A 62500-nucleotide genomic window follows, 5' to 3' on the forward strand; every position below is an offset into this window, starting at 1 on the left:
AGCAGTGACGTCACTGCTTTCGTCACTGCTTTCAGCCTTGTTTGTGTGCCCACACAGTCACTGTGTGGGCATCGACAGCTGATTGGGCCGCCCTGTTCTGTTAACTTAGAATGACCCTGGTTTTATCTGTGTTGACCCTGTTTTCCATTCTGCCACTAAACACACAGAGAGTGACTCCCTCTCTGTGTAGGGGAGGCACAGGGAGACAGAGATGAACACAGGTAGGCAGCTGTGTAATGACACGACTAAACTGAGGACCCAGACACAAGTCTGGTTGTGTGACAAACATTTATTGAGAAAAGAGAGGATGGTTGAAGTGGGGTAGCTGGTGGATGGTGGAGCGAGGTACCGGTAGGAGGAACGGAGACTTGGGAGCTGGATATGGATACGGAAATGGAATGGATGGAAATGGATAACTGGACCTGGAATAAACAGACTAAAATCTGACCTGGCCTAGGCCGGGTCAGTCTCCATTCAGCCTCTCACTGTTGGAGGGAGGGTTCAGTGTCATGGAGGCTGGTGATCAAAGAACGGCCTCAGCCTCTCGTCTTCCTCTTTCTCTGTTGAGCCTTCTGAGCAGGAAGTGACGGAAGGAAAGTATCTAACACTGTTCTTGCACATTCACAATGTCATGATGCATTAACATGACAAAGCAAGGGATTAACCAAGAATAGCGTGCAAAATAAATTGATATTTGATATTCCGTGGGGAAATAACACAAGCCCAACCTCGTGACTGTCTCCATCCTCTATAGAAAAGCAAAGAACATGTTTACTTCCATTGCAATTCAGATCTCTGGACAGGATTCACAGTCCCCAGCCCTGTGGCTACCTCTGCTTAAACTGACATTTACCAACTCTGACCCAAGTTGAGCTATCAATTAGCGCGTCATCTTTCGCAGTTAGCTTCGACAGATTCCACAGAACAGTGATATTGTCGCTTTTTATCAGAAAACGTTATCATCAATATCGTCATCCTGAGGCTGAGGGTGAGAGTGGCACTGTCAGCGATATCACTGTTCTGTGGAATCTGACTCTGTCAAAGCGAATTGCGAAAGATGATGAGCTAATTAGTAGTTCAACTTAAATGGGTGTGTGATGTCACAGAATTCAAATAACTCAACCAGTGATGTCAGAGGCAGGAACTGTCATCCATTTACATTACATTTAGTCATTTAGCAGACGCTCTTATCCAGAGCAACTTACAGTAAGTACAGGGACATTCCCCCGAGGCAGGTAGGGTGAAGTGCCTTGCCCACGGACACAACGTCATTAGCACGTCTGGGAATCGAACCAGCAACCTTCTGATTACTATCCCGATTCCCTAACCGCTCAGCCACCTGACTCTCTCAGCCATAACAGTGTTGTCTGTGGACTGTGTTGCAGCTAATTCTGAAGATGAGAAATGTCATGGAACATCAATAAAATGACCGTGAAATATACACCCAAGCATCTTCCCCTCTCCAGAAAAGTCAGGAACCAGCCTTAAGTGACATGGGAGAAATCCTGGATTTCTGGTGTGTTTCTCTTAATCAAACCAGTAGATCAGTCATTATTTGTTTGTGTATTCTATCTCATTATTCACTACCATTAATATCCTTGAAGTCACACTGTTCTTGCGCAGATGGACAACAATTTCAATCGTTTCATCAATCAATCAGTCAGTGATGATGATGATAGTGGACCATCTACTGTCAGCTGTCTGTTCTCCACATCCCTGCTGTGTGCTTGTGGTCCTGACAGTAAACGATGAAGAATTACCTAACAGAATCTTACTTATAATGAGGAGTTATGAGTTATTATAGGAATAATGTTAAATGACCAAATTTCCTGTGTCAGGGAATTATTTTATGACTCAAATTGTATTTTCTTAGGTTCAATCACCTCCCATGGTTCAATCAGCAGGCAAACAACAGGAATTATTTTACATATGTACATATATTTATTTAATAAAATAACAGTTTTTAGAACACAATAAATAAATAGCAAATAAAATAAATAACTAAATATGATATTCTTCATTTGACAAACTAAACATTTGTATCAAGTAGTAAACCTATGTTTTAACAAGTAGTGTTTGTTCAAAGTTTTTCCAGTCTAATGTCAAGTCTTAAGCTCCTACAGTCTAGACTACTGGTGCTGTTAACTTCTTGTTCTACAGTACATTTGTAACAAAAAAACAAAGTAAATTCAAGTGTTTATGTTTCATCTATTCAAGTTTTAGTCCATGGCAAGGATCATCTGTCAGTCAGTCCTTCAAGTAGCCCAGGAGGACGAGTCTTCTCAGTGAAAGACAGTAGCCCAGGAGGACGAGTCTTCTCAGTGAAAGACAGTAGCCCAGGAGGACGAGTCTTCTCAGTGAAAGACAGTAGCCCAGAGGGCGAGCTTCTTGGTCTCCGCGGCAGCGCCCGGAAGAGCTCGCTCACTCCTTCTCGACATAAGTCCCGGTCGGTCTTCAGTGCCCATAGCTGGGCCTTGTTGCTCTGGTTTCCTTCACTGCTCGCCGCCCAGTCTGTGGTACACCGCCGGGTAGAGGAGGGCAACGACGTAGCCATTCCTGGTGCTCTGGTCGTGCTTGAGGTTTAACACGGCCTCTTGCGAGGGACAGGTTGTGTTCACCAGGAGACTTTCAGACTGGCTTTCGCTCTCATGTTGACAGTTGGCTTTCAGTTGCCGAATATGCTCCTCCGCTGACTGGAAAGCCAGCACCTGGTACTGCGTAAAAGGCGCCTCTTCAAAGGCGGCCTCGGCAGCGGGGCTTTCAGTTGCGACCGCTGTCTCCACACACGGCTCCTCGGTGTAGATCTGCAGGAACACCACCAGACACAGAGCCAGCAGCCATCGCTTGGCTGGGCTCTTCTCCGCCGGGGGAAGGTACTTGCGGACCTTGGCAGGGTACATCACCCTCATGTTCCTCTTCCGCGGCCGGAGAGACGAGCTGGTATGCTGGGTCTGATCCGGAATCCGCTCGAAAGTGAAAATTTCGGGCTCTCTGCTCCGGAGCATTGTTCTGTTAGGAAACTGCTCTTGGTTTAAATTACCTTTCGACATTGTCAGTGTCAAGCTGTTTGATCGTGAATACATGTTTGTTTCTTAGTTTCTCTTGTGAGTTATTCGTAAAATGACTTTCGGTGCGCAGGTTTATATCTAGTTTAAGGTTTTTAAAGTTACGCCCATATAGTTGGCCACTCCCTGAATGTTAGTCAAAGCTCTCGAATTGCTCAAGTGGGAAAAGTACATAAAAATTGTATTATCTTAAGTCAATTGGAGCCACGGGTGTTGACACGTTGTCACTTTCTTATTCCAGCTACGTTATATCTTCACCCCGTGCGAGATGATGAATTCAGTTTTATTTTTAATAAGTTTGAGAATCTTCATAATGTGATAGATGATAAACAATAATGAAAACATAAAAAAATATGTATGTCAATTTTCAGACCTTAAAGATATTTTATTATCTACCGTGCAACATTAACGTCATGTGTCAGTTTATTTTGTCAAAACACTCTTAAATGCTACTGTCGGCAACGCGGCTGTTGAAAATCGGTATTTGGGACAAACTTGACGTAGGAATTGCAGTAAAACCTGTGTCTACCTGTCATGGAAAATTACTTTTGAGCCCAACGAGCAAGCCCAGGTTTCATTTGGGAACAACAAACCTTAAAAGTATTCACTGAATTGATCATGTGCAAGGATCAATGTAATGGTTTGGATCAACCACTCTAATGGAGTCAGGCGGCTGAGCGGTGAGGGAGTCGGGCTAGTAATCTGAAGGTTGCCAGTTTGATTCCCGGCCGAGTCAAATGACGTTGTGTCCTTGTCCACTTGACCCTACTTGCCTCGGGGGGAATGTCCCTGTACTTACTGTAAGTCGCTCTGGATAAGAGCGTCTGCTAAATGTAATGGTTATGATTATGATAAGGTAGTCTCTGCAGATTGGCTTGGCTGACTGTTTAAAGGCAGTAGTGTCTGAGGCATCAGTGAGGACAGGACCTTGTGTGGCTACAGCTCAGGGCCCAGAAGGTGCACCCTCCTGCGGGCCAGGTAACCTTCTCTCCTGTCAGCTTAGCTACTTCCCTGTGTGTCAGTCAGGACTGACAGGGGAAAATGTGTGACGTGCATTTAGAAAATACACAACAACATTTTGACACAGTCAGGGAGTTACAATGCAGAATGGAGATTCCTCTCTCTCCAGGATAAGTATCACTTCTGCTGTCGTCGGTGGTAGCGAAAACCCTGGGGGTTCAGCAAAAATAGTCAATGATCTTTCTAGCACGTACTCCAGATGCTGAGATGACTTGGCATACAGACTAGGACATGTATATGGCCCTGTCAGCCTGGCACATGGCCACATGGTACTTCACTTATAAGTTATCACCATGCAGAAACTGGCAGAGCATGTTGGAGGTCAACGATCCATGCGGTTATTTCACCTTGATTACCACATTCAGTTTTCAGTTTCAGGAAGTCAGTTAGAGTTTCCATAGTCTCTGGTGATACATTATTGGTCTCCGTTGACTGGGCATGATAATCGTTAGCAAGAATGCCCTCTGTGAGGAGTATTCCCGCCAGGCGGAAGGTTGGAGATGTTTATTCGGAACCATGCCTTGCACTCTCTAAACGTGTGTCACCTTCCTAAGATTAGACAGAGAGGAACAAACCTGTTCTGCACTCACACAGGAGGGCTGGGAACTATGTGTGTCAGACGTTCAGATGTCTGGTTGGCAGAAACTCGCAACACACACCCGGACGTGAGAATGTCAACTGTACATTTATCACCGAGTGTTAGGGAGAGGCAGGTTAAGGCCTCTTCTGTACAGTGTTGCCTAAATATGGGAAAACGCCACCACTGCCAACTGCGTCCCCCACCCTCCCTCTCTCCCTCTCTCCCTCTCTCCCTCTCTCCCTCTCTCCCTCTCTCCCTCTCTCCCCTCCCCTCCCCTCCCCTCCCCTCCCCTCCCCTCCCCTCCCCTCCCCTCCCCTCCCCTCCCCTCCCCTCCCCTCCCCTCCCCTCCCGGCTTGTGTTCAGTGTTCTGGAACGGTGTGAAGGCCCGCCAGCCTCCATCTTGGGTTCCCATGTTTGGTTGGCTCCTCTCACAGCCTCCCTGTCAGTCTGAGTGAGTTGTAACTCCATCCTAAACCCAGTTCCAGGTTCACAGATGAACCACTGGTGGGAAGTTTCTTTGGGCTATTAGTGGCAGTCCGTCTGAGAGGATGTGATGTGTGTGTGTGTCAGTCCAGCCCCTGGTTTCATTGACCCTTGTAGCCAGTGTCAACAGGGAGGCTCTTACGGGCAGGACCAATCCCCTCTCTGCCAGGAAGCCTGAGGGGGGAGCAGAGGCGCAGAATGGGGTGTGTGTGTGTGTGTGTAGGGGGGTGCGGTGGAGGTTATGATGTGTGAATGTGGGTCATTGTTGTGAGATAATAAGTGTATGTGTTGATGAGGGGGTGTGGCCCTGTGCCTCTCTGAAGCGACCACAGTACGTGCAGCTCTGCAGTCTCCAGTCCCCTGCTGCAGTACCACCGGCCACAGACAGGGGGCACCCCCCCCTCCCCCTCCGGCCCCACCACTCCGTTTAGCATCCAGGCCGTGGCTGAGCTGGCCAAATACAACACACACAGGGGAAAGTATAAATCTGTCAGGATTATGAGTAGCATGTCTACTCTTCCAGCTTACGTCATCATGGCAAATGACTTCAGAGATGACTGGAACTCTCACAGAGCTGTTGTCATAGGATCCTCACTCACATTCATACACCATTGTAGAGCCCTCACAGCTCCATTCACAAGCAGACGGGTTCTGTGTCTACCCTAATCCCACATGAAAGGATCAGGGTCAGAGTTCTGTCACTTAATCTGGCTTGAGGGGTCACCGATTTCAAAACAAAGGGGCGGCATGAAAAACTACTGTTTGTGAGTTGTTTGTTGTGAAAGGCGGCTTTGACAGGGCTTTTGAGTGATTGACATCACAGAGGTGGCCATACTTAGCCTGTGCTTTTTCTAGGTATTATGGTTATTTATAGTTTGCTTGAACTTGACCTCTGGCTGGGATTTCGCTTGTGACCTTCTGAGAACAATAGAGAGATCAGTCGAGAGTATCGCTGAGTAGAGACACTCACAGGAATGACGCCCTGATGCTGTTTCCTTTAAAGGAAGCTGAAAAGGATGATTTATGTGCGCACATACCACAAAGGTACTCCAGAGTCATACCAGAGGTACATTACCTGTGGTATGTCATCCTGAAGCTGAAAGACTTTGGCCTTGGGAACCCAACACCAGGGTGACGCAGACCTCTTTGCTGCCACGGTTGATTGATAGCTCCCTATTTTGATCGGGCTGCGTTTAATGTCGAGAGGCGGTGATCCTTCGTCGGGGGAGTCTGTCACTATGGAGATGCAAATACAGCTGATGTTTAAATACGTGACCGTATGAGGGATGAGGTGGCCGAGAGTGCAGGACCAAACACCTGCTCTGAGGCTGACAAACCCACACACACACACAGACACACACACTGACTCTCTATTGTAGACGTGGTGACGTACAACGTGACACAAGCAGAGAGTCTGATAAAGAATCGTGTCATCAAATGTGTGACAAAGTTTCACAGTTAAAAAAGTAGCATTGTGAATGCCAGGAACTTTTAGGCATTCTCTGGTTTACTTGGGTCGGTTGTGTGTGTCTGTGTGACACAATATCAGTGTGAGAAGCAGGTGTTCACACTGATGCGACAGAGACAGTGGATGAAACACACCTTCAGAAATACCTTTCTCAACAGAGTGAGAGGACATGGGAAACACCTCTCTGCATTCCTGCTTCTCTGTAAACTTGTTCTCCAGTGTCTGCCTGAAAAGGTTGGAGAGCGAGTTCTTTGTGTGTGGAAGTGTGTGTGTTTTTGTGTGATCTTGTTAAACTATCTTTGTGGAGACTTCTAATCTAATAATCGGAGTCAGGTGGCTGAGCGGTTACAGAAACGGGCTAATAATCAGAAGGTCGCTGGTTCGATTCCCGGCCGTGTTAAATGACGTTGTGTCCTTGGGCAAGGCACTTCACCCTACTTGCGTCGGGGGAATGTCCCTGTACTTTAAGTCGCTCTGGATAAGAGCGTCTGCTAAATGACTAAATGTAATAATAACAGATTAAGTAGTGAACTGAGAAATAATTCACCTCGTGGAGAGATATTCTTGGGGCCCACAACTTCAAATGCTATATTTAACCCTTGTGCTGCGACAACTTTACCCAATACAAAAACAAATAAAAAGCATTTTTGTTTAACCTTTACGCTGTGGGGGGTGTGAGACAGCCCGACCGTTAAAAGAAAATGCTTCACTTTGTTTTTGTATGAGGTAAAGTTGTCGCAACACATGGGGGGGTCACAATGACTGAAGAGTCAGATCGACCCAAATATAACACAAGGGTTAAGAGGTTTTGGTGGGTTTAGAGTTAGGGTTAGTATTAGTGTTAGGGTTGGAATCACATTAAAGGTTAAGGTTAGGATCAGGGATAACATGGTTTTGAATGGGAGTGAATTATCAATCCTCACTTGGATTGCAAAACAAACCTGAGAGAGTGTGTGTGTGTGTGTTTGCGTGAAGTCAATCGAGACATTAAGATAATGACATCAGAAAATAAATCACATCAGAAAGAAGATGGCAAATTATGATGATTTAATCAAGATTAGCAGACACACAACACGAAACATTTCCCACCACAAAAAGTACACATTTCTATCATGGGTCTCTACGAGTCAGACGTGTCTATAGTGTGTGTGTGGAATAACAGTCATGTGTGATAAGAGAGGGGCCCCATCTCCCCACTGACCAGCCGAGTGAAACACAACAGCTCTGACCAGCAAGGCTTCATCAGCGGCTTCATCAGCGTCACAGTGTTTCTGAGTCCACGCGTGCTCATACGCACACGTAACGGAGTTTCTGAAGCAGCCTCAGCCAGACACACACACACACACACACGGTGCTGGAGGTCCAGACGAGTGCTCATACACCGAGCTACCCGGCAACAGTGCGCTTGTGTTTTCTTTTTCTTCGTGGGCGGAAGAGAGGGATGCCTCTGACGCATGTGAGTCACTGGCGGATAGCTCTCTCTTTCTGTCTCCCTCCCCCTCCTTATCTTCCCTTTCTGCTCCTGAGCCAACAGCCGCAAACATGCAGAGCTGATTGGCTGACGGAGAGAGGGGGATCGGGTTACCTTAGATTGGGAACATCTGGCTCCCGCACGGCTCTCAACCAATCAGAACCCGTCTCTGTCTGGCTCACGCACGACTCTGAACCAATCAGAACCCGTTTCTGTGTGTTTCAGCTTTCCTGTCAGCTTGGTGTTGCTGAGGTTACCGGCTGACAGGGTCTTTAGTTGTGTGCACCATGAAGGCTAAGCAGTCAGTCACGCCACCACACACTCCAGTTGGTCTGTTGTCTGCACCCGTAGCAGCCTCCAGGGCTTTTCCATGCTCGACCCACCCCAGGCCCCGGCCGTGCCCACACAACCCTCTCCCTCCTGGGGCTGGGGTTGGTGGGACAGAGGGGGTCCGGTATGGAGCTCCTGAGGCCCACAGGCAGTCTCCTCGGTGTAGATCTGCAGGAAGAGGAGGGCGGAGAGGAGGACGAGCCAGCGGAGAGCGGAGTCTGGTTCCTCCCTGGGGAGGGGGCGTCTCACCAGGGGGGGGTAGAGGACCCTGAGGGAGCGACGGCCGCGTTGGCGGGGGGGTGGGGGGTGAGCGGTGCTGGGGAGGCAGAGGGCTGCGGGGGCCGTCAGGGGGTTGCCCCCAACACAAGACGGACTCTCGGAGGTGGAAGAGCACATGACGTCTGCTGGTCTCCTTTCTGGTCTCTCCTGGAACAACTTGCCTGGTTCTTCTCTTTGAGTTATTCCAGTGTTTGTCCTCTTGTTGCTCACAGGCGTCAAAGCTTCTTCCTGGAACTAGATGTTTCAATCTGGATCTCTCGGTTTCTTCTGCTTGGATAAAACTCTCTCCTATCTATCTGTCTATATGTCCATCTCTCTATCTTGATCGTTTAGATAACCTGGTTGTCTGTAAACTGTTGGACTCCTTCCTCCTTTAAATAGTTGAATGGGTGTGGCCTGCAGTCCTGCCGCCAAGTAGCCACGCCCTCCTGCAGGTTCTCACAAGCTATTTTTAGACTCAGAAACACCCCTTCACCTCTCCTGTCTCGTCCCAAACTGCCCCCTCATACTCCACCCTGCCGATCCCAGGGAACACCTGCAGAAGGTCCGTCTTGTACTGTAATTGGCACAAAACAGTATAAAGGTGTGGGCAGTCTTTTCTTGTGAACAAAGATGGAATAAAGAAATCTGACCTCGATTGAACCATCATTGTTTTCTCCCCTCCGTTGTCACGCACAGTCCCTTGTTGCCCAGGTGATACTCAACTCTATGGAAGCCCCATGAAACTGACAAAAGGTGAATAGGTGTTTCTCTGAAAGACCCAGAGCAGAGGTCATATACCTGGGGTATTCTGGTGACAGTTTCAGTGTGTGTGTGTGTGTGTGTACGTGTGTGTGAGTGTGTGTATGTGTAGGCCTCAGGGAGGTGTTTTGCAATATGGTTTGATCTTCGTGCTCTGGTTGCCGAGACGTTAGAACTATGTGGCTTTCTTCCTAGAATTTCATGACAGCTCGGCACCTCCCTGGGCTGTGACCACAGCACCCAGTTACAGAATGTTTTCTTGGGAATGCATAGAATCTATTTGGTCTGCTTCCTGATCTGCTTCTCACTGTCTGTCTCCCTTCACGGCACGCAACTCCAGGCAAGACTCTGACATGTTCGCTCCTCGGATTCTGTCTCAACAAATCCTCTCTCCTCTTTTAATGTTCTGCAATCAAATGCTCTTTCAAAGGCTGTTCAGTTGTGTTCTTCTTTTAAATTTAAATTTAGTCATTTAGCAGACGCTCTTATCCAGAGCGACTTACAGTAAGTACAGGGACATTCCCCCGAGGCAAGTAGGGTGAAGTGCCTTGCCCAAGGACACAACATCATTTGTCATGGCCGGGAATCAAACCAGCAACCTTCTGATTACTAGCCCAATTCCCTAACCGCTCAGCCATCTGACTCCCTTTGACTCCGTATTGAGAGACTTGTTGCTCTTGTTGGTTAGTTGTAACGGTTTCAAATTCTTGTACTCACTGTGAAATATTTTATTGTTGATTGTTTTTTCTACAGGTACACTCTTGCACTCTTGTGGGGAGTTTCATGTTGTTCAATTGTAACTTGTTTAACTGCATGCTCTTATGGTTCTTCCCTTTGGCACTAATTTGGTTTTCCACAATGTATGCTTCATGTTTTGGCTGCTCGCAATGTTTGGGGCTATCTTGTTGTTATGATCAGTGACCTATGCTCTTTTATAAAGCTCTCTCTTGGAAGTCGCTTTGGATAAAAGCGTCTGCTAAATGCATAAATGTAAATGTTGTTGATTTTCTCTCAGAGTGACCACATGATCCAAATGAACTGTAGACAGAGGCCCACAGTGAGGAGGGGGTCCAGGGCGGGGACCGACAAGGAGGGAGTGGGGTTTCAGGGAGTGTGGGGTTAGTGTTCAGACAAGTCTTCCTGGACCAAACGCTGAGAGCAGATGAAGAGGCCATGTGCTCCAAGAGCACACAGAGCGCTACTGCTTCTCACGTTCGGGACAAAGAGGTTTCACTGGGACTGATCAAACAGAGCGGAGAGCACATTTCTGTGCATCTGTGAATAGATGAACCCAAGTGTACTCAGTCGCGCGCTATTAATAAGTTTGCTTCTTTTGTGTGACAATCTGTTTACTTATCCAGCCGGGCTTTGAATTGAAGTCTATTTGTGTCCTACATGCTGATAACCCTTGGTCCTCTCTTCTAACATTACATCCCAAGTTGACAGAGACATATTTCGGAGAAACAGACACTTGAGTGAAGAAGTGAGTGAAACTGCCGGCTGTCAATCACTGATCTTAAACACAGAAACCAAGGGGCCACCCTAGCAACCACAGGATAAACCAGCAAAAACAAACTTTTTAACGGACAAACATTCTAGAACACTTCCCTGTCTGTCAGGTCATAAGGTCACATTTAACTGATGGTTTATATCCCCTGAAGGTGTTTGTGTGTGCGTGTGTGTCTGTGTGTGTGTGTGTGTGTATGTGTGTATGTGTGTGTGTCTGGAGACAGACTTGCGTGACTGAGGTATGGATATTGACTCTTAATTTAGTGTCTGACTTTGGCAAATGCAGGAATAATTAGCTATCATTAAGATTTGGTCTGGCATGCTGTCAGGGTGTGAATGTCTGCGTATTTCTAAAGGTGAGTGTGTGTTTGTGTGTATTTTTAAAGGTGAGTGTGTGTTTGTGTGTGTACAGTATTTGATCCTTCACATGCATGACTGAAAGCTACCTCAGGCGAGACTGGTGTTAAGAGATTCTTCATCTCCAACCTCTCTCTGACCCTCACAGACCCTCCAGCGCTGTCAGATCCTGGGCGAACTCCTACCTCCCTCACAGACCCTCCAGCGCTGTCAGATCCTGGGCGAACTCCTACCTCCCTCACAGACCCTCCAGCGCTGTCAGATCCTGGGCGAACTCCTACCTCCCTCACAGACCCTCCAGCGCTGTCAGATCCTGGGCGAACTCCTACCTCCTCGTGAACCCCAAAACCCTGGCGCCCTGTCGTGCCACGTCAGCCTGTTTGCCTGCGGTTGTGGTGGTTGATTATAATAAATTGAGTACAGTCACTTCTTTGACAATAAACAGTCCTCTGAAGGGCAGTCCCATGGATGACCAGGAGAGTGGTGCGTGGGATAACCCAGGATGAGGAAAGAGGTTGTTTACTGGACTAAGAGCATTATGCAAATAATATTTACAGAGAAAAGCAGGAGTGAGTGGAATAGCGTGTGGAGAGGAAGAAGGGGGGGGGGGGCCATGACAAGATTAACAAGTATGTGGGAATATATGGAATCCATGCAAAGTAAGAAAGGCAAATCAAAATCATTCCATCACTGTTGATGGGGAAAGTTTTGGTATGAATTTTGGATGCAAGTCTTTTCTGTGTCTGAGTAGTTATCTACACCGGTGTTGCATCACATTAATAAGGTTGAGTTGACATTTTCCCATTTCAGGTTACCTAGTTACAGTATGTCTTTCCAGTCCCCCCAGGTTGGTAGTCAAAACTCCCCCAGACCAGATTAAACCGGATCCTTTGTCAGTGTATGCCAGTTATCAACACTAACTCTCACCTTTAAAATATGTCATTTTGACTACAGTATGACTGTATGTGTGTGATAAGACGTTACTGATAGAGGTCATGTATGACACAATATGTGTGTGAGGGAGTGAGTGTGTGGGTGTGTGTCTATGTGTGCACCAGCCACACCTTAGCAACCAAACAAGAGCATCAAAAGGGGGTGACCAGTGGGGAGTTGCTGTGTTTAAAATGCAAACATTGTTAGGAAGGATGTGAATGGAAGTGACATGGCAGGTACTCACATGTAGCCCCTACATCGACGTGGCATCACACTCCTGTAAACACACACCCTCATACCACCATCATCTGTCCATTTAAGGACACATGGAGATCTGGGCCCATATGTAGTCATGTGTATGGACACACAGAACAGGCACCCATGCAACCTGGGTGGTGGTTAGTTATTACTTCAATCCCATTAGATGAAAAGGTCAAAACAAATGTAAACAGATGTTGTCTTCAGTCCAGGATGTTGTCAGTACATGACTTGTATTGTATCTGGGAAGCAATGCCATTTGGTGGAACATTTCCATCAGCCCAGAACACAACCTGATGAAGAATCATCCAATTGGATGGTTTGAGGATTAGATATTCCAGCAGAGAAGCCAGGCTATCTCTGAGGGGGACAGCCTGGTTCCTGCCTGGCAGGAGGACCGACGTCACCAGCCCCCTGCCTGCTCTCTGGCCCAGCAGGGGGGCTGGTTAGTGGGGACAAAGAACCAGGATGGGGTCCTGATTTCCTCTTTATGGTCTGCGGCGAGTTTCAGCATATTCTTGGGCAGCAGTCACAACACACACACACACACACACACACACACACACACACTGCGTGGGCATAATGGAGGCCCTTGGTGTGGGGTTTCATGTTGTTGGAGGAGAAGAAAGGCAAAAAGAGGCTTCAATGGGGAATTGACCTCAATCGCCGATTGCAGGCCGCAAGACAAAACAAGCACAAACACACACACACACACACAACCCTCACAAACCCGTCACCGTGTTAAATGAGGTCCAGTTCTGTGTCTGAGATTTTGTTGTTGTAGAGAAGACAAAGCCTCTTGTTCAGGAGCTGAAGAGAACGTTCACATCAGAGGTCTGAAAGCTGCCGTCCTCTGCCAGGTTCCCAGCCAGCCCACGCACGTATTCCTCCTTGAGAACCAGCCCTACCATACATACACACACACACACTGAGGCATCCCCTCAGAGAGCCGCTCACCCAGCAGCTTGCCCTTTGACCCTCGAGTCGACCTGCTGCCAGAAGCCCAGTCATTGGTCGAAAATGGGGATGACACATACTGCACTGACCAGCCCTCGCCATCACCTCATTGGATAACATGTCAGCACCCCTCAGAAGAAAGGTGGGATCACAGGGTTCGTCATGTGACCGCAGAGATAATCAGTCCATTGTTGTTGCAGATCACTCAGATTGGAAAAACAAGAGCTTGTAACTCACATCATGAAACTTCGTCAAAACTCACATCTCTGACACAACCCAAACACACACACAGGATGTCAAAAGTGAGAGCTGCAATGATACATGAAACTTAGGACACACAAAAAACACCTAACTTCATAAAGACAGTTGTCATCTGACCGGTCTTTTTTTCTTACACACACACACACACACACACACACACACACACACACACACACACACACACACACACACACACACACACACACACACACACACACACACACACACACACACACACACACACACACACACACACACACACACACACACACACACACACACACACACACACACACACACACACACACACACACACACACACACACACACACACACACACACACACACACACACACACACACACACACACACACACACACACACACACACACACACACACACACACACACACACACACACACACACACACACACACACACACACACACACACACACACACACACACACACACACACACACACACACACACACACACACACACACACACACACACACACACACACACACACACACACACACACACACACACACACACACACACACACACACACACACACACACACACACACACACACACACACACACACACACACACACACACACACACACACACACACACACACACACACACACACACACACACACACACACACACACACACACACACACACACACACACACACACACACACACACACACACACACACACACACACACACACACACACACACACACACACACACACACACACACACACACACACACACACACACACACACACACACACACACACACACACACACACACACACACACACACACACACACACACACACACACACACACACACACACACACACACACACACACACACACACACACACACACACACACACACACACACACACACACACACACTCCTTGTATTATTGTAACGTTGTAACAGTATGCCCAGGGCTCGCAACTAACCTTTGTCCTCCCTGTCCCAGTACCGTCCCAAAGTGCAAAATGAACCGTACAAAAACTGAGCTTTACCTTTCCCAAAATGCAAAATCTTGTGTTTTTGCATTTTGACATTCTGACATGTGTCTAGGTTATTTGCAACACTAAGTAAACCATAGTCGTGGGGCTCAAATCAAAGTTTGAATTCTGAATGTTTTGATATTAGTGTATCGATGCACACCTGTGTTAACTACCCCATCCTTGTTGCCAGCTCTTCTGTTGACTAAGAGAAGTTTGTAGAAAGTTTTCTTCAAGGAGGAAAGAGGGTGACGTGAGTGGACACATCTTTGCGGTTATCAAAAAACATTATTTGGCCTGGTAGGGGTTTCCCCAGTAGAATACAACAGGACACAGCTGAGGTGAACTTCCTCAAACCAGTCCCAACATGTGGCATTAGCCTGCCATTTGAGCTGAATACACACAAGTAGTAGTAATTTTCCATGACACAGGCACACCATGGCTGCTTGGTTTATAGTTACAAAACCATAACTTGCAATCTGGGATAGACTGCCACCTAGTGGACTATTCATAGACACTCAAGGATAGTTCAGACAGCACAGCTACAAGTCTGGAACAGAATGTCCAGATTAAAGATCCTTTATCCCCCAAACCACCAATTCTGATTACTTTGAAATTAAGACACAAATCACCATTCCAGATCAATGTTATTTAAAGTTCAGGAAATGCAAACTTCTTTGCTAGTAAAACAGAACAAAGAGCGCAAATAAATACATAAAAATATTATTTATTAATTTTCATACTACATGACATAAAAACCAGACAATTCTTTTAAAATAAGGAAGACTGTACAATATAATAGTTCTTTTTTAAAAGTGGAAACAGGAAGTGGAAACATTCAAATCTAAACAAATAAACAACTTGGTTCCAAAAAAAAAAAAAAAAAAAAAAAAAAAAAAAGTGTTGATAGAATCCCTTGATCCCTGTCACCGACGTACGTCTTAACATTATTGTGGAAAACACATCTGAACATTTGCATATCCCATCATCAGTCTGCTTGCATTTGCATGAAGGTGCACTGGCCATAACGTCTTGAGTTTGTAATGTGAAAACAACAAAGGGTCAGGGCTATCCCCAAACCAGGCAGGAGTCGTCTTCTTTGCCTCCAGGGCAGTCCCAACATCGCAGTAAACAGGCAGGCAAGCTGAACAACCAGAACCAGCTGGCATCTGGCCTCAGACACGGCCACCGATGAGGAGGAAGATGGTGATGCCGGTAAGCAGCCCTATCGTGAGCACCACCCCTGACATGAGCATCACCCGGCAGGCTGGTCTTATGCACAGCCGCTGGAGAAGGGTACTGCTCTGCTCCCCTTCCCTGGAGGCTGGGCCCCCGCTCGGGATGCTGGGCAGCCCCACATCCAGGGACTGGCTGACGGACCCCAGGCGCGCAAGGTGGGGGTGGTGCTCCGAGGCCCTCTTGACCTGGAGCTTGCCCTTGCGGCGGCTGAAGCGGACGCTGTAGACGCGCTGCATGGCGGCCGGGAGGTAGGAGAGCACGGTGCGGTCGTTGGCCAGGCGAGGGAGCCCCAGGGACGGCAGGGGCGTCAGGCCGCGACACAGAGGGCACTGGATGCGGTCGGGCTCGGACGACTTGACGTTCATCCGCGCCAGGCACTCCAGACAGAAGGTGTGCCGGCACTGGAGCATCTTGGGAGTGCGGAACACGTTGTTGAACTGGCTGAAGCAGACGGCACACTCCAGGTCGGGGCCTGCCTCCAGGTCTATTGCACACTCAGGCCCAGGGGGCAGGGAACACAGTTCTGGATCCGGGTAGAGATCCAGGTTGGGGGGCGGGGCACTACGGGGTGGCTCTAGGTAGGGGTTCATGGTTGTGGAGGACGACGAGGCTCTTCAGTCTTTGGCAGACATGGAAGGAAGCAGCCCTCTGGAGGCCCAGCGGTCCATGGACAGGGGAGGGCTAAGGTGAAGGGAGTGACTGGAGTAGCACCAGGGAGCTGAGGAACAGGTGGAGCCAGAGGAGGAGGAAGGAGGGGGGATAGATGAGATGTTGAGAATCACAGGTTGGCAGACTGCTGCACACCCAGGGCTGGTCAGCCTGCAGGAGGTCCAGGGCCAGGGATAGCACAACCCCCCAAGGATAATGCAGGGCTGCTTTGAGTGGGGGGGTGGAGAAAACAAGAGAGGCAGCTCACTTTGCTGACATCCAGAAAAGAGGGGAGGGGTGAAGGAGGCCTTAAGAACGTCATGCTCTGACTATAACAATACACATTTGCATTAGGTAAATACATGATGCAAATGGTCCATCGGTACTGACCATAGATTGCAAACACACAAAAAGTTACTTTACGCTGGTAAAATGATACAACAAGATGGTTTGAATTGCTGTTTCGGGAGATGTTTATGGTCCAGTGACTCATCAGGAAGCCCTGTTAGGAGACTGAAGAATGCAAATGACAGCCAAGGCCCATAACCTGTCTGGTTGCTCAGCCAGTTAGTGGCACAACCACGTGCAAAACTGCATGTAATTAATATTGATAAACTCACCAGAAACACGGATTTTTATAATATGCGCAATCAGATGGTAGGCTAGATACGGATAGTTAACGCATCCTGGTTGTAGTTTTAAAAAGGCCTTTTAAAGTTTGTTAACCTGAAAGAAAGCACGTAGGCTTACCGTCAGTAACATTTATGCTGTAAACTCTTCCTATGCTATGCCTGACTTCATTCAATAGGAATTGGTTCTAATAATCTAACCGTCAAAATCAAACACGCCACACAGCTGCAGAATGTCTAGGCGTATCTTATATATCCATGTCCAAACCAAACCCAAAAGCACAGAGTCAAAACATGATAACAAGCAGCATGAGTTACCTTTCTAGTCAGGATGGCGACCGGAAGGCTATTTCTCTCCCAAAGTTTTCCGCTTTCTCATGGTCCAAGATATGTCAAGTTTGGTTCTACCGCGGAGCGCAAGCTGCCAGCCAGGTACAAGGTCATGGCGACCACTGTTCAACCAGCTCCTGTTTTCTTTGTCCGTCTGACATCCAGACTATCTGTCCTGGCTTCCCCAGGCTCCACACATTTGAATACAAGTGGACACAAGAGGAAATATATACGTGTGGTAGGCAAGCTGTAGTCAAATGTCCGCACCGGCAGATAACCGATTGTCTGTATAAACTTCCTCGGTGCAGCGAGTAAGCAGCTTTCCTAAGTGTAACACCTGAACAGAGTTCACAGTGATTAGCTGTCAACGCAGCATCATAAATGACAAATTCAGTATTCGTCACTGTTTATTTTGATCTTCTTTTTATCATTGGCTTTACAAACAAGTGTACACTGTCATCCTGCAATTTAAAATCCTTAGTTGGTTATGATACCCTAAACCCTAAACCACCTGGCACAGAACCATGACTTCTCACAGAACAAGCCCCATGTCCCTCTACCGTAACATTGAGAGGAATGTGATATTATTTGATATTTAAATTTTTTATTTGCAAATACGACAAACAACCGCTCATATGGTACAGCTGACAGAAGACAAATAAGACGAGAAGGTCAGATAGTAAAATAACATTTCAGTCAAAGCATAAGTTATCCTGGTCACAGGGAGTGTGAAAAATGAAAAAAAAAATATATATATATATGGGCTGAGCAGACAACAAGTACAGTAGTATTAGTTAAATAATACAATGAAACAAAATATCAGTAAATTAAATAAATATGGCATAAAGAATCCGGTTACAATCTCACAAGTCATTATTCTTGTTAAGATGCAAGATTACTCTCTCTCCAGTGGGCTGGTTGTCTGATACTCGTATAACGAGAACCTGGACTTGAAGTGTTGTTGTGGAGACGTACGACGGTATCCTTCACGAGTCAACTCTCTGCTGTTTGACTGTTTTTCTGCTCTGATCTCCTCGGGTCCTTATTGAGACCTGCTGTGTTCACGATGGGCGACAGAGTTATGACACAGACAAGGTATGGAGATTTACATCTTTATTTTACCAAATATAAACTCACATTTTTCTATCAAAATAAAGACCCAATGCTATGTTCCTCCAAAGCAAGAGCCTGGTTATAAAGTCTCCTAGTTGGTTTTTGTTAATTAAATATAAAATACAGTTGACATGTTTTGAACATCAAGGTCTAAAGGATCCAATGATCCACAAATTGTTATGAACTACCAGCCTCATAATTTCTTTGGTTTGGTTCAGTCCAGTAGGTGGCAGAGCAGTGCTTCAGACAGTCTGTTGCTGCAACAGGATCAATGGACAAGTAGGAAGTCCTTATTCTTGAGTCCACTGGTCCGAAACTACTGTCCAATAATTTTTTACTCATAATATCAGAAATTAGTGAGACATTTACCTTCTTCTACAGTCACATAAGTCTACTGACAGCTAAGTGCTACCTTAAGCAAACACCATAAGCCAGGTAGCTAGCAGCCTAGCCTAGCACAGCTCCACTACCCCTCCGTCACCCAGACACTGGGCCCCCCTCTACTGTTCTGAGAAGACCAGGAAGTTCCAGAATGACTCAGTGTTCCGGAACGTCCCTTCGGTTCTCCCTCCGTCCTGTCTGCTACGCTGCAGCCTTCAAACCCCACCAAGGGAAGGTGGCCTCAGAGTGAGGACCTCTTTCTAAAGGCCTCCTCCCCTCTCCACAGGGGGGGGGGGGGGGGGGGGGGTGTCTGTGGTCCATCCACAGGCAGGGAGGTCTCAGTGCACACCCAGATAACCACGGCGACGTCGTCGTTCGGCGCGTGGGGTCAGAAGCGCGCCACCTCGGTCAGGCTGATGTCTCCACCCCCCTGCCCAAGATGCAGCAGGTGCAGGCCTGTGTTGAAGCTGGCACAGATCAGGTTGGCAGGGTCACACGTCGCCAGGGAGACCAGAGGGCCTGCCCCGTCCAGGATCAGGGTCCCTAGACAGGCTGGGGACACACAGGAAGACACGGTTGTCAGGGGAAGAGGAGGAGAAAAGATGCGCATGAGAAAGTGTGTGTGCTTGCATGCGTGTGTGAGTGTATGTTTGTGCATGTGTGTGTATGTGTTTGTGTGTGCGTGTTTGTCACCTGCAGTGTTCTGGTCCCAGATCTTGACGGAGCTGTCGTGCGAGGAGGAGGCCACCATGGGGGGTCCGGAGGGGCTCTGGGGCAGGAACACACAGCAGGCTGTGGTCTGGAGGTGACCCCTGTACTCCACCACCTTACAGCCAGGCTGACGGAGGTCCCACAGCTACACACACGCACACACACACACGCACAGCCTCATTAGTTAACGCACTTCTCACCCGCCCCGGCTGACTGACTAGCTTTGTGGTACTTCCTGGGTGTGAGACAGGTTGCGTAACTTAAGCCGAGGTCCAGGGGCCATTCTGTTGGCCCCTGGACCTCGCACCACACAGACGCTCCAACAGCCGAGTGTGAGGCTGGCAGGAAGGATTGTTGTGGTGTTGCAGCGAGACGGGAGCGTGTGAGAGGCTGTCTGTGGGACAGCTTTGACCTCACAGCCCTGGCCTCGCCATGACCTCACAGCCCTGGCCTCGCTGTGACCTCACAGCCCTGGCCTCGCCGTGACCTCACAGCCCTGGCCTCACTGTGGCCTAAAAGCCCTGGCCTCATTGTGGCCTAAAAGCCCTGGCCTCACAGCCCTCGCCTCGCCCTGGGCTCACCGTGGCCTCACAGCCCTGGCCTCGCCCTGGCCTCACCGTGGCCTCGCAGCCCTGGCCTCCGAAGCCGTTGCTGCTGGACAGCAGTTGGTGGCCGTTGGAGCTGATGTCACAGTGGGTCTGGATGTACTGCTTTGCCGGGAACGTGTTGGTCACTTGCCACGACCTACTGTCCCACACCCTGCACACACACACGGCCGCATGTACGAACACACATGGCCGCACCCACACACAGTTACTGGGAGGGTACTCTTTGGACCGTGACCACACACAGATGATAAAGTCCACCACCTGACCAGTAGTTGTGGGTTACCATGCCTACCTGATTGTCTTGTCCTCAGATGTCTGGACTATGGAGGAGCTTCCAGGAACCCAGCACACATGAGTCACCTGGAGAGGGCGAGACAAGTGGACAGAGAGAGAGAGTTAATGAATGTGTATGTGTGGAGGCAGAGGGGGGTTGGGGGGGCCTAATGGAAAGAGGGAGAGAGAGATAGATGGAAACAGAGAGAGAGGCAGAGAGAGAGACAGAAAGAGAGACAGAGAGATATAGAGACAGATAGATAGTTAGAGAGACATAGAGAGACATAGAGAGAGATAGAGAGACATATAGACATAGAGAGAGAGACATAGAGAGACATAGAGAGATAGGGAGACATAGAGAGATAGAGAGACATAGATAGACAGAGAAAGAGACATAGAGAGACATAGAGAGACAGAGAGGGGCCTACCAGGTTTCTAGAGATGGTGTTCCTCTGTTCACACTCCCCAGACTCGATATCCCAGAGGCACATGGTGTTGTCACGGGAACCGGTGCATAACTTGGTCCCATCTACAGGAAACACAAAGGCGATAGTCAATACTGTACAAGGTATGATGTCATGGTGAAAACCGTTCACAGGGTTTTAAAGAAACCACCATTTACATTACATTTAATTCCTTTAGCTGACGCTATTATCCAAAGTGACATAAGCCTACATGTGGTGCATTAAGTACAGCAGGAGATCAAAGATAAGAACAACATAGTGGATGGTCAGAGTCCGGCTTCCTACCAGGGCTGACCGCCACACCATTGACCACCAGCTCATGACCACAGAACTCCTGTATCGGCTCGTCCCCTTGGTTGATGTCCCACATGAGCACAGACTTGTCCCGCGACGCGCTGAAGATCCAGGTGCTACCTGGGAAGCACACCACCTGTGGGGCGAGGAGGAGGAGGACGAGGAGGAGGGGGAGATGAAGAGGATTCCATTACATGTTTACATTTTATTCACGCTTTTTTAGCAGACGTTTAAGTTACACACACATATCCTCACATAGACTCATGTATGTGAGGTGTTATTTGCAGAGCCTCTTTAACAGGTCCTACCTTGGTGACTTCTCTGTTGTGGCCCTGATAAGACTGACACAGCCTGCCTCCTCTCCAGTCATAGACCACCACAGCCTGCAGGGACACACACCGAGTGCATAAGACAGCAACACACAATCACCTGGTCACTCCCTTCCTCTAGACAAACACACACACCTGGTCACTCCCTTCCTCCAGACAAACACACACACCTGGTTACTCCCTTCCTCCAGACACACACACCTGGTCACTCCCTCCAGACACACACACACACTCACCTGGTCACTCCCTCCAGACACACACACACTCACCTGGTCACTCCCTCCAGACACACACAGGTCTGGTGTCAGGCAGGTAACACAGTTGATGGAGCCAGAGTGGGCGGGGTCATGCTGGACCACCTGACTGCTGGAAGCAATCTCTGCTGCGTCACCCCTGGACGTCCTGCTCAGTACACACACACACACACACAGTTAAGCAACACACCTCTCTTCTCTCAGGCAAACGACTGTCAGAAAAACCGTGACTATTAGAAATGCTGGTCACTTTGTGAGCATTGTCCAAGATACAGCAGACAAGACTTAGAGATATAACTGACATACTCAACTGTGATGCAGGCCCATGTAAACTGAAACTACAGAATCAGCTGTCTTACCTGTACATGTCAGACCTTCGTCTGAATTTGCTTTGAAGTTTACCCATGTTCAGATGTGTCCAGTCTTTCTGCTTTGAAGGCTGGTATGTCCGTCAGGCAGCCGCCCTACAGAGCAGAACAGGGAAGCCCTGTTCCTCTGTCTCGCCCTGCTGAGAATACAACGGCAGCGAGTTACAATAGAGCACCCGAATCTAACGAGCCTCGGCACACTGTGATCTCATTAAAACTGGAGCGCAGTGGGTTTACCAACAACCCTGTTAGAACATTCAAGCCTTGTGTAAGGGTTTAAAAACACCAGGAGCCAAATGATTATATAAACCATAAGGGACGAGAGAGAGAGAGAGAGAGAGAGAGAGAGAGAGAGAGAGAGAGAGAGAGAGAGAGGACTGGAGGCACTGCTGTAGGCTGGAAAGTAGGAAAGGAGCTTGATCCTATTATCCTTCATTAGTGCCACATCGCATTACTGAGACGATGACATAGAAACAGGCTACAATAGCGGCACCTCCTCTACTAAGCACTAGCTCCACTAGCTAACATAGCCATCACACACTTTTCTGAAAGCGTAACTCAGAGTCAGACAGCTACCGCTAAACATATTGAGACTCTGAGATGAATAGACATGAGCAAAATTACCTTGTCCCTAGCGCCTCGGTATAGAAATGTACGCCGTCGGTTTGCTAGCGTTAGCTAGCGGGCAACATGCTAGCTAACTAATCTTGTTTTATCTCTTTCATGCTACGATGGATGAATAAGCAAGCCAGAGAACGACGTCGCAACACTGCAAAATCCTGAATGACCAAATTATGTCAGTTGCCATAACCTGTTTTTAGCAAGTTAGATCACTTTCTGTATTCATAAAGTTTTGGTGTCCTTTAAGAAGTAGTAAACAATCTTCTTGCTGCGAATCCACGGCTCTCCTCATTCACTTTCCTTAGCGACGCTTTCTCTGTAACTAGGTGGAATTAGGTCACATGACACACAGAGAGGGAGGAGCAACCACTCTGTCAAACAAACACACGCACACACGCACACACACACACAAACGCACACACATACACACACGACACGACACGACACACTATTCAAAAGTCTGGTTGCATTCATAACAACAAAAATGTACCATGTAAACCACCTGTATAAGTGGCGGTCGTATGTTTTGCTCAGTTTAGCTTCCCATTTTTTTATACTCCTTGGTTTTCAACCTGTGTAGATGTTTGTAGGTGACAAATGTATAAGTAATGTTTACAGGTGACACTGATGTCCATGTAATGTATGAAACACACAAGTATATCTTAGATATCTATGGCCTTGTGTTAGGGGGATTCGTAACCTCAACATTCCGTATTTTACAAAAAATGTACAGCAAATTATTGATTTTCGTCTTGTATAATTCATATAGAACATTTTAAAATAACGAGAAACTGGTTTTCTTAGATTTTCTGCAACCATTCACCTGTCTGCTGAAATGTTCGTGACGTCAGAATCTCACGGAAGTAACTCCGGCGGCAGCGACGGTCTCTGTGTAGACTGGTAGGAACGGAATGTTTGCCTAGCGAAAGGAATCGAACAATTAGTACCCACAGACTTAGTTATCCTCGAGGAAATCATAGTCAGATTTTAAACACTATTGTGATCAAAATATTTACTCAGTAAGATCTGGATAAAGCTTTGTGAGCTTTACGGGAGACGCAGGACAAAATGTCCCTCTTCCAGTCAGCTCTTGATTTCCTAGCTGGGCCCGGTTCCTCCGGAGGTGCGTGTCGGGACCATAATGACTTCGTTGGACAAATTGTGGAGCTCGGTGACATGAAACTCAGAATCAGAAGAGTCATAGCCGAAGGTGAGGTTTTGATCAGCCGTGAGAATTTGTGTTTGTTGTCACTGAATGACAGCTGTCATGTCTGTTGGTTAGCACAACATGCTAGCTGGCTAACAATGTTAGCTAGATTTGGCTTGCTACGTACTCACACGTACAAGCTCAACCTGATACAGCCAGCACTCCCGTTTTGGGGGAATCATGTAATGCTATAGTATAAGCTAAATCAACGTTAGTAGCCTATTTGCTTGCATGTTTTGGTTAACAAGAAGAAGGAATTTAACATCCGCATGAGTTATCGTTGTGATCTGTAGAGAAACTGAATTGTGGAGAGATGAGAACAGCATTTAAGTATTGCCGGTGTGCCTGGGATACCAATTCATCCCTGTCACCTGGGCTGGGGCATGCATCTAGCATGCTGACCACAATATTGTGGTCTACACATTGTGGTCTACACATCAGCATGCTAGATGCATGTTTATGGACTCATGAACACAGTTGCTCTTCGGTGGCTGAGGTGGATCAATGTCAGCCAGCTGTGCTCATGCTACCGTCAGCAGTCAGTTATCCTGGTTTGTCTTGAATCCTTCCTCGCAAATGCGGAAAGAATCAGAATTGAATGTTAGCCTACCTTCCTTGACATAAATGTCTGGTAGTTGATTTACAAGTTACCATGACTACCTTGCCCTAGATTAGGTTGACTGCTGCCGACATTGATCTCACCGGACTCTTTTCTGCACACACTGTGTGTGTGACATGTGATACCTGATGCGGCAGTGAAGTCTGTGTTTGCCACTTTCTCTGCGCTGGCAAAAAGGGTTCGCACTTTGTCTGGGTTTTGAGGGAAGGGAAAGGGGACTGTTTCAACACTCAGTCTGGAAATGGCACAGCACAATCCAAGGGTGGAAGTGTGTTTGAGTTTAGATAAGAGCTTGCCTCTCCATTGTACATCAATTGGAGTTGTGGGGGCTGTCCTACACGGTTTAAGAAACAGTTTAAAGCCCCGTTTTGTTAGATTTGTTTTACTATTTTCAGATCCCTGTTTCTTCCGGTATTCGGTTAGCTATCCCCACTATTTTTCCATGAAATCGGAGCGATTGAATGATTGCTGATGTAAGTCGGTGAATGACTAAGACATTGCTTAACTTGTTTGGCTAAATGTATTCTATTTTAAATGGTTAATCTGTTAATAAAAAAAATACAAAAATCTATTACTCACACACAATTTGGACCATCGATATTAATCTCTAAAAAAACTACCCCCCCATTGTTTTCCGTGTTTATGTCAGATCTCCGTTTTTCTGTCTGGATTACATCCTCTTTTCCAGCATCGCAGAAATGAAAGCGGCTCTGTGCATAGCGAGAAAAGGACAGGCTGGTGCAGCAGGATTAAACAATATCTTTGTTTGGCAGAGAAATCAGGACATTGTCACCACTAAGGGGTTCAAGGAGAGTCGGCTTGTGTGCAGACAGGAAAACGGAGGAAATATACAAACGCTCTTAATATGATCGATGTAGAGTGGTGGTATGCCATCGATGGAACATCCACCCTTTAATTTAGCATATCTTCAGAACTCACCCTTATTAGTTATTGAGAACAAAGTATTCCGCATCAATATTCAGGTTGACTAATTGTCCTTGTTTGGGATTTTAACAGGGTTAGCAGTGCAACTTTTATCTGATTTCAAAAAGATGCAGAGGAAGTATTACAACATTTCTTCCTCCGGAGACAGGAAGTTGATATCAGTGTTGTCTCCTTCACTCCCCCCTATCCTCTCCCACATCTGCAGGTGGATTTGCATTTGTATATGAGGCCCAAGACATAAGCACCAGTAAAGACTATGCCCTCAAGGTAAGCCTGCCCCCTGACCCTTCCTTTACACCATGCCCTGCCCAAACTCAGCTGACCTGTCTGAATTGTATGTTTGCCCATAAGTCTGTTCAACAAAAGCTGACAGGTAAGTGTGTTTGCAGAGACTACTGTCTAACGAAGAGGAGAAGAACAAGGACATCATCCAGGAGGTCTGCTTCATGGTATCCTTCATTCGACTGCAGGGGTCACCACGTCCTGTTTCTCACTGGTTGTATCTAGGACACCGATGGGTGTGTTGATTTCTTGGGTAATTGAGTCCTTGTAGCCAATGGTGGAGCAGTACAGGTTGGTTCCTTGACCTCCGCCCTCCTCAGAAAAAGCTGTCCGGTCATCCTAACGTGGTCCAGTTCTGCTCAGCAGCGTCCATCAGTAAGGAAGAGTCTGACACGGGCCAGGCAGAGTTCCTCATCCTCACAGAGCTCTGTAAAGGTACCTCCTCTCTCCTCTCCTCCTCTCCTCTCTCCTCTCCTCCTCCCCCCCTCCCCTCCCCTCTCCTCTCCTGCTGATAGCTGGATAGTCAGTCTCTTCCTCTTCCTGTCTCTCAGGTCAGCTGGTCGACTTCATCAAAAGGGTGGAGCAGAAGGGACCGATGTCATGTGACACAGTGCTGAAGATCTTCTACCAGTCCTGTCGTGCCGTGCAGCACATGCATAAACAGAAACCTCCTATCATCCACAGAGACCTCAAGGTCGGTACCCACTTCTGAGTCACCTCCCTCTCCAGGAGCTGGTATCAGCCTGTTGCCAGGCGACAGTCTGGCCTGAGGGTCTTTGTTTCATTCCAGGGTGATGGTCTACATAGCTGATGAGCTTTATTAAGAGTCACACACACACACACACCCAAACACTGTTTCTTGAGTTTATTGTCGAGTCATGCGTAGGACATATTGGGGCTTGAGACAGAGAAGTCAGCCCTACAAATTTGTGACAGGTACAGTTAAGTGACCTCATCGGGTGTGTGTTTTCAGATCGAGAACCTGCTGATCAGCCACCAGGGGACCATCAAGCTGTGTGACTTTGGCAGCGCCACCACGCTGGCCCACTACCCAGACTACAGCTGGTCGGCCCAGAAGAGGTCCATGGTAGAGGACGAGGTCTGTTCTCCTCTCCTCCATCTCCTCCTTCCATCTCCATCATCTCCTCCTTCCATCTCCTCCTTCCATCTCCACCCTGCCCTCCACCCCCAGCCATAAACAGCCACTGAAATCTAACTTACCCCTGAACTGTGCTCTTATTCTAACTCTTCTTGATGTAAAACAGAGATAAGTTGTTGTTAACTTTAATGGTAATGGTTGTGAACTGATGTGGATGTAAGGATTGTATTCAGAGTAGTAGACCCAGGCAGACAGGCTAGAGAGTTAGAGCTCTTCTGTCTGATGACATTCCCCTGGGCTAGTCTGCTACTTCCTGGTCCTCTGAGGGTTAATCCAATTACAGCCCTCTGGCTCTCCTCAAGACTCCTCAGGGACCAGGCGATCTCCGCCGGTCTGCGTAGACAGGAAGCCAGCACGTTAGACACAGGAAGCTCGTTATCTGAACATCCAGCGCTCGGTTATGGTTGAGATTGTTGGGTGCTGAGCTAAACAACATTATCAACCCCCGTGTACCCATGACCTCCTGACCCCCTGACCCCGCCCTGTGTGTCCAGATCACCAGAAACACCACGCCAGCCTACAGGACTCCAGAGATGATTGACCTCTACTCCAACTTCCCCATCAACGAGAAACAGGATATCTGGGTAAGACTGAGAGCCACACGGGCTGGAGATCTGTGTGGGGCCAGGGGTGTCTGGTGCCCCGCAAAACCTCAGCACTGTTTAGTAAGGTGTGTGTGTGTGTGTGTGTCCGTCCAGGCGCTGGGCTGTATCCTGTACCTGCTGTGTTTTAAGCAGCACCCGTTCGAGGAGGGCGCCAAGCTGCAGATCGTTAACGGGAAGTACGCCATCCCCCAGAACGACACCAAGTACACCGTCTACCACGACCTCATCCGTACGTAGCTCTCATCCCAAACTCATCCTCTCTCGTCCCGAACAGCCTGTGTGACTTTGCATTAACCTGTGTGTGTTTGTGTGTGTATGTCCAGGCTCCATGCTGAAGATCAACCCAGAGGAGCGTCTGGGCATCACAGAGCTGGTGAACCAGCTGCAGGAAGTGGCGGCCGCCCGCAATGCCAACCCCAAGTCTCCAATCACAGAGGTGACGCCGACACACGCCCCTCCCCGCCCCAATCACAAACAGCCTTCGCTTAGAGGCCCCTTTCACCGTGTTTGCCCCTCCACAGGTCCACAGTAATCCAGGGTTTTCGCCTGTGTTTGGGGTTGAGAGGGAGGACGGGGTGTAGGGATGTTTGCCCCTATGCAGGGTCGTGACCCAGAGGAGATCTGGGTTTCTATAGACTCTTAGCAGAGCTGTGGAAGTGCAGGGAGTCTTGGGTCAGTCTCGTGGAGAAGCAGGGGTTCACCCTCCCAGCGACTTGGAGACACACAGGGACACATCTGTCCCAGAGGCACCCAGTCTGTGAAGAGCTATTGAGAGTCCCAATTGGCTGCCTGCCCCCTTCCGCTGCCCCGCCACCCCCCCCCCCCAGGCCACAAAGGAAGGTCTCTTCCCAACCCGCCCCACCCTCCTCTCTACAGCTGCCTGCAGCATCTGATGTCACGTGAGAGACACACAGAGACAGAGAGAGAGAGAGAGAGAGAGAGAGAGAGAAGAAGAAGAAAAAGAAAAGAGAAGGGCGGGGAGAAATAAAGAGAAAAATAAGAATGTGCCAGAGTGCGACATCAAACAAGAGGGAGAGAAAGAAAGAAAGAAAGAAAGAAAGAGAGAAACTGCATTAGACTGGGCACAAACGGGGAGATTTCTAAGACTTATAGTCTGAAGTAGTTATAATGTAGTAGTTATAATATAAAGTAGTTTGAAAGTAATTGTAATATCCTAGAAGTATTAATGCTCCATTAGTAGCGGAGCAGTGTCTATGGGCTGTGGCACGATTCTCCCAGGGTCTGGCTATAGCTATAGCAGTAGTATTGATACTCTAGTAGTAGTAGCAGTATTTGAAGTAGTAGTATTAGTAGTGGTAGTTTTTGTGGTAGTATTAGTAGTGATATTATTAGTAGTAGTGGTAGTATTACTAGTGGTAGTATTAGTAGTAGTGGTAGTATTACTAGTGGTAGTATTAGTAGTAGTGGTAGTATTACTGGTGGTAGTATTAGTAGTGGTATTATTATTAGTAGTGGTAGTATTACTAGTGGTAGGAGGTATGGTTGGGGGTAGCCTCAGGGTCTGCTTGAGGGCAGATTTGGGTCCGGATGATCTGGGTTAAGCAGGTTTCTCTCTGGGCTAAGGAGCTTACTCCTCCCCCCTCCCACTCCTTCGCTGCCTCCCTCTCTCTCTTTCTCTGTCTCTTTCTCTGTCTCTTTCTCTGTCTCTCTCTCTCTGTGTCTCTCTCTTCCTGGGAAGGCAGGCAGCCCTGGTGAAGCTCTCTATCCGACTGTCAGCCTGCAGGACATGTAACCAGGCTGCGCTCCTCTCAGACCTCCTCCTCTTGTTGTTGTTGTTGTTGTTGTTGTTGAGCTGGCTGCTTGTTGACCGTGCGTGTTGGCATGAGTCTGTTGAGTTCCTACTCCTGCTGGCGGCCGGTTCATGATGGTTATGAATGTCTGCAGCTACTGGAGCAGAACGGAGGCTTCGGGAACAACGGAGCCCAGCCGCCCACCCAGATCCAGAACATCCACAACGCAGGTGAGAAGCTGTCTGTCTCTCTCTCTGTGTGTCTGTGTCTGTGTGTGTGTCTGTATGTGTGTGGCTCACTATTTATGTGTGTATGAGATTGTGAAATACAGTGAGAAAATGCGTCTGTAGTGTATGTCTGAGTTCAGCTCTGTCTCTGCCTGGGTCTCTCTCTCTCTCTCTCTCTCTCTCTCTCTCTCTCTCTCTCTCTCTCTCTCTCTCTCTCTCTCTCTCTGTCTCTCTGTCTCTCTGTCTCTCTGTCTCTCGTGGTTTCAATACCCTTTTGTCTGTGTTTTCTACCCGTCTCTTATTGTGTGTGTGTGTGAGCCTCTGTCAGGTTTTCCAGTGTTTACCTCAGTGACACTGACCCCTAATGTCTTTTAGTGGAGAACTGCGGTCTTCTGTTTGTGTGTAGGCTCACCCAGTCAACATGGAAAATACATGTTGTACACGCCTCCCCTTCACGCCTCCCCTTCACGCCTCCCCTTCACGCCTCCCCTTCACGCCTCCCCTTCACGCCTCCCCTTCACGCCTCCCCTTCACGCCTCCCCTTCACGCCTCCCCTTCACGCCTCCCCTTCACGCCTCACCTTCACGCCTCCCCTTCACGCCTCACCTTCACGCCTCCCCTTCACGCCTCCCCTTCACGCCTCCCCTTCACGCCTCCCCTTCACGCCTCCCCTTCACGCCTCCCCTTCACGCCTCCCCTTCACGCCTCCCCTTCACGCCTCCCCTTCACGCCTCCCCTTCACGCCTCCCCTTCACGCCTCACCTTCACGCCTCCCCTTCACGCCTCACCTTCACGCCTCCCCTTCACGCCTCACCTTCACGCCTCACCTTCACGTCTCCCCTTCACGCCTCACCTTCACGCCTCACCTTCACGCCTCCCCTTCACGCCTCACCTTCACGCCTCACCTTCACGCCTCCCCTTCACGCCTCCCCTTCACGCCTCCCCTTCACGCCTCACCTTCACGCCTCCCCTTCACGCCTCCCCTTCACGCCTCCCCTTCACGCCTCACCTTCACGCCTCCCCTTCACGCCTCCCCTTCACGCCTCCCCTTCACGCCTCCCCTTCACGCCTCCCCTTCACGCCTCCCCTTCACGCCTCACCTTCACGCCTCCCCTTCACGCCTCCCCTTCACGCCTCACCTTCACGCCTCCCCTTCACGCCTCACCTTCACGCCTCCCCTTCACGCCTCCCCTTCACGCCTCACCTTCACGTCTCCCCTTCACGCCTCACCTTCACGCCTCCCCTTCACGCCTCCCCTTCACGCCTCACCTTCACGCCTCCCCTTCACGCCTCCCCTTCACGCCTCCCCTTCACACCTCTCAGGTAGTATCCAGCCAGTACTGCTTTAGAGACCCAGCCACCCATGATCTCAGACTGTGAGCAGTGACATGGTGATGGAAGTGATAGTCGTCCAGACAGACCTGTGGCCACAGCCCTGCTCCTCCTGCAGCCCAGCCAGCCTGTCAGAGGCCGGCTGCAGGGAGGGCTCTCCAGCAGCAGGCCTGCAGAGGTCTGGCTGCAGGGAGGGCTCTCCAGCAGCAGGCCTGCAGAGGTCTGGCTGCAGGGAGGGCTCTCCAGCAGCAGGCCTGCAGAGGTCTGGCTGCAGGGAGGGCTCTCCAGCAGCAGGCCTGAAGGGGTCTGGCTATCGCCACTCGCGTCCCCTGTGGGACACTAACGCAGACTGATGGCTGTCTGAGCAACTGGCGACCGCACTCCCTGTCACGCACGCCGTAATCTGGTTAGCCCTCCACCGTCCTAGCCTAAAGCCCGCCCACAAACACACACACACAATAACCCCCTGGCAGGTTGGTAGTCAACAGACTATCCAGGGTGATCTGAAGGTTGAGGCCTGATTACATCTGAATCCCATATCACCTACAAGGTCTTAACCTCTATGGTACTCTAGTCACGATCTTCAAGCCTCTAGGCCAGCCTTTCTCAAACCTGGTCCTCAGAACCCACTGCCCTGCATGTTTTAGATGTTTCCCTCTTGCAACACACCTGATTTGCATTTGTATATGAGATTTGAATCAGGTTTGTTGGAAGAGGGAAACATCTAAAACATGCAGGGCAGGGGGGCTCTGCCTCTCTTGTTCAGCCTCCAGTCTCTAGACTCTCTTGTTCAGCCTCCAGTCTCTAGCCTCTCTTGTTCAGCCTCCAGTCTCTAGCTTCTCTTGTTCAGCCTCCAGTCTCTAGCCTCTCTTGTTCAGCCTCCAGTCTCTAGCCTATCTTGTTCAGCCTCCAGTCTCTAGCCTCTATTGTTCAGCCTCCAGTCTTCCAGAAGCTTCTTGCCTGTACTCCTGAGAGCTCCGTAGGAGAAGGGTGGGGTCTGGGCACCTGCTGCTCTCTGATTGGTGGAGCTCTCACCCTCTTAGTCCCACCTGACCAGTCCCCTGTCACCTACTGGTGTGATCGGAGTAGAGACTGAATGGGTGATATGTGATAGTAGTTGATTTGTATTCAATGTTGTGTGAGGCGCGTACACACACACACACACACACCCTCTCGTGGTCTGGTGGTGTGTTCGTCTGTTAAGAGGATTGTCCCTCGGCCAGCCAGCCATCTGGTGGCTGCAGGGTTGTCGGTGGTGGAGACTCACTCACACCTGCCGGCTACGCACGCTAGGCTAACTAGCCCAAACCTACCATGTAGGCTAAAAGTAGTTGGTTATACTACCTTACAGGCTAAACTAAGAGAGCTAGCACTATTTATTATGCTAGCTAGGCTAATAGTAGCATTAGCCAACCTTACAGGCTAGGCTAAGAGAACTAGCACTAACAGGCTAATAGACTGGACACAGTCTGTTGTAGTCTGTATGTTTTTTTTGTAAACGCCATGTTTTCCCTTGATTCTCAGGGGTCTGTGGCACAGATTCTGACCTATCGGCAGGCGGCTTCCTGGACATTCTGAAGGGAGGCACGGAACGTTTCCTGACCAACATCAAAGACACCTCCTCTAAGGTCATCCAATCAGTGGCCAGGTCAGTCACACACACACACACTCACACTTAAGACAGGACAGGTGGGCTCCTTTTGTATTGTGTCCGTCCATTCCCATACATTGTGGTTTGTTTTCAGTTTTGTTCATTTGTTGGTTTGACCTTTTGTTTTGTATTTTGTTTATTGTTCATTCTATGCCCCTCATGGTCCCTCTGTCTAAACTCCACCCTGTAGCACGCCCAGGTAAATATGGGGCAGTGTTGCCCGCATCGTGTGTGTGTCTGTGTGTCCCAGCTGCCCAGCCATCACGCTGCTGTGTCCATAACCACAGCTTGCTGGCCCTAACAGCACAGTATCCTAGCTGCTGGAGACCGCATAGTAGATCTTGGGGTTTGGTCCCTTAGCACCCCGCTGCCTACTAAACCACCCACCCTCCATCCATCCAACCTTCCATTCATCCCTCCTTCCACCATCCCTCCATCTTTCCATCCCAATGACCATTCCTCCATCTATCCATCTCTCCGTCTTTCCATCCCTCCACCCCTCCATCACTCCGTCCACCATCATGTCCTCCCTCCCCAGGCCCCAGTGTCTCTAACCCGCTGTCATCCTGCCTCCTGTAACCCCTCAGAGTCCCCCCTCCTCCCCCCGTCTGCCTCACAGTAGACCCCCAGACACAGCCCTGTGGTTTCCTGTCCATTCACCTCCTCAAACAGATCAATGGATGACAGGTTGTGTGTGGATGTGGGTGTGTGGATGTGGGTGGGTGTGTGGATGTGGGCATGTGGGTGTGGGCGTGTGGGTGTGGATGTGGATGTGGGTGTGTGGATGTGGTGTGTGTGGATGTGGGCATGTGGATGTGGGCATCTGGATGTGGTGTGTGGATGTGGTGGATGTGGATGTGGTGTGCACCTTGCAGAGAGCCGCCCCGCACCATAACCTGCCGAGCTTGTAGACGAGGCTCTGTTGGATGTATGTTATCGTCACGTAGCTAGATGGTTCCTCAGAAGCAGCACGCTGTGTTCAGTTGTCTCCTGTGTGGCGTGTGATCCTGACTGTCTGTCTGACTGTCTGACTGTCTGACTGTCTGTCTGACTGTCTGACTGTCTGCCTGTCTGACTGTCTGTCTCTGTCTGTCTCAGCTATGCCAAAGGAGACCTGGATCTCTCCTACATCACCTCCAGGATAGCAGGTACACACTCTGCATTTTACTGTGTTTGTGCGCTATATATGTTCAGTATTCAATATACAAGTCACATGACACAAGACATTGTTTGAGTGGACTGAAATTGTGGATTAAAGCTGTCTCTTTGACAGTTTTTCATTGAGATTGTGAGATTCCTTATGTGTGTACATCTTTGTGTGTGTGTGTGTCCAGTCATGTCCTTCCCTGCTGAAGGGGTGGAGTCGGCCATTAAGAACAACATTGAGGACGTGCGTCTGTTCCTGGACTCTCGCCACGCCGGTCACTACGCCGTCTACAACCTGACCAAGCGCTCCTACAGGCCCTCCCGCTTCCACAACAGGGTCAGCGCCCTGACCCCTCATTCCTGTGTAGTCTGCCACCCCCTGGTGGACGAGTCACTGCATTACAGTTGAATGTCATTTTGATTTTGTGTTGTCTCCTAACCTGTGTATATGTGTGTGTGTGTGTGTGTGTGCAGGTTTCAGAGTGTGGCTGGCAGGCCAGACGGGCCCCTAACCTGCGCAGCCTGTACAGTGTGTGTAAAAACATGCACATGTGGCTGAAACAGGACCAGAGAAACATCTGTATAGTGCACTGCCTGGTGAGGATACAACACTCTCTCACACACACACACACACACACACACACACACACACACACACACAGACAGGCAGACACAACACACACACACACACAGGTGAGGGGTGTTCTCTAACCCTCCCCCCCTGCAGGATGGACGTGCAGCCTCGGCGGTGGCTGTGTGCTCCTTCCTGTGCTTCTGCCGTCTGTTCACCACAGCCGAGGCAGCCGTCTACATGTTCAGCATGAAGCGCTGCCCGCCCGGCATCTCTGCCTCACACAAGAGGTAGGACCCTCTGTCTCCCTGTCTCTCTGTCTGTCTCTCTGTCTCCCTGTCTCTCTGTCTGTCTCTCTGTCTCCCTGTCTCTCTGTCTGTCTCTCTGTCTGTCTCTCTGTCTCCCTGTCTCTCTGTCTGTCTCTCTGTCTGTCTCTCTGTCTCCCTGTCTCTCTGTCTGTCTCTCTGTCTCCCTGTCTGTCTCTCTGTCTGTCTCTCTGTCTCCCTGTCTCTCTGTCTGTCTCTCTGTCTCCCTGTCTCTCTGTCTCCCTGTCTCTCTGTCTGTCTCTCTGTCTGTCTCTCTGTCTCCCTGTCTCTCTGTCTGTCTCTCTGTCTGTCTGTCTCCCTGTCTCTCTGTCTGTCTGTCTCCCTGTCTCTCTGTCTGTCTGTCTCCCTGTCTCTCTGTCTGTCTCCCTGTCTGTCTGTCTCTCTGTCTCCCTGTCTCCCTGTCTGTCTGTCTCCCTGTCTCTCTGTCTGTCTCCCTGTCTGTCTGTCTCCCTGTCTCTCTGTCTGTCTGTCTGTCTGTCTCCCTGGCTCCCTGTGTCTGTCTGTCTGTCTGTCTGTCTCCCTGTGTCTGTCTCCCTGTCTGTCTGTCTGTCTCCCTGTCTCTCTGTCTGTCTGTCTGTCTCCCTGTCTGTCTGTCTGTCTCCCTGTGTCTGTCTGTCTGTCTCTCTGTCTGTCTCCCTGGCTCCCTGTGTCTGTCTGTCTGTCTCCCTGTCTGTCTGTCTGTCTCCCTGTCTGTCTCCCTGTCTGTCTGTCTGTCTCCCTGTCTGTCTGTCTGTCTCCCTGTCTCTCTGTCTGTCTCCCTGTCTCCCTGTCTCCCTGTCTGTCTGTCTGTCTGTCTGTCTGTCTCCCTGTGTCTGTCTCCCTGTCTCTCTGTCTCCCTGTCTCTCTGTCTCCCTGTCTGTCTGTCTGTCTCCCTGTGTCTGTCTCCCTGTCTCCCTGTCTCTCTGTCTCCCTCTCTCTCTGGCTTCCTGTCTCAGTCTCCAGAGGTAAGGCATGTCTGACTGCTTGACTCTGTCCTGATCTGATCCCGAGGGTGTGTGTCTTGCTCTCTGATTGGTTGACAGGTACATAGAGTACATGTGTGACATGATGGCCGAGGAGCCCATCATCCCCCACAGCAAGCCCATAATGATCCACTCCATCGTCATGACGCCCGTGCCGCTGTTCAACAAGCAGCGCAGCGGCTGTCGGCCGTTCTGCGAGGTCTACGTGGGAGACGAGCGCGTCACCACCACCTCCCAGGAGTACGACAAGATGAAGTAGGTCTCACACACACACACTGTCTCAGACACACACACACACACACTCAGACACACACACACACACACTGTCTCAGACACACACACACACACACTGTCTCATACACACACACACACACACAGTCTCAGACACAAACACACACACACACACACACACAGACGCATGCAGTGTGTGAGGTCGGTGGTCCGTCTCTCCTCAGGGACTTCAGGATGGAGGACGGCCGTGCTGAGATCCCCCTCAACGTGACGGTGCAGGGAGACGTGCTGGTGGTCATCTACCACGCCCGCTCCACGCTGGGGGGCCGCCTGCAGGCCAAGGTACACACACACACACACACACAGACTCACACACGACCAGGAGCATGGGAGCCCCTGCGTGTGTGTGTGTGTGTGATGGAACAGTCATGTGTTTCCTCCAGATGGCCTCCATGAAGATGTTCCAGATCCAGTTCCACACAGGCTTCGTCCCCAGGAACGCCACCACCGTCAAGTTCGCCAAGTAAGACACCCCCCTCCCCTCAACACCCCCACCCCCCTCACCTCAACACCCCCACCCCCCTCACCTCAAAGCGTAGCTTTGTTAGCTAAATGCACATATGACGTGCAGCATCATGTCCCCATATCCTCCCAGGTACGACCTGGACGCGTGTGACATCCAGGAGAAGTACCCAGACCTGTTCCAGGTCAACCTGGACATCGAAGTGGACCCCAGGGACAGGGCCAGCACGAGGCCCCCACCCTGGGACACCTTCCTCACAAAGGGCCTCAACCCCAAGATCCTCTTCTCCTCCAGGGACGAGCAGCAGGAGATCCTCGCTAAGTTTGGTGGGTGCTCATGGGTACCGTAGTCAGACACAGAGCCGCATGTTGTGTTTGTAGTTTCTTGTGTTTTGTAGTTTCTTTTGTTTGTAGTTTCTTGTGTTTGTAGTTTCTTGTGTATTGGGCCTGTGAATGCAGATGAAAACATGCAATTCCCCCTAAAATAGGAATTGTACAGCGCTCCAGCTGGCTGTATGTACTGAATAGTAACTTTAGTATGGGTCTTGTAAGATGGTTTAAAGTGTGTCATCGTCATCCATCCCCAGGTAAACCAGAGCTGCCCAGACAGCCAGGCTCCTCAGCCTTCTACGACGCAGAGAGCCCCCAGACCGCCCAGACACCAGAGGGCTCCACCGAGGCCGAGTCGCCCCAGAGCACAGACACCAACGCCAACAACTTCTTCCAGACCCTCGACTGGGACGGTACGGCACACAGCGTCAACATCACACTGTTTCGACCTGTGTAAATCTGTCAGCTGGAGTAGTGTCGTAAGAGAACGTCTGTGTTACCTACTGGTAATGCTGAGTCACTTCCTGTAATGCTAAGGCACTTCCTGTCATGCAGAGTCACTTCCTGTCATGCAGAGTCACTTCCTGTAATGCTGAGTCACTTCCTGTAATGCTGGTGACGTCCTTCCTGTCAGAGCTCCCTGCTTCCTGTCAGTGTCCAGCCCTGTGCTTACAGTCGTTTTGATTCCAGATGGGAGCAGTCACCAGGATGCATCGGACAGCCAAGGGGGCGGGACCATGGACGACCAGGACGATCTGAGCGACCAATCGGACGCGGAGTCTTACTCGTACTGCGCCCCCGGCGGCGAGCCGCTGTCCCGTGACGCCAGCGAGACGCTCTTCAGCTCCGAGTTCCAGACCGCCGACCCCCCCGCCGACGCCCCGCCCTTCGACACGGCCGACCTGCTGGGGCTGAACTCTGACCCGGCGGGCCCCGCCCCCGTGCCCCCGGTGCCTCTGGGGGGGGGCATGAAGGCGGCCTCCAGTAACAGCGACCTGCTGACCGACCTGTTCTCCCCCGGCGAGGGAGGGGGGCAGGAGGACCTGTTCTTCACCGCTCCCCCCTCGGCACCTGCCAAGCCCAAACGTAAGAGACTCACCCCCCCTGTGAGACCTGGAGACACGCGGTGATAGAAACAGAGAGAGGAGGATATCCCAGCTCACCTTTTAGTGAATGCTAATGTCTCGCTTCGTCTCCCCCTCCCCCTCAGCCATGAACGACCTGTTCGACCCCTTCGGCGTGAGCTCTGACGGGGCGGCTCGGCAGACCGGACCAGACCTGTTTGGAGATCTGTTGGGTTCAGACAGCACTACCTCCTTCACCTCCGCCAGCAACGCTCCGCCCTCCTCCAACTCCAGCCTCTTCAACCTCAGTAAGACCACACACACACACACACTTTTCATGGCTTGTGCACATTCTGTTCGTTTTATTGACCCCAAAAGAAATTCAAGCGTTCAGGTAACCCCCCTCAGTCAACCATATCTCCATTAAATGTGTGTGTGTGTGTGTGTGTGTGTGTGTGTTGCCAGATAAGTTGGTGAGTGATCCCCCCAAGATGACGTCCTCTGCCAGCCAGCCAGACCTGCTGGGAGGCTGGGACAGCTGGTCAGCAGGGGGCAGCACTGGCCTGGCCTCCAGCTCCAAACCAGCCTACACAGGTACACACACACACACCAAACCAGCCTACACAGGTACACACACACACACCAAACCAGCCTACACAGGTACACACACACACACCAAACCAGCCTACACAGGTACACACACACACACCAAACCAGCCTACACAGGTACACACACACACCAAACCAGCCTACACAGGTACACACACACACACCAAACCAGCCTACACAGGTACACACACACACCAAACCAGCCTACACAGGTACACACACACACACCAAACCAGCCTACACAGGTACACACACACACCAAACCAGCCTACACAGGTACACACACACACACACACACACACCAAACCAGCCTACACAGGTACACACACACACACACACACACACCAAACCAGCCTACACAGGTCCACCTGGTCCACCTACACGGCTACACACACAATCACACGTCTTCACAGTCGTGACGAGGGGGAAAACAAAGTGAGTGTAAAACCTGAGGGCATGTCTCTGTGTTCAGCGCCGGCGACCGCCTCATTCTCCAAGACCAAGTCTCAGAGCTTCGACCCGTTTGCAGACCTGGGGAACTTGGGGACCACTATACCAGGTACACACACACACTCGCTCACTCACACACATCATACCAGGCACACACACACTCACTCACTGACACACACACACATCATACCAGGCACACACACACTCACTCACTCACACATACACACATCATACCAGGTACACACACACTCACTCACGCACACGCACACACACACACATCATACCAGGTAGGAACAGACAGATGGGAGAGAGGAGAGTTGACTTCCTTGAAGTTCCACCCTCTGCCCTCGGGATGAACCAATCACATCTCTCCTGTGACCTCTGCCCTCCAGGCTCGTCCAGTGGCAGCTTTGTCCCTAAGCCAGGCCCCTCCTCTTCCTCCTCCTCCTCCGCCGCCTGGCCGGCTGGTCGGCCGGTGGCAGGACAGAACAAACCCTGGATGCCCCCGAACGCTGCCACCAAGCCCCAGCCCTCCAAGCCCGTGCCCCCGGCCAAGCCCAACTACAACCTCAGCTTCAGTGTGATCGGGGGGCGGGAGGAGAGGGGCGTCCGGGGACCAGGCTTCGGTGAGACGGTTAACCCAGTCTGACGTCCAGCTGAAGTTACACAGACAGACTGACAAGTCTTCATTTCAGCTGCTTCTCCTCTAATATAACGCTCCCTTTCTACTTCTGTGTGTGTGTACTGTCTGTCTGTGGTGTGTGTGTGGTGTGTGTGTGTGTGTGTCAGGTCCCAAACCCAAGGTGAAGGAGGATGACTTTGGGGACCTGCTGTCCACCCAGGGCTTCTCCAGCAGAGCAGACAGGGCTGGTCCCAGGACCATCGCTGAGATGAGGAGGCAGGAGATCTCCAGAGACATGGACCCCCTCAAGCTACAGGTACACACACACACACACAACAGACAGAGAGACTGGATGCTGCTAGGAGTGAAGGGCTGAGTGAGTCTTCCCTGTGGTTGCGGTCCAGATCCTGGACTGGATCGAGGGGAAGGAGAGGAACATCCGAGCGCTGCTTTCCACGCTGCAGACGGTCCTCTGGGAGGGGGAGACGCGCTGGAGGCCCGTGGGCATGGCCGACCTCGTCCACCCCGACCAGGTCAAGAAGGCCTACAGGAAGGCTGTCCTGGTGGTCCACCCAGACAAGGTGAGGGAGGGTGTGAGTGTGTGACAGTGAGAGTCGGGAGTCAGGTGGCTGAGCAGTTAGGGAATTGGGCTAGTAATCAGAAGGTTGCCGGTTCGATTCTCGGCTGTGCCAAATGACGTTGTGTCCTTGGGCAAGGCACTTCACCCTACTTGCCTCAGGGGAAATGTCCCTGTACTTACTGTAAGTCGCTCTGGATAAGAGCGTCTGCTAAATGACTAAATGTAAATGTTAATGTAGAGTGTGTGTGAGTGTGAGCAAGCGCTCCTGTGTGTGTGTGTGTGTGTGTGTGTGTGAGCTCGTCCTTCCCTCTCCACCTCTGTAACGGCCCTCTCTTCCGCAGGCGACAGGCCAGCCGTACGAGCACTACGCTAAGATGATCTTCATGGAGCTGAACGACGCCTGGTCAGAGTTTGAGAACCAGGGGTCCAAGGCTCTCTTCTAGCAGAGACAGACTGGCCGACTGGCAGACTGGACAGTGCCCACATTGGGCCCTAGGGGGCACCAGGCCTCCGAGAGGTCCAGCCCCCCCGCCCCCATCTCCACTGTTGAGAGAGAGGGGGCCACCCTCCCTCCTTTCTTATCTCCCTCCTCCCCCCTTCTCTCTCCATCCTCCCTTCTTTGTCCCCTTCAGTCCATCACCATCGGCCTGCTGAGGGACTCTGCCTGTCTCGGGGAGGGGGAGGGGGGGAGGCTAGGGTGGGAAAACCAGAAAAAGAGGGATGGCTGGATGGCAGAGGATGATGGATGGGATGAAAGAGACAATCACTGGGGAGACAAGATGGCTGAAGCTGCAGTGTCCTCCCATCTCTGGGAGGCTCCGCCTTCCCCCAGCGTCTGTGAGGACGTGTACCTGAAGTTACTGCTACCACCACCACCACCAGCCCCATCACCACTACTAAAGTCCTGCGAAAATACATCGGATGTACTACTGCTTCACCATTTGTTCACCTGCTTCCCACTCCCCTCCAATAGGCGGGGCTAATGCTCAAATAGGCGGGGCTAACGCTCATTGTTGCTTTATCGACAGTGTCACAGATTCACAATTTACCAATGAGTCGCCGCCTCTCTGTATTGTTCGACCCCCACCGCGAGCGCCTTGCTTACGGCTGATTGGCTGGTCTCTGACAGCTTCTGCCCCTCACCAGGCAGCTGATTGGCTGCCGGGGGGAGGGTCACAGGGAAGTAGCCTAGAAGAAGGGCTTCTCTCTCTTTGCTCAAGGTGTTTTTACTGTGAGGCGTCTCCTCTGGTTTGAACAAGGAAGTGATGGTCCACTATGATGAAGATTGGAGTGAAATATGAATGCGTGTGTGTGTGTGTGTGTGTCCACGCTAAAAGAACATCATGGCTTCCTTTTTCCAGTCATAAGCCCTTCTTTGTGTTTTTGTTTTCCTAATTCTGCTGTAACGTCTCATAATGTCTAAAGCTGATGTTTGTTTGTGTCTCTCTCCCTTTCCAGCTTTTTCTATTATATTTGTCCTTTTTTTAAGATGTACTTTTTACCTCACCGACCAATCAAATCCTATTTTCTTATTTATTATTTGGGGTTACCATAGGTATTCATGACATTTAATCAGCAGAACCTAATAAACTACAGTAATATATGAACTGAATGTCTTGAATACGCTGGAGGGATATGGTTTAGTTGTCACAATTCGTTCTTCTGCCTCGCTAACGTCATTCCAGTCTTACAATGTATTATGTTGGCTGTTGGGATGTGTGTTTTAAGTCTTGTTTCCTTCTAGAGCGTTCCTTTCCTCAGCCAGGGTTTCTGTTCCTGACTTCCTGCTTGACCTTGAGCCTGATGAGGATGTTGAGGGGCTGTCACGTTTCTGAATCATGCTAGCAGAAAGGCTAGAGCTCACTGAACCAAATTTACTCAACCTTCCTATGAATGATATGAATGTAGATTTCCATCTTTAAGAATAAAAATGATCTCGGACCAACGTATGATTTTGGCCGCCTTGTATGATGTTACGAAACCCAGAGCAGGAAACACGAAAGGAATGAGGCCTTAAATGGTGACGTTCTCATGTCAGTGGGCTCCTTTGGTGGAAGGGACACCTGTCCCTCGAAACAAGGCACCCAACTAAAGACTACTAACGTTAAATGACGATCCCAGGTCTGTCGTGATGCCTGTTGAACTTCCCAACCCCTTGGAGTTACTAGGAGGAAACACTTGCTGGACTGAGTTTACTGTCACTGCGGTGATAAACCTCCGTGTTGTCTGGCCTGTCTCATGGCCAGTGTTGCTTTTGCAGTGACTTCTGGAATGAGTGCTTCCGTGAGGAATTTGTACATAGACATTAACGTCTCACGACTCAGTAACGATCCCCCTCTTCGTGTGCATCGTCATGGGCTTGCATTTCACTAATGGTTCCAGGATTAATGTCGAATTTTGGGGGAGTGCGATTGTAAAATGAAATGATGGGAAATCCGGCTATGGAAGGAGTTTCTGTGACAAAGCGGAGTGGTTTAGTGTGACGCAGACCCAGGAGTGGAATAAAAGAATGTTTAACCATTGTATGGAGTTGATAGGAACGACAATAACCGCTTAATCTTCTGATGTTTATGATGCTTTTTGACTTTCCTCCCAGGTGAGGATCACTGTCTTTAAGTTTCCAAAAAAGTGTTTCTTTTATTCCTTTAGTTTTTGTATTTTCTGATATGCCATTTGACCATTAAAATACAATCATGAGTACGTGTACTGTTGTGGTTTGTCGCGGTGCACTGACAGTCAAGGGACTGGGAGTGTTAAACGCACTACAACCCCCATGAGTCTTACAGTGCAGTCTCTGGCTCCCCCTACTGTTGAGATGAGGGTAGTGCAGGAGAAGCAGTTCCCACCTAGGAGAACAGCGCTGCATCCCTCCATCCTCCAGCGGTAGCGCGGCGGACTAGGAGAGCGGCGAGTACCGAAGAGAAGAGCGGTAGCGAGGATAGAATATCGTTAACCACTACCTGGATTTATAAAATTGACATTCACCGGGCTCAAGAAAACCGCCGCTGCGTCGTCAGGGCCGTGCCCCTTCTAGGATTCTGTAAGCAAGAAGGGTAGAGCGCACCACCAGCCAAGATGGGGAACCGTGGCATGGAGGACCTGATTCCTCTGGTCAACAAGATGCAGGATGCGTTCTCCGCCATCGGTCAGAACGCTACCATTGACTTGCCGCAGATCGCCGTGGTCGGCGGTCAGAGCGCCGGGAAAAGCTCTGTGCTGGAGAACTTCGTGGGCAAGTGAGTGCAAGGTTGTCGCCTCGGCAGGGGCCGTGTGTGTCAAAGCACAGCTGTATAATACCATGTATTTATCACATACCCAGTCAGAGAGAGATAGAGAGACCGCGTCATTACGGTATCCTGAATGTCAAGCAAGGCATTCGTCCTAGGAAAGGCTATTAATTTTCATAGGCCACGGCTATATGGGATTTTATAAGCTTAAGCTATTTGACAGTGCCCGCTCACGGCTTAGCCTAGTCGAACATGTTTAGTATTTGCCAATGCACAATTACATTTAAGTGGATATTTTAACATTGTACATTCAATGATGTGCCATACTAACAGACCATATGCACACCTCAATCTACCGCTGAGCGGTGCGTCTGTGCGATCATGCGGAGGCGAATTGGTGCTGTAGGCTAGGCCAAGCCATTCTGCGGCTGTAACGTTAAGATGAGGTGGTGGAAGGATGGTGATGCGGATGTCATCATAGTTATGAGCGTATTCCTCGTCTGTCAATGTCAGATATTTGGCCGCTGATTTATTGTCTTAATGTCAAAACCCAATTGTACATCTTTGTAATCGGGAACGTTTCAGTGCGAGACGTTGCCAACTTGGCAACTCTCCACGAACGCATCAGCTTACAAATGCCTTGCTTGACCTTGTGTGTGTGTGTTTGTTTGGGAAGGGGGAGGGGCTGAAGGATGTGTAGGCTTGTGTGTGTGTGTGTGTGTCAGAGATGGAGTCAAGACCGGAACTCATTAGAGCCAGATCATAAAATCATTATAAAATCATTACAAAGTGTCTTTTGAAGTGAGCCTTGCTCTTGATTTATTGGTGTTTTGGTCAGATTGCTCCAAGACGAATATAGGAGATGCCGACCCGTGTTCTGTCTCCCAAGATCCAAAACTAGACCCACTTGAAACCAAGACTGTAAGGTCGACACTTCATCTCTGATGTATGCAAGTGTGTGTCAGAGTGAGAGAGAGAGAGAGAGAGAGAGAGAGAGAGAGAGAGAGAGAGAGAGAGAGAGAGAAAGAGAGAGGGGGAGGGAAAGAGAGAGATAATGAGAGAGTAGGAGAGAGACCGAGAGATTATGGGATAGAGAGTTAGTGAGGTCATCGCTGGCTGCCTTGGGCCCCTGCGCGCTGCATCCTGGCTGAGGATGTGAGGGTGAAAGTGTTTCACTGACAGCCCACAGAGCGCTGCGTGCTGGACAGCCCTCTCTGCCAGCTGTCACACGCTGAGGACCGCGGGCCAAATCCCACCAGCAGAGAGGGTGTGTGTATCCACTCCCAGATGTCTAGTATCCTCCAGATGACACAGTAAACGCCCCATGTAACAGAATGTGCGGGGGAGAGACCGGGTTGTTCCAGGTAGAGAGAGGCTCAGTTCTGTAGAGGGGGAAACAGAGAGGCGTCTATTAGACCGGCAGCCAGCGCTGGGCTTGGCCAGGGCTCTGACAGTTCGCCTGTCTGCTCCCCCCGAAAACAGACACACACACACGCGCACAGACACGCGCACAGACACAAACACTCACACACTTTGGGCTTGAACACAGGCAGCATTGTGCTGCTGATCAAGAGCCTGCTGTCTCTTTGTCAAACACACACAAACACACACACAGGTCCTGTCCGAGCTGTTTAGGAGGGGAGCAGGTCCAGTATGTGTGTGTGTGTATGCTCCAGATCCTGCAGTGTGTGTTCATATTTGATACAGCAGCTACCTATCTCCGGGCCCCCTGGAGGTCACCTGACCTCTAAAGGAAGCAGGACGCAGGATGGAGCTCTGAACAGGAAGTGAGAAGAGAGTATCCTAGCCCAGGCCTCTACCAGTAGGCCCGTCATCTCGTTAGTTCAGTGCAGGTCTAACTTTAAATATACAGATATACTGTACATATATACATAAAGATATATACATACGCTGTTTATATATACAGTATATATACAGTATATATATATATATAGAGAGAGAGATGCTGACTGCGTACCATCCTAAGAACATACTGTACATTCAAGTAGAGTGCAGGAAGCTAGTTTAACAGTACCAGTCAGGCAGAGAGAGAGTTAAGAGAGCGCGTTTGATGATGACGATCACTCAGGGATAGACTGCCTATGTAAAGTGGAAAAGTGAGACGTTTGTGTACGTGTGGATGTGTGTGTATGTATGTGTGTGTGTGTGTGTGTGTGTGAGAGAGAGAGAGAATGAAGAGCTGCAGGGGAAACAGCCACTTTAGATTTAGCTGCAGTTCCCATCTCCTCCTACACGAATGACAAAAGCACAAACACACATGCGCACACGCGCACACACACACACACACACACACGCACACACACACACAGGAGACGTGACAAGTGGATTACGGGCAGCTCCTCTCCTACTGTAGCATCTGTAACAGCCTCCAGCCCGCTGCTGGCTCGCCAACAACAGCACTGTTGTCCCCAGATACAGCTCTCATTATCTGTCTCTAGCACTGCTTATGATGGCTTGTGTTGATGTAGCATTCGTCTGTGTGTGTGTGTGTGTGTGAAAGCGTGTGTGTGTCTATGTGTGTATTTGTATGTGTGTGTGTGTGTGTGTGTGTGTGTGTGCATAGATTTACCTCCTCCCTGTTCTCTTCCTCCTCCATCCCAGGGATTTTCTTCCTCGTGGTTCTGGGATTGTGACACGGCGCCCCCTGGTGTTGCAGCTCATCAACAGTCCCACTGGTAACAACACAAGTCAACATCCTCTCACCCACGGATCCTGAAACTGTTTCTGTCAGAACAGAAAAACCTTTTAGAAATCAACGACTATTTCAATACATTCTCATAATAATCTGACAGTGTACTCCTGTTGTTATCTCCCGCCCTGATATCTTACAACGCTCAACTCCTATTGGCCCACTGACCTTTCCGTCTCTCCCATATCCCTGGAAACCAGAGCATGCTGAGTTCCTCCACCTCAAGGGGAAGAAGTTCACGGACTTTGACGAGGTGAGGCAGGAGATCGAGGCGGAGACCGATCGGATCACCGGGCAGAACAAAGGCATCTCCCCAGTGCCCATCAACCTGAGGGTCTACTCTCCCAACGGTACACACACACACACACACACACACACACACACACACACACACACACACACACACACACACACACACACACACATACACACACAGACTGACTCACACAGACTGACTCACACACACACATACACACATGCACACTCACTCCAACAAATCGTAAGAGAATTTAAGTTTGACCGAGAAGTGAGATGTTTATATCCAAGTATTACGGTCACTTGACTTGTGTGTAGAGTTTTGACACAATCAGCCAAATTACGCAACAAGAGTATAAGCAGTCTTCAAAAACTCTGACTGACACTGACAATTCTATATTACTGTAACAATGTCAATGAACGGGAGTCAGGTGGCTGAGCGGTGAGGGAATCGGGCTAGTAATCCGAAGGTTGCCAGTTCGATTCCCGGTCATGCCAACTGACGTTGTGTCCTTAGGCAAGGCACTTCACCCTACTTGCCTCGGGGGAATGTCCCTGTACTTACTGTAAGTCGCTCTGGATAAGAGCGTCTGCTAAATGACTAAATATAAATATAAACAATGTATCTACCCCCTTGACCCCCCCCAGTCCTGAACCTGACCCTGGTGGACCTGCCGGGGATGACCAAGGTTCCGGTGGGAGACCAGCCTGCTGACATAGAGGCCCAGATCAGGGACATGCTCATGCAGTTCGTCACCAAGGACAACTGCCTGCTGCTGGCTGTGTCCCCAGCCAACTCTGACCTGGCCAACTCTGACGCCCTCAAGATAGCCAAGGAGGTCGACCCCCAGGGTAGGGCATAGCGTGTGTGTGTTAAGATTTAGTTTGTTTAAATAAAATAACAAATATATTTTAAAAAGTTTGCATCATTGATGAGGACTGTGTTTAGGTAGGTTTGCTGTGTTTATGAGGACTGTGTTTAGGTAGGTTTGCTGTGTTTATGAGGACTGTGTTTAGGTAGGTTTGCTGTGTTGATATACTTTGTCTGGCGATGTGTGTGTGTGTGTTAAGGTTAGTTTTGTCTTGGAGTATCGAGATGCTTTGGTAACGTGTGTGTGTGTGTGTGCAGGGCAGCGCAGCATTGGAGTGATAACTAAGCTGGATCTGATGGACGAGGGGACAGATGCCAGAGACATCCTGGAGAACAAGCTGCTGCCCCTCCGCAGAGGTAAACACACACACACACACACACACACACTCTCTCTCTCTTTCTCTCTCTCTCTCTCTCTCTCTCTCTCTCTCTCTCTCTCTCTCTCTCTCTCTCTCTCTCTCTCTCTCTCTCTCTCTCTCCTATCTTTCTCTGTCTCTATGTGACTCTTGTCTGCCCTCTGCAGGTTATGTTGGGGTGGTGAACCGCAGCCAGAAGGACATTGATGGTAAGAAGGACATTAAGGCTGCCTTGGCAGCGGAGAGGAAGTTCTTCCTGTCTCATCCAGGCTATCGGCACCTGGCCGACCGTATGGGCACCGCCTACCTGCAGAAGGTTCTCAACCAGGTAGGAGCAGGGACCTGTCCATCATCCTTACTCAGGATTCTATTGGCTACATTAATACCTCTTTCTCTTTTCCCTGGCATGCTATTGGTCCATTCAAAATGAGCACGTCCCTAAGTATCATGACTGTCATGGCCTGTTGCTTCCTGTTTCCTGTAGCAACTGACCAATCACATCAGGGACACGTTGCCGGCGTTACGAGCCAAGCTGCAGAGCCAGCTGCTGTCCATCGAGAAGGAGGTGGAGGAGTACAAGAACTACCAACCTGACGACCCCTCACGCAAGACCAAGGCTCTGCTGCAGTCAGTACACACACACGCTTGTGCTCTCATTCTCATCTGCATACACACAGGGTTCACATTTCATCTATAGAAAAACATTGGATGGTTTGTGTGTTTGTCTGAATGCCTGTGTCTGTGTGTCTGTGTGTGGTTGTCTTTATGTGTGTGTGTGTGCGTGTGTGTGTGCTGTAGGATGGTGCAGCAGTTTTCGGTGGATTTTGAGAAACGCATCGAGGGGTCAGGTGATCAGATTGACACCTATGAGCTGTCAGGGGGAGCGAAGATCAACCGCATCTTCCACGAGAGGTTCCCCTTCGAGCTGGTCAAGGTAGAACATCCGAACCACCTCTGTTACCTTCACACAACCACAACTTCCCTTCTCACAACCCCACCATCACAGCCACATCATCCTACACAAGCACACCTTCACACAAGCACACTTTCAGAAGCAAAAACCTTCACACCATCACGTCGCTAATACTGTAAAACTGTCTGTGTTTCCAGCTGGAGTTTGATGAGAAGACACTGCGGAAGGAGATCAGCTATGCCATCAAGAACATCCACGGTATCAGGTGAGCTGTCTGTCCAAGAACATCTGACCAACCTCCAGCCTCTCTGCTCCAACTAACCTCTCCTCCTCTCCTCCTCTCCTCCTCTCTTTCTCTCCTCCTCCCCTCTCCTCTCCTCCTCTCTTCCTCTCCTCCTCCCCTCTCCTCTCCTCCTCTCCTCCTCTCCTCCTTTCCTCCTCTCATCTCTCCTCTCCTCCTCTCCTCCTCCCCTCTCCTCTTCTCCTCTCCTCCTCTCCTCCTCTCCTCTCGTCTCTCGTCTCTCGTCTCTCCTCTCCTCTCCTCTCCTCTCCTCTCCTCTCCTCCTCTCCTCTCGTCTCTCGTCTCTCCTCTCTCCTCTCTCCTCTCTCCTCTCCTTCTCTCCTCCTCTCCTCCTCTCCTCTCGTCTCTCCTCCTCTCCTCCTCTCCTCTCCTCCTCTCCTCCTCTCCTCCTCGTCTCTCCTCTCTCCTCTCTCCTCTCCTTCTCTCCTCTCACCATCAGGACTGGCCTGTTTACTCCAGACATGGCGTTTGAGACTATCGTCAAGCGGCAGATAGCCAGGATCAAGGAGCCTTGTCAGAAGTGTGTGGACATGGTCATCTCTGAGCTGGTCAACACCGTCCGCCAGTGCACCCAGAAGGTCTGCCGACACCCCCGCCCTGCACACTCCAGGCACAGGGGGCACCTCAATACTCACCACACGTGTGTGTGTGTCTGTGTGTGTGTGTGTGTCTGTGTGTGTGTGTGTTCTCAGCTGGCCCAGTACCCCATGCTGCGTGAGGAGATGGAGAAGATCGTCACTCAGCACATACGTGACCGCGAGAGTCGCACCAAAGACCAGGTCAGACACGCGACACGATACACGCTACACGCGACACGCTACATGTTACATGTTACTGTAAACACACGAGAACTTAACGCGGAGCATGAAAGGGCCCGGTCAGTCAGCCGGCCAGGGGGCCAGCGGGCCACATGGCCGGGTCAGAGAGGAGGTGTCTGGGATGCTCTGACACGCTCTGCCCTCCCTGCAGGTCATGCTGCTGATCGACATTGAGCTGGCCTACATGAACACCAACCATGAGGACTTCATAGGATTCGCCAAGTAAGAAGCTGAACTTCCTCCTCTTCTACACACACACACACATCACACACATGCACACGTCACACACTTATGTACTGTGTGTCCCCTCCTCAGTGCTCAACAGAGGAGCAGTCAAATGAACAAGAGCAAGGCAGCGGGTAACCAGGTGAGGCACAGACACACACCTCTCAAACACACACCTCTCAAACACCCACACACACAACTCTCAAACACACACACCCACACCTCTCAAACACACACACACGTCTGTCATGCTACCTCTTTCACTAGAATCCCTTTTTCCTTGTGTCTGTGTCTCTGGTTTTCCATTGTTCCTTTTCGTCTGTAATCTCGGGCCTCCTAACTCTCCCTCTCCCTCTCTCTCTCTCTCTCTCTCTCTCTCTCTCTCTCTCTCTCTCTCTCTCTCTCTCTCTCTCTCTCTCTCTCTCTCTCTCTCTCTGTCTCTCTGTCTCTTCCTCTCTCTCTCTCTCTCAACTCCACAATCTCACTTTCTCGGCGTTGCCGTGGCAACCCCTCTGCAGGATGAAGCCATGGTAAGCATGCATAACGGGAGAAGGATGCTTTGTGCGTGTTTGCACAGCGGTGTGTGTGTGTGTAGCCTGTGTTACTTCGAAGGTGCTGTTTTTAAGATGCAATTTTACATTTACATTTAGTCATTTAGCAGACGCTCTTATCCAGAGCGACTTACAGTAAGTACAGGGACATTCCCCCCGAGGCAAGTAGGGTGAAGTGCCTTGCCCAAGGACACAACGTCATTTGACATACAGGGTAATTGTGTTCTTGACCTCTGACCTGTGACCTATGACCTGTGTCAGGTGATCAGGAAGGGCTGGCTGACCATCAACAACATCAGCATCATGAAGGGCGGAGCCAAGGAGTACTGGTTCGTCCTCACGGCAGAGACCTTGTCCTGGTACAAGGATGATGAGGTAAGCACAGACACACACACATGCAAACACACACAGACTTCCAATACTACATGCAATCTGTGTGAATATGAAGTTTCATTGAGTTTTGTGTTTCAACCTGCGCCCCCTACAGGAGAAAGAGAAGAAGTACATGATGCCTGTCGACAACCTGAAACTGAGAGACATCGAGAAGAGCTTCATGTCCAGCAAACACATATTTGCTCTCTTCAACACTGAGCACAGGTCAGACACACACACACACACACACACACACACATATAGGACATGTCTACTGGGCTGGTCAAAGCTACCATCTTCTTATTGTAGACTGGTTTTAGTCTCATGTGTGTGTGTGTGTGTGTGTGTGTGTGTGTGTGCAGGAACGTGTATAAGGATAACCGTTCCCTGGAGTTGGCCTCTGACAGCCAGGAGGAGGTGGACAGCTGGAAGGCATCCTTCCTCCGCGCCGGAGTCTATCCCGATCGCAACCTGGTACACACACACATTCATACATACAGTACTGTGTATGTTCAATGTTAAATCCTAACCTGAGATCGCTGAACTAAAAACACTGCTGACTCATCTTGGCTTCAGTTATATGTGTCCCACCTGCCTGTAACCCAACACATCCTTAACACAACATGTCCTTCTCCTCCTTCTCCTTCTCCTTCTCCTTCTCCTTCTCCTCCTCCTCCTCCTCCTCCTCCTCCTCCTCCTCTCCCCCTCTAACTCCCACCCCCTCGCCGAGGATAAGGATAAGGTAACCGCATGATTCAGCTCCATTGCCTTTTCGTTGCCTCTAAATTCATGTTGTAACATATAATAATAACACAATAATCCAATAATCCAAGTGTCCAGTCTGTGACCTGTGTGCTTTCCCCCCACCCCACCCCTGTCCCCCACCCCACCCCTGTCCCCCACCCCTGTACCCCACCCCACCCCTGTCCCCCACCCCACCCCTGTCCCCCACCCCACCCCTGTCCCCCACCCCTGTACCCCACCCCACCCCTGTCCCCCACCCCACCCCTGTCCCCCACCCCTGTACCCCACCCCACCCCTGTCCCCCACCCCACCCCTGTCCCCCACCCCTGTCCCCCACCCCTGTCCCCCACCCCACCCTTGTACCCCACCCCACCTTCCCCCCACCCCGGTCCCGTCTCCAGAGTGAGTCCAGTGACGACGGGGGCTCCGAGGGCCTGGGACACTCCATGGACCCCCAGCTGGAGAGGCAGGTGGAGACCATCCGGAACCTGGTGGACTCCTACATGTCCATCGTCAACAGGACCATCAGAGATCTCATCCCCAAGACCATCATGCACCTGATGATCATCAACGTACGTGGTGCACCTGCTGAAATGTTGTGTTGTGGGATTCTGCATTATTCAGAGTCTTCCCCTCCCCTCCCCTCCCCTCCCCTCCCCTCCCCTCCCCTCTCCTCTCCTCTCCTCTCCTCCCCTCCAGACGAAGGAGTTCATCAACGCGGAGCTGCTGGCGTGCCTGTACTCGTGCGGGGACCAGAGCAGCCTGATGGAGGAGTCAGCGGAGCAGGCCACGCACAGGGACGAGATGCTGCGCATGTACCACGCCCTGAGGGAGGCCCTGCACATCATCGGGGACATCAGCACCTCCACCATCTCCACGGCCATGCCCCCGCCCGTGGACGACTCCTGGCTGCAGGTGCAGAACCCCCGAGGCGGCGGAAGGTAGGAGAGGCGGGGGGCTTACAAACGCGGAGTGGGGACGGGGCTTGTGTGCGTGGATGTCATTGGTCGGACTGACCGTGCCTCTCTCCTGCGCAGGTCTCCCATGTCGAGCCCCACCCCTCAGAGACGCGCTCCCCCTGGCCCCCCCCGGCCTGGAGCTCGTGCTGCCCCGGGCCCCCCAGGGGGCCCCGCCGTCCCCTCCCGTCCTGGGGTGTCCCCTGACCCCCCCCATGTCCCCTCCAGGCCAAACCGTGCCCCACCCGGCGTTCCCAGGTAAGGGACATGCAAACCCCTCACGTGAATAACATACTCAGTAGCGAGAGCTAAGTGTTCTAGAAGACAGTGATGTCAGTGAAGCTGACTTAGTGTTCCGGAGTGTTCCGGAGTGTTCCGGAGTGTTCCGTAGTGTTCCGTAGTGTTCCGTAGTGTTCCAGAGTCCTACTGTAAAATGAAGATGATGATCCACAGCCTCCCTCCCTCTCCTGTAGACATGGAAAGAAACTCCTATCCATCCACTTACACTCCATCCACCTACACTCCAATCCATCCACCCATCCACCCATCCACCCCTCCACCTCTCCACCTCTCCATACCTCCACCTTTCCACCCATCCACCCCTCTAGCACTTCACAACTCCCAGGTTACAGGTATCTGCTATGTGTAAAGACAGACACCAACCTCCCCAACTCATCATAGCCCATCTCTCCCATAGCCAAGTGATGTGTGTGTGATGTGTGTGTGTCTATAATCTGTGTGTGTCCTCTCTACTATCCCTGTGCGATCACATTATTACAGTACCTCTATTTACAAAGACGCAACCTATGGACAGAAACAGAGAGAGAGTGATAATGAGACAAGTAGAAAGACAGAGAAACAATCAAAGACAGATAAAGAGAGAGAGAGAGAGTCTTGACTGTGGTTACTTTTTCAGAATCTCTATCAGTGACCAGTGAAGATTTCACCAAGGGTACGTCAGTCTGTCTGTCTGTCTGTCCAGCCGTACTGACCCACCGCTCATGTCAAATCCATCGCTCCTCTACACTCCCTCTGACTCTGTACCTTCTGCTAACCACGTAGCAGTGTGTGTGAGTGTGTGTGTGTGTGTGTTATAGACCTGGGTCCACTCCCCTGTCTCCTTAACCCTAACATCTTCCATTAGATCAAGTGTGGACCGTCTAAGATAGGCCCATGTGAGAAACAACTGGCAGGATGTTTGTCGACATCTCATTCCATTCAACTGTGGTTGTTTTGTGTATTAGCCGTGTCTAACAGTAACGGTCATGTATGTAGTGAAGTGAGCTCGGAAATCAAAGTATCTCCGAAACGTTGGATGTTTTGTTGCCTGTGGAACATGTGACACCATGTTCTGTATGTCTGTCTAACTGTCTGCCTGTCTGTCTGCCTGTCTGTCTCTCTATACTTCCTGCCTACCCGATCCTCTTCCTGTCTGTCTCCCTGCCTCTCCACCCCCCTCTCTGCCCCCCCACCCCCCCACCCCTCCAGCCGGAGAGCCCCTCTGTCTCCCTCTCCTTCCAGCAGACCAGCCTCCTCTGACTTCTCTTTCTAACCGCCTGCTGCTGTTCCAGCCAGCTCACCCACACTCACCTGGCATCCCATACTGTCCTAGCTTCCTACCACTCTAGTGCGCTGCTGTCCTAGCGTGCTACTGCAGCGTACTACCTGTCTGGCGTACTGTCATTCGAGTGTGCTAGCGTCACACCTGCTGCCCCCTATTCTCCAGTCACCCTCCACCTCTCCACCTCTCCACACAGCACAACATTTCCATTCAGCCTCACTAGCACAAGGATGAAAACACACATTGGCAATAAAAAAGTCCTTTGATGTAGCAATATACTGAGGCGGTTCTGACATTACCACTGTCTCTGCACATGTAGGCACAGGTACAGTATTTATCAGTGATGAAAGCAATGATGGGGTGGAATGTTCTAGGTGCACATAGGATGTGAGTCATGTAGAAATAGAGATTTTAAATACCTGATTCTGTAGACCGAGATACTTTAGCACTTTCCTATCTGACATTAGACTTGTAATTTTGCTTGAATGGTCGTTGGCTTGGTTTTTTTGGTTCCTGTTTGTTTTTCTTATGTTGTACCTCCTCCTTGTCTCTCTCTCTGTCTCTCTCTCCTCTCCATCTTCCAGTCGACCCAGTAGGGGCAGTCCGTCCCACGGAGAGAGCCCACAGTCCTCTATTGATGGTTAAATACCCCAACATAAACACACACACACACACTAAACCTTTCCCTCCTACCTGCTCTCCTGCTGGCTGGCTGAGGTAACCAGTGCACAGACACACACACACATTCACACACACACACACACACACTCACTCACACACAGAAGACCTACCCTGGAGGCCAGCAGAAGAGCATCCGGAGTGAGGGGGGAGTACAGCGAGCGGGATGTGGGAGGGAGGGAGGGAGGGATGGGGGAGGGAGGGAGGGATGGATGGGGGAGGAATGGGGGAGGGAGGGAGGGCACAAGGTCTCTCTGGGTTACCTGGTCTCATTCCACAACGAGCGATGACACTGAAATGATCCCCACAGAGTTTGTGACAAAACCCGTATTGAATATGAATAAAAACCAAACAATGATCAGAGCTGTGTAGACGCTCCTCTGGCCTCAGCCTCTGATCAGGTCGTGTCTGGGTGGACAGACAGCAGCTCTCTGTCCGTCATGTCATGCGTGTGAACCGCAGGCACCTACACCGCGTGACCATGTTCTGTGTCGTGGTCACGCATGTTCACACTGTCGGCCTACACACACATGCATCCGTGTGACGGCATCGCTGTAGCTCATGTCCTCCAGGGAAGCGCGGCCACATGCAACGTCTTCTTATCGGTCAGAGAATGTTGTGCCATTGTTAACCTTGTGACCCGTAGTGTAGGTGTGTATCTTATGTGTGTGCTGTGTGTTTCCTCCAGGTCACAGATGTAGTCACCTCTCACAGTGTGTTTCCAGTGTGTAGGCCCAGGGAGGGTTAGGGCGATGCTAATGTCTGGCCCTGTCCTAACTAGCAACTCTGTTTTACCACAAAGAACCTGGAAATATGGATTTGAAATAAAATGTAAAAAAGTTTACAACGCTGAGTTTACGGTGTAAAAATGTTACGTAATGTCGAATTTACCTTGAATCTTTACCTTGTTCACCATATCTTAACTTATTACTGTCAAAGGGATCCTGCTGATTATGTGAGAATATCTGAATATAAGCTGTTAAATTATGACTGAAGCGTTACCATGGAGACCTGATCCAGTGTTCTGTGTTGTTGTGGTGCATCTTTGGAAATCGTGCTTCCACTGTGTAGAGTTTAGTCCAAACGTATAAATAATCTATATAAATAATAGTAATAATAATGCTATGATGTGACTGTGTATTATTTATTATGTTATTGGCATATATGGTATATATATATATATATTGGCATAGAGTATATATGGTGAGATCAGATGTTCTCTTTGCCAGGAGTGAGTGAATGTGTATATTTGTGTGTGTGTATGTTTCTTGCTGCCATAATATGTATCGAAGTGCTGTTAGTGTAAAGAGTATGTGAAGCAAGGTCAAGGCTTTGACGTGAATAAAGAATCACTGTAAGAGGAAACAACTGTGATGTCACTTCTTCCTGTCTGCCACTGAAACACACGCTGGGAAGCAGGTGAGGTGGGGGGGGGGGTGGAGGTGGGGCGGTGAGGGGGGGCGTGGGGGTGTTGGCTGTTTCAGGGGGGGGCTGGATTACATCTGTAATCCCAGGGTAATGAATGACTAATATTTCCCGCCCAAACCAGGCTCTGACTGAAGGAGCGTGGAGAGACTTTCATGGGTGTTTCCTGTTCTCCCTTCAGGTGTCTCATCCACCCAATCTGATCTCTCTCCTTCCTAACTCCCGTCTCTCTCTCTCTCTCTCTCTCTCTCTCTCTCTCTCTCTCTCTCTCTCTGTTCTTCCCTGTTTCTCTTCTTCCAGTATCTCTCTGATGCCTATTCCTCCACTCTACCCTCTTTCTGGTCTCTCTAATGTCTCAATACAGAGTAAATACATGGTAATGTCGAGCCAGTAATTGGACAATTTCCTTATCTTTCTTATGTAAACAGGAAGAGTTGTAGACACGATTGGTCTCCCCCACCCTTGGGTTTTCAGACACCCCCTAAGTATTGAAGTCAGTTACTATGACTACATTGTGTGCGTGTGTGTGTGTTGTCCCCCCCCCCCCCCCCCCCCCCCCCCCCCTTCACCCCCCCAGAGCCCACACTAGGTTCCTTTGTCAAAGCCATGTTTAGGTAAAGCAGGTCAACAACACAGCTCAGAGTTCTGTAAAGACTATTCAAACAGTATAGCAGTAGTGGTGAATGGGCTTTTACCATAAGGAGTAGGGGTGTGTGTGGGGGGGGGACTCACACTCACAACAACACACTCCTGAGCTGCACAGCCATTTCCACCCATCTATGACTGTGTCCGTGAAGATCTCTGGAGACCTTAGAGTCCTTTAGAAGATGTCAACATTTACATTTTACATTTAGCAGACGCTCTTATCCAGAGCAACTTACAGTAAGTACAGGGACATTCTCCCTGAGGTAAGAAGGGTGAAGTGCCTTGCCTAAGGACACAATGTCATTTTGCACGGCCGGGAATCGAACCAACAACCTTCTGATTAATAGCCCGACTCCCTAACCGCTCAGCCATCTGACCCCCACATGGCAGGCTGTGGATGGTGCCGGGGCAGCTTAATGATTAGGAGAATAGGTGTGTGTGTGTGTAGGGTCTGGTGTCTTACTACTCTCCACAAATAATACCTTTATTCTCCACACAGATCATGGCTTTTCTCTCACAGGCAGCCACTGCACCCCCTGGCTCCCCCTGGGCCCCCCCTGGCTCCACCCGGGCCCCCCCTGGCTCCCCCCCCCCCCTCCGCCCCCCCCCCCCGGACCCCCCCCCCCCGGGCCCCCTGCTCAGAGCTGGTTGTCTGCTTGGTCGTCACGGTCCTCCCCCTACATTGTGTCCCTGCTGGGGTACTCCTCCCCACAGCGACACCCAGAGAAAGGCTGCAGGACGTGACGAGACAGTCAGGCTGCCTACCTCTGGTGTCCAAGTGTGCCGTACCACCAGCCCTCTCCCCTGTCAGGACCCTGTCTGGTCAGACTGCTGCTGGACGGGGTTAGGGGGAGGTGGGGGAGGGCAGGGGGAGGGCAGGGGGAGGGAGGGGTGTGTTGAGCCTTCCTGTGGCCCTCTTAGTTGATGTTCTGGTTAGTGTGCATTGTTGGTCTTCCTTTAACTAGACGTGTAGCGTTGTTTGTTCAGCAAAGACTAGTGAGGAGAAGTCCCATTGGAGACACAAGCACACACTGCAGATCATCATTACTGGGTATCGGAGCAGAAGAGCCTAAAAGGGCAACTGCAGCTGAGATGTTTGCTGGCCGGGGTGGAAATAAGTCAGCTGGTGCCTCGGAGAAAAAGACCCACCATGCAGTCAAGCACACACTAGCTTGTGCACACAGACACGCACACACACACACCACACACACAATTTATTGCTGTTAAGTCACTATAGGAACTAAGGGACAGGAAAAAATTCCTTTTCCTTTGAGACCTGGCAACATACCACCACTAACGGCTGCTGTGTGGACCTGCTCCTCAAAACACACACAGACCCCCCTGCAAATAACACTGTATAGAAACTCGTTCTCTTATACTGTAGATGGAAGATGATTTTTGTTATTCAGTCCTTTATAGGCAGTGGTGTAAGGTATACATATTTAGATGTTAAGAATAGTACAGATAGCTTCACTGAATGACTAGACACTATCACAACTGCACTCAAGAAGTAAGAATGACTGCCTTTGCAGACTAATGGGAAACACATGTATTTGGGGTATTTCAGCGTTTTTTAAATGTTTACATGAGCCTGTACAGGTTTTCAAATGGACCTCTCGGATTGGTCGAACGATAATTTTTTACAACCAGGCCGCTCGCTGCTGGGGAGCAGAGAGGGGGAGTGGCGGAGCTGAAACTCCCCTTCCACTCTCCAGGGGAGAGAAAAGTGAGTTTTCCAGCGGCTTTTTTGAATGTAGTTCTGGAAGTGTAAAACTTCCGCACTGTATCGACGGGACAATGGAGAACGTCCAGCCCCCGTGGCCTCCGCAGGAAAAGAGGAAAAGGTAGGATTTTATGTTCAATGCGTTGCATTGTGCGCAGTAATCAAGCAAACGCGCTCATTTATCTCACGTTATCGCCAGTGAAAGGGTGAGTCGCTGGCCCTTCACTTTCATCATAGATGTAGAACGCTTATTTGTGGCTTTGATGCCAGTGAACGTAATTTGTAAAAAAAAAAAAAAATCGTAAGATGTCTAGATTTGAAAAATTAAGTTAAGTTAAATGGAATATAATATAGGACAAATAATAATGTATTGATCATTTTTAAAGTTAAAATGTAAATCTTTTTGCAAAGATGTACATTTTGTCATACGGTTAATTCAAATAAAACAATTGTGGGCTGACTAGGAACGTTTAAACTCTCCCTCTCTGACTCCGGAGTCTGTGAGCTAGTCAGAGTCACTGTGGGGGGTCACACCCTCTGACCCTGCATGCTGGCCTGTCGGCTTCCATCTCCCCAGCCTGGCCTGATGCTGGTTAATCACACTCCCCTCCGCCTCTCCTCCTCTCTGCCTCTCCTCCTCTCACTCATGATGCTGATTGGGGCAGATTGTTTTCTAACACTGCAAGATAATTGGTCATGGCTGTTACTGAGGGCCCGTGGAATATCAAGGGTGGGTTTCTTAACCCTTTACCTCATCCCAGTTCTGGTTACGCTTCATCGCTTAAAACTGCACTGTCCTGTTAGGCCCAGCGGCGGAGCTGGCCACCAGCGCCACCAGGAGGCCTACCAGCCTGGCCCTGCCAGTAAGAGGAGGTGCAGAGAGGAGTGGGTCTCTGCGGGAGGAGGTGGAACACAAGGAGGAACAGGAGGAGGAGATGGAGGAGGAGGTCACCTGGTCGGCCTGGAGAACAGAGGAACCTCCAGGGAACCCAGGATCTCCAGGAGAGTACGGAGACGGTAGGAGCAGATGTGAACACACCTGAGCAGATGTAAACACACCTGAGCAGATGTAAACACATCACACACCTGAAGAGGAGCATCCAAGTCTGTAATGCAGTGATGCTGTCTTTTAGGGGTTTTGGTTGGCTAACAGACTCTTACTCTTGTGATGTTTCCTGTTTTCCTAACAGCTCAGCAGGCAGACCTGCAGCCCGGGCACCAGAGGGTGTCTGGGGGGGAACAGCTACAGGGGGGGTCTGGGGGGCAACAGCTGCAGGGAGGGTCTGGGGGGGGCCCACTACAGGGGGGGTCTGGGGGGCAACAGCTGCAGGCGGGGTCTGGGGGGGGCCCACTACAGGGGGGGTCTGGGGGGAGTCGCTGGTCCGTAGGAGCCCAGGGTCGCAGGTCAGAGTAGCCCTCGTCAAGAAGACATCTGGAAGGAACCTGGCTGATCCTGTGTCCCGGAGCAGGAAGCCCATCGTGGGGGACATGACTGGAGATCCACCCTGGGGGGGGCTGACCCCCATGGAGAACGTTCCTGCAGGCGTTCCCGCAAGAGGGAGGATATCAGCGGAGAACGTCTTTGGAGATGTACTTACAAGGAGAAAGATCTCTCTGAAGAACTTCTCTGCGGACGTTCCTCAAAAGAGGATGATCTCTGAGGAGAACGTCTATGGAGATGTACCTACGAGAAGAAAGACCTTTCTGGAGAACTTCTCTACAGACGTTCCGACAAAGAGGAAAACGTGTCTGGAGAAAGTCTCTGGAGATGTTCCCACGAGGATAACGACATCCGTGGTGAGCGTGGCTGAACAAGGACCCAGAAAGGCAAAAACTTTAGGCGGGAAAATGTCTGGAGATGTACCTAACAGAAGGGAGACCTGTGGGGTGAACTCAGCCGGTCCTCAAGCCAGAAGCAAGACTACTTCTCTGGGGGGCATGGTCGACCCTGAACCCAGGAGAGGGAGCTGGTCTGTGGGGGAGGATGGCGAGGCCGGCTCCAGGAAGAGGAGGAAGATCCGTCCCTCTGGCTTCAGGGGGAAAGGTGAGACACTCCTCATTTACTGCATCAACCGCTCACCTCACTGACTCTCCCTCCCTCTCTCTCTGTGTCTCTCTCTTTCTCTGTTTGTCTCTCTCTCTCTTTCTCTCCCCCCCTCTCTCTGTCTGTATCTTTCTGTCTCTCTATCTCTCACTATCTTTTTCCACCAACATGATTATCCCACTTCGTTTCCCTACTCCTTTCCCTAGCACAGCCACTAGAGGGGGCTAGTGACCTGTAACACACGTAACTGCAGCAGCTCACCAGCAGGTGGCAGCAGCGATGTCTAGTCCCGGACGAGGGGCGTGTCTCTCCAGCGTGGGAGAAGGCAGCAGTGTGTGGTGATGTCATTAGTGAGCCCTGCAGGCGGCTGTTGCAGGATGAGATCAGGGCTGATGGTGTTATGTTTAACTCATGTATCATTACTCTGTGACAACCCCACACTGTCATAAACCCCATTGGTCACTTAGTGATTCAGATCCAGATTCTGATTCAGATTCAGATTCTACATCTCGTGCGCTAGAACTGCTCTCAAGTGACCAAGCATCTTGCCCAGCGGTTCACGACATAGCATGTGTGGAAGTCCGTTTGTACAGACACACGATTCCATTCCCTTGCATGTTGCCCGTGGTTACCCCAGGGCTGTCTGTCCTTCCAGAGGATCCGTGTTTGACTGTCTGTGCGTTCTCTCTGAGGATCCACTAGTGATGCGCTCATGTGCGTTAAAAGCAACCTCCCCTTGGGCTCGTCGCTCCAGTTTGTCCTTAATTTGATGATGATGATGATGATGATGATGATGATGATGATGATGATGGTGAAAGAGACATAGTGTAGGCATGCTGTGTACACACTAACATCAGTTTTGAAGTACCGCCTATTTAAAGCTTTTATGTAACTGACTGGAAATAGCAGTTTAACAGTAGCCCTTGTTGGTCGTACAGTAAGCACTGTTCTTCCCTGGCGTACACGTACAGAAGGTTAGCCATGTTCTGTGGATCTCATCTAATCCATTTAGAATGTCTCCTAGTTGGAAGCTTCTGTTGGTTGGCTACATGGTGAATATACAGTGTGTCCATGTGTTACTTCCCAAGGATCCAGGTTTACATTATTTACTTGTATTCATTATAGAAGATGCTTTTAATCCTAAACCACGTTCAAACAGTGCAAATTGTAAACCCAGCAGATAAACAAGGACTAGAAGTGTTAAGAAACAGTCATATATGTACACTTTTTGTATTTATTACAATTTGTGTTATCTTATTGTCTGTTTCTCTGCCTTTTACTACAGTACTTCTTTTTAATATTCATCTTTCTTCGTACTATGTTTATCGTTATGCACCAACCTACCATAGCAAATTCCTCACGTGTAAACCCACTTAGCAATAAACCAGATTCTGGTTCTGGTTCTGAAGTGCAGTGTTCTGCTGGCGGTACAGTGGTCAGGTCGATGTCCTGGTACTCCTGGGGTTTGTCTGGTCGCGGTCGTAAAGATAATGAGCGTGTGTCGTGGTTGTGGAGTTCCCTCCAGGGTGAAGGAGCTGCTGGCAGACGCAGGGAAGATGAGTGACTCATGGAGACCAAAGTCCACTAACAGACTGCTGAAGGGGGTGGGGGGTGGAGACAGGGTGGGGGGGGGGGAGGGGGAGGAGGAAGGAGATGAAACAGGGAGAGATTGAGGGGAGGGTGGGGTGTAGAGGGGACATAAGACCACGTTTCCTGGTGCCAGAACTCATCTGGACTTGTGGCCAACAGACAGTTCTGTAAAAAAAAAAAAAAAAAATCAACTGGCCCAATCAAGGCAGACTGTGTGTGAACTGGCATGGAGAGAGAGGAGGAGGAGGGGTGGGGGGTTGCAGGGCCTGGTGGGGTGGGGTGGAGGGGGCTAATATAGACCTCTGCTGGGGGCGATGGGGGGAGAGGAGT

At 50.2% G+C, this 62500-nt stretch overlaps 5 protein-coding genes across 10 annotated transcripts; 2 read left to right on the forward strand and 3 right to left on the reverse strand.

The window, feature by feature from the left end:
• Positions 1-1918: 1918 nt before the first annotated feature.
• ier3 (immediate early response 3) lies at positions 1919-3120 on the reverse strand. The gene has a single exon (XM_067231446.1). The coding sequence runs from the start codon at positions 3081-3083 to the stop codon at positions 2493-2495; it is 591 nt and encodes a 196-aa protein (XP_067087547.1). The 5' UTR covers positions 3084-3120; the 3' UTR covers positions 1919-2492.
• Positions 3121-15489: 12369 nt separating this feature from the next.
• Positions 15490-17778, reverse strand: LOC136938218 (RING finger protein 223). Of its 4 annotated transcripts, none has more exons than XM_067231505.1 (2): positions 17587-17778; positions 15490-16709 (listed from the first exon to the last, which is right to left on the reverse strand). In XM_067231505.1, exon 2 carries the CDS (start codon positions 16579-16581, stop codon positions 15928-15930), a length of 654 nt encoding a protein of 217 aa, XP_067087606.1. In that variant the 5' UTR covers positions 16582-16709; positions 17587-17778; the 3' UTR covers positions 15490-15927. The 4 variants fall into 4 exon arrangements, with proteins under 4 accessions (XP_067087606.1, XP_067087602.1, XP_067087604.1 ...); XM_067231501.1 differs by having other exon boundaries at positions 15490-16863; XM_067231503.1 differs by having other exon boundaries at positions 15490-16866.
• A 961-nt stretch (positions 17779-18739) lies between these two features.
• Positions 18740-24112, reverse strand: wdr31 (WD repeat domain 31). Of its 3 annotated transcripts, XM_067231147.1 has the most exons (11): positions 24031-24112; positions 23838-23933; positions 22385-22533; positions 22041-22173; positions 21751-21825; positions 21434-21578; positions 21113-21213; positions 20704-20771; positions 20385-20562; positions 19786-19948; positions 18740-19644 (listed from the first exon to the last, which is right to left on the reverse strand). In XM_067231147.1, exons 3-11 carry the CDS (start codon positions 22429-22431, stop codon positions 19481-19483), a joined length of 1074 nt encoding a protein of 357 aa, XP_067087248.1. In that variant the 5' UTR covers positions 22432-22533; positions 23838-23933; positions 24031-24112; the 3' UTR covers positions 18740-19480. The 3 variants fall into 3 exon arrangements, with proteins under 3 accessions (XP_067087248.1, XP_067087250.1, XP_067087247.1); XM_067231149.1 differs by lacking the exons at positions 23838-23933; positions 24031-24112 and adding an exon at positions 23018-23250 and having other exon boundaries at positions 20421-20562; XM_067231146.1 differs by lacking the exons at positions 23838-23933; positions 24031-24112 and adding an exon at positions 23018-23250.
• gak (cyclin G associated kinase) lies at positions 23904-42905 on the forward strand. The gene is made up of 28 exons (XM_067231145.1): positions 23904-24224; positions 25991-26052; positions 26175-26234; positions 26388-26502; positions 26619-26761; positions 27041-27166; positions 27721-27810; positions 27925-28060; positions 28155-28267; positions 29737-29812; positions 32666-32789; positions 33891-33940; positions 34127-34275; positions 34413-34535; positions 34666-34799; positions 35858-36052; positions 36253-36370; positions 36472-36551; positions 36684-36877; positions 37138-37293; positions 37571-37966; positions 38091-38252; positions 38410-38538; positions 39026-39112; positions 39396-39629; positions 39793-39941; positions 40030-40206; positions 40547-42905. Exons 1-28 carry the CDS (start codon positions 24083-24085, stop codon positions 40646-40648), a joined length of 3822 nt encoding a protein of 1273 aa, XP_067087246.1. The 5' UTR covers positions 23904-24082; the 3' UTR covers positions 40649-42905.
• Positions 42906-43160: 255 nt separating this feature from the next.
• dnm1b (dynamin 1b) lies at positions 43161-54840 on the forward strand. The gene is made up of 22 exons (XM_067231072.1): positions 43161-43441; positions 46055-46128; positions 46343-46492; positions 47046-47249; positions 47527-47625; positions 47792-47952; positions 48109-48251; positions 48423-48558; positions 48735-48802; positions 49278-49416; positions 49531-49617; positions 49808-49878; positions 49972-50023; positions 50400-50411; positions 50694-50807; positions 50920-51029; positions 51167-51278; positions 51535-51546; positions 51950-52120; positions 52248-52489; positions 52586-52762; positions 54650-54840. The coding sequence occupies exons 1-22, from the start codon at positions 43281-43283 to the stop codon at positions 54708-54710; spliced, it is 2556 nt and encodes an 851-aa protein (XP_067087173.1). The 5' UTR covers positions 43161-43280; the 3' UTR covers positions 54711-54840.
• The last annotated feature ends 7660 nt before the right edge of the window (positions 54841-62500 follow it).

This window comes from Osmerus mordax, chromosome 28, assembly GCF_038355195.1.
Source record: "Osmerus mordax isolate fOsmMor3 chromosome 28, fOsmMor3.pri, whole genome shotgun sequence".
NCBI classification, from domain to species: Eukaryota; Metazoa; Chordata; class Actinopteri; order Osmeriformes; family Osmeridae; genus Osmerus; species Osmerus mordax.

Bases quoted from the DNA above. Each gene is read 5' to 3' on its own strand.
- ier3 (XM_067231446.1), bottom strand. From the start codon at position 3,083: ATGTATTCACGATCAAACAGCTTGACACTGACAATGTCGAAAGGTAAT.
- LOC136938218 (XM_067231505.1), bottom strand. From the start codon at position 16,581: ATGAACCCCTACCTAGAGCCACCCCGTAGTGCCCCGCCCCCCAACCTG.
- wdr31 (XM_067231147.1), bottom strand. From the start codon at position 22,431: ATGGGTAAACTTCAAAGCAAATTCAGACGAAGGTCTGACATGTACAG. The intron at 21,826-22,040 runs GTGAGTGTGTGT...GTGTCCCTGCAG, and splicing joins TGTCTGGAGGGAGTGACCAG to GCTGTGGTGGTCTATGACTG. The intron at 19,645-19,785 runs GTGACAAACACG...GTGTGTCCCCAG, and splicing joins CTGGGACCAGAACACTGCAG to CCTGTCTAGGGACCCTGATC.
- gak (XM_067231145.1), top strand. From the start codon at position 24,083: ATGTCCCTCTTCCAGTCAGCTCTTGATTTCCTAGCTGGGCCCGGTTCC. The intron at 27,167-27,720 runs GTCTGTTCTCCT...CTGTGTGTCCAG, and splicing joins GGTCCATGGTAGAGGACGAG to ATCACCAGAAACACCACGCC. The intron at 36,371-36,471 runs GTACACACACAC...TGTTTCCTCCAG, and splicing joins GGGGCCGCCTGCAGGCCAAG to ATGGCCTCCATGAAGATGTT.
- dnm1b (XM_067231072.1), top strand. From the start codon at position 43,281: ATGGGGAACCGTGGCATGGAGGACCTGATTCCTCTGGTCAACAAGATG. The intron at 46,129-46,342 runs GTAACAACACAA...CCTGGAAACCAG, and splicing joins GCTCATCAACAGTCCCACTG to AGCATGCTGAGTTCCTCCAC. The intron at 52,763-54,649 runs GTAAGGGACATG...TCCATCTTCCAG, and splicing joins GCCCCACCCGGCGTTCCCAG to TCGACCCAGTAGGGGCAGTC.